This window comes from Esox lucius, chromosome 2 (genome assembly GCF_011004845.1).
Source record: "Esox lucius isolate fEsoLuc1 chromosome 2, fEsoLuc1.pri, whole genome shotgun sequence".
NCBI classification, from domain to species: domain Eukaryota; kingdom Metazoa; phylum Chordata; class Actinopteri; order Esociformes; family Esocidae; genus Esox; species Esox lucius.
The window spans coordinates 5,589,971-5,640,578 of record NC_047570.1 but is presented as its reverse complement, the minus strand read 5'-3'; the positions used below and the strand labels follow the sequence as shown (position 1 = coordinate 5,640,578).

General features: G+C 40.5%; 2 protein-coding genes across 30 annotated transcripts; one reads left to right on the top strand and one right to left on the bottom strand.

The window, feature by feature from the left end:
* Window positions 1-603: 603 nt before the first annotated feature.
* On the bottom strand, window positions 604-2,168 carry ptpmt1 (protein tyrosine phosphatase mitochondrial 1). Its single transcript, XM_010882498.4, has 4 exons — window positions 1,901-2,168; window positions 1,698-1,778; window positions 1,195-1,386; window positions 604-1,089 (listed from the first exon to the last, which is right to left on the bottom strand). The coding sequence occupies exons 1-4, from the start codon at window positions 2,045-2,047 to the stop codon at window positions 958-960; spliced, it is 552 nt and encodes a 183-aa protein (XP_010880800.1). The 5' UTR covers window positions 2,048-2,168; the 3' UTR covers window positions 604-957.
* Window positions 2,169-3,093: 925 nt separating this feature from the next.
* On the top strand, window positions 3,094-44,842 carry celf1 (cugbp, Elav-like family member 1). 29 transcript variants are annotated; one of them, XM_020054699.3, is made up of 17 exons: window positions 3,094-3,279; window positions 5,405-5,450; window positions 16,316-16,438; window positions 28,313-28,500; window positions 33,490-33,572; window positions 33,805-33,853; window positions 34,100-34,234; window positions 34,838-34,917; window positions 35,049-35,210; window positions 36,586-36,664; window positions 37,380-37,550; window positions 37,764-37,880; window positions 37,992-38,177; window positions 38,399-38,419; window positions 38,688-38,831; window positions 38,960-39,131; window positions 42,433-44,842. In XM_020054699.3, exons 3-16 carry the CDS (start codon window positions 16,335-16,337, stop codon window positions 39,085-39,087), a joined length of 1,647 nt encoding a protein of 548 aa, XP_019910258.1. In that variant the 5' UTR covers window positions 3,094-3,279; window positions 5,405-5,450; window positions 16,316-16,334; the 3' UTR covers window positions 39,088-39,131; window positions 42,433-44,842. The 29 variants fall into 29 exon arrangements, with proteins under 29 accessions (XP_019910258.1, XP_034152233.1, XP_034152244.1 ...); XM_034296342.1 differs by having other exon boundaries at window positions 34,100-34,231; window positions 38,960-44,842; XM_034296353.1 differs by having other exon boundaries at window positions 36,598-36,655; window positions 38,960-44,842.
* Window positions 44,843-50,608: the final 5,766 nt, after the last annotated feature.

Sequence of the window (50,608 nt, the reverse complement as noted above, 5' to 3'; positions counted from 1 at the left end):
GCAAACTTCAGACGGGCCTGTACATGTGCTTTCTTGAGCAGGGAGACCTTGCAGGTGCTGCAGGATTTCAGTCCTTCACGGCGTAGTGGGTTACCAATTGTTTTCTTGGTGACTATGGTCCCAGCTTCCTTGAGATCATTGACTAGATCCTCCCGTGTAGTTTTGGGCTGATTCCTCACCGTTCTCATGATCATTGTAACTCCACAAGGTGAAATCTTCCATGGAGTCCCAGACCAAGAAAGATTGACAGTTCTTTTGTTTCTTACATTTGCAAATAATCACACCAACTGTTGTAACCTTCTCATCAAGATGCTTGGGATTGATCTTATAGCCCATTCCAGCCTTGTGTAGGTCTACAATCGTGTCCCTGACATCCCTGGACAGCTCTTTGGTATTGGCCATGGTGGAGAGTTTGGAATCTGATTGATTGATTTCTTCAGTGGACAGGTGTCTTTTATACAGGTACCAAACTGAGATTAGGAGCACTCCCATTAAAGAGTGTGATCATAATCTCAGCTCGTTACCTGTATAAAAGACACCTGGGAGACAGAAATCTTTCTGAATGAGGGGATGAAATACTTATTTCACTCATTAAAATGCAAATCAATTTATAAAAATAGATTTTTCTGGATTTTTTTGTTGTTATTCTGTCTCTCACTGTTCAAATAAACCTACCGTTAAAGTAATAGACTGATAACTTCTTTGTCAGTGGGCAAATGTACAAAATCAGCAGGGGATCAAATACTTTTTTCCCTCTCTGTACTTCTGAAAAAAGGTGAGCTAAAAGACAGATCCCAAAGCAGATGTCTTTACTATTTATAACCTATGTACTTGTGAGCTGTGTAATAAAACTACATAACACCAAATCTTTTAGCTCAATGACAATAGCCCCTTCAAACAGGAAATATGACATTAGTTTCTGTATGAGTACAAAATATACTGGCAGCATAATAACACCTAAATGGAACCCTTTCCACAGACTTGCTGATGGTACCGCCGGAGCATCTCCAGTTGTGCAGAGCGAACTATAATATGTGGTCGTATAGAGGCCAGCATCTGACATGCTTCCTCTGGACTCCAGCAGTGTATCTGTGAACAGTCCAGCAGACTAGGTTAGCAGTACAGGCTAGCTAGAAGCAGTGGCTATTAAAAGAAAACCAAATAAGTGTTTGCTTGCTAAAGCCATTGACTCACCCGTATGAGATATGCAGCAGCAAGTGTAGCACTTCGACAGCGCCCAGCCTTACAGTGAACATACACACTGGAGCCCTTTTCCCGATGACCAAGGGCAAACTCCACTCCTCTGTGCAGGTTCTCTAGACTAGGCACACCTGTCAGGTCTACTGTGCTGAGTTGCAGCTGCTCCACTCCAGCAGCTTTCCACTCCTGTTTCAAAGAAAACAAAGCAGTGCAACTTTACATGTCCAGTAATAAACTCAAAACATGCTATGTTCTTATGTTCTTTTTTTATTACATTCCCCACATGAACACACACACACAAAATGCTTTGGATCGTGTGAGCATAAGGGCATAATTAAGTTCCTGTTTTAATCAGAAGGTCTCTGTTTCTGTGGTATAAACACTTCAACAGCAGTGTCAACTTACTAAGAACGCTTCTGGGTGTAGAAACTGGGTTGATCCTCGTCTACCACTGATTCCCATTGTGGTAAATATAATCAAAATAGTATTTCGCTTACCTCAGTGGAGTTGCAGAAGTATTTTGTTTCATATTCCTCGTTCATGGTTATCACCCCTCGGACGTTTTCTGTCTGTACTAGCTGGAAATAAAACACGTAGATAAAATATATCTGCCATGTTCTCCTCATTAGAAAACCTGTGGTGCGTGCATGTCAGCTGAATGTCTAAACTGGAGGTCAAGTAACAAACATTAATCAGATACCTCCACTGTCATAGTTTTGAAAGGTAGGGCTCCTAGAATGACAGTCTGATCCACGCGATTGAACCACCGTCTTGATGATACTTTTTCCATGACAACATTATACGCCAATGTGGGATAAAACAGTAGTCTTGCTAAGGTGCCAGACATGCTGGTGCCAAACTGTAGTTTATCACGTAATTAGCGCTTCAAAAAAAGACAATCCGAGTGAACACAAAGACCAAAAACAAACTAAATGATTGGTAGGAAAAGATTGAGTTCAATTGCGGTATCTAACTACTTCGCCTAGTGTCCCGGAGGTCTAATTACATACGAAACAAAAGGTTGGCTCAAAAACAGAACATCAAGACAACGTATCTTTAGAACATATGTAGTTAGATTTAGAGAAATATTGTATTTAACCTGTTTTGACAGAGAATTCACATTGACACCCTCTTTTCTAAAGAGGAATTAATACGGGCAGGTTTCAATTCAATTAAATGTATTTCCATGTCAACAAGTTGATAGGAATTTGTCTTGGTACAACTCTCAAACATAAAAACAAAAACTTAAAAGACATACATCATAAGTACAAATGGGACATTAGACCAAAACCCTGCAGACAAAAGACAATACCCCCAATACCCCAGGTTCTATGTGCTTATCTTAGCTATAAGACTGTTTTATGTTTCGACAATATGTTCACTGGCAGACAACATATTGACTGGCAAGCAAAATCTACTGTCAGCTGAATCAGCTGAGAAACATTAACTTGTGTGTAGTTGCTTAACGCCTTTATATTTTATTTTGTTTCACTTGCAATTAGAAAATTTTGGTTTTTCCCTTGCACGCAACTAAGAGCAAAGGGGACAATAAACCACATTAAACAACATGGTGAATAGCAATGCAATATTTTTGCATCAAATTATTCGATTCTAACCATATGACATAACATCCTCTCTTGAGAAAGGATTGAGAATGTACCATGTTATGACAAGGGGGACACATGTTATTATAAATGGCACAAGGGTCGAAATGCAACTTGCAAATACAATGGAAGAGTATTCAAAAGAAAGTATATTACTCAAAACGGCTACACAAAAACGGCAGCAAAAATTATTTTGTCGTACTTTTACTTAATTGTTTTTAGATCTCCTCGACCGTCACACCCCCAAACCCCTCTTTCGGAGAGTTTGATGGTAACTGCAGGAAAGACGGCCATTTTGCACAGCTCCCTTGCAAGATAGCTACAGTAGCTAGAAGTCCAAGTCTAAAAGTGAGCTGGTGAAGAAAATAATCGAAATAATTAATAAGCCAACAAACGTACACTGAGCAAACATTGACAACACACTGTGTTGGCGGAATACGTAGCTAGTCGCATTTAAAGTTAAGCCATCAAACAGGTAAGTAGGCTGAAAGTAAAGTTATTTGCCAGCTAATTTAGCTGACTAGCTAGCTAACGTAGCTATTAAATGTGTTAGTTAATCAGTGCTAAAGCGACGCACATTTGGCTTGTTTATGGATCAGTCAGCTGGCCCGGCAAAGAGGGTCACACAACATGCGTCATTACACTACTGTACTGCTTTACATGAAGATTGATAGCCAGTGTGTTTTCCAAGTTCGCACTGAAAAAGAAATGCCAACACTGAAAATGGTAGCATTTCATCAACTACAGTTAAAACCCTGAACTAATCTGCCTGATCATGTCAGATATATGTCAACAAGGTAGCTAACGTTAGCTGCTTTTAGCTACCAACAAGCCTGGTTCTTGCCAGAAGCAAGCCACTGTAGCTTGGCTGATGATAACTAGCAGCAAAACATTTTCAGTCAAACAGAATAACGGCTGACATATGGAAACGAGTTGGATACTAAGATTGTTTTATTTTCTGCTCGCCTAAGGTTAGAATTAAAATGGCGAAATAGTCTGGCTGTCTATATTTAACGTTACTAGCCAGCTTACTGACGTACACTGTTACGGTAACCTAGCAAGATTGCTAACAAACATTGTATGTTAGGTTAGCCAGTAGTTACTGTTTCTACCAACCAGCATACATGCTGACATTCCACACCGCTATATTTTTACATTTTGAATAATATATCCTAAAGTGTCTTTTGAATGTTTTAAATGTGTACGCCCATCATGAATCACTAGAGGTAATTAAATGAGGGGTGAGGTCAGTCTGCTTCTGACTGAGGCCATATAAACCAGTCCAGTAAGAGGCTAAACTACACAGCCGGCTTTTAGGGTTGATTGGTGAAGGTGTCGTCCGGCGGGGTTTATGGCCGCTAGCTAACGCTGTCTTTTGGGAGTATTTTTGTCAGGCTGGTCGCTCGGTCTTAATGTTATTACAGTACTAGCATCGCTTACAGTACGGTTTTGGGAACATTGTTATCGTTATGAAAAAAATGCATTCACTCACTACTGTAAGTCGCTGTGTCTAAAAATGGACCTCAAAAGGTATATTCATTCAGGCAAAACGTTTTAGTTGCAATTGTTTTGTCTAACGGTTTTCATAGAACAATTTCAGGTCGGTTACCATCTGTTTTGATTAAACGGGGAGGGCCTTGCCTAAATTCTTCCAATAGAAAATGATGCACGCTTTTTTTTTTATAGGTTTTCCGACTAAAACATTTCGTATGGAGGAATACACATTTAATAGAAACGGACGTATCATTGGTCAAAATGCCTGTTGGTCATTCCTGGTTGTGCTCTGTTTGAAATGACTAAAATGATTATATTTTAACAAAAAAACTTAATTGCCTAACATCTGGCTCAGACATACATCACAAACGCAGCATCTATGCTTAATTAAATAATGTGTGTTTTAAGTAATGCTTTTATTTTTTTAAGAAATCATATTAAACTTGATGAAAACAGCTTACATGTATGTAAAAAATGTATATAATAATTTTAATATAATAACCGTCAGGTCAAAGGTTAACTTGGGGCAGTATAATGTGCACTGTCTTGCAAGTATTTTGTCAACATTCAGTTGGGTGGAGATTGCAAAAGGAAAAATTCACATTTTATTAGTGGATTTTGTGGTTTTGCTTAAAAAATCTGTTGCCTGTTCTGTAAAAACATAGGACACATTTTATGGACACAAGTTTGGTCAAACAGACCCCCTAGCATAAATAGGTGGTCATAACCTCACATTCCTTCCTATTTCACATTATGAATAAATGATGCAGCATAATGTTTGAAGTGTTTCCATTTACAAAAATGGATCATATAAAGCTATCAGTTATTCAGTCTTGTGTCACTGATGCATTTTAATTTTACCCACAGCACTGGTAATGTGCTTCACTGGATAGGTATGGTATGCATGACAATTTGAAATTGTCTTATGTGTAGATTTTTGATGGAACCATTCATTCCAACCTGTTACATATTTGTGTGTATAGCTAGATTTCAAAAGCAAATCATCATTGCTGACACTTGTATTGTTGCTTAAAACACCAAAATATCAATATCTGTCAAATGTTAAATTCACAACAATTGATCATTGTCTTTATTTGTTATAACAGAATAAAAGGCAGAGGAACCGTTTCCAACGTGACAAGCAAACCCAGGGTAAGTCGTAAGGCCAGGCATTTGCCAACATGATTCACTCAATCTAGCTACTGTTTAGTGGCACACTCAAAGTAATTTTAAGAAACAGTCTCAGGTGGCTTATAATGGTATCCAAAGAGCAGTAGTAGTATTGGGTCACTGATACAATATGGCTATTTGAATGCCTTGACGCAGAGCAGCTAGGCTATTTAAAGTCACAGAGATTGACAGTTTTCATCACATGGGCAGAAGCACCATTGGCTATACATATATTCCATGTTTAGTGACAAATGTGAAACAGGGCACAAGTGTAATTGTTAACATATTTACCCACAACTCACCTTAAAGTAGTTACATGACTGAAGTCACAGTTTCATGCTAAAAAGATACTTTGATGGAAGGTGTTGACCCCGGTAGATTTTATAAGTTTTAAGGTGTAACAAAATGCAAGTACTAAATACACACATTGACATGTATAACGGCAGCAGCAGCTTGGTGCTCCTAAGAAATCAGCTAGAACAATGTTAGCCTACATTTATGGTCAAAACACTAGCTAAAGTAATAAAGACCTGAAAGTGATGGCCTTTCGCAACAGTCATTCAAACTGTATGACCTTTAGAATCTTGCACACAATTTTTCCCTTTATGTCTGTCATTTTCATAATGTAAATTTACTATATATGCCGTCTAAGTATATTTTATGGAGACTGGAGTCTTTCTTTTAGATTTTAAACCACTCTTCATTGTCTGGAAACTTTGTTAAATCTAAATAGTTCCATATCGTACATTTTTCAATGTTTTTGTTACTATATAAATCCATGTGTTCATAGTTTTGATATATTTTATTCTACAATTTTTACTACTATTCTACAATGTGAAAAATGGTAAAAATGGAGTCACATTCTTGAATGAGTGGGTGTCCAAACATTTGACTGGTAGTGTATCTTAAAGAAATTAACGTATTTACACTTCTAGAGCATAGACAGAATAAGCATATCAAGCCCCCGATTGTAAAACTCACTGCCTTGCAGCTGCTGTCCAACTGCGTAATTTCAGCCATGAATTTGATTCCTGGTCGTGACAGTGCCCGGGGCTAGAGTCAACGCTCACTTTTTTCTTGTTTGGCCCAGCACCCAAAAGCCTGCTGGGCCAAACAGATTTTCTTCTAGTATGAACATTGTTTGTGTGTGTTTATACACAGTTGTACTCATAAGTTTGCATACTCTGGCAGAAATTCTTCCATTGATCTTGAAAATATGACTAATCATGCAAATTTTCATTTATTATCACAGTTGTTTGGCACCTTTTTAAATCATAATCATAACAGAAATCACCCAAATGGCCCTAATCAAAAGTTTACATACCCTTGAATGAGTTTGTTTGCTGTCATGTGGATTCCCTGAGCAGGCTAGATACTGAGCCAAGGGGAGCCGAAAAGACCTGTGTACCAAGGTAATGGAACTTTATAAACATGTTGCCATATTTTCTTATTATTGTGACATTCTGTTATTACCTGCAGTTGAATGTGAATCCCATAAGAAATGAGATGTTCTGCCTGCTCACTCATGTATTTTTTTTTTTAAACAAATGGTACATATATTACCAATTCTCCAAGGGTATGCAAACTTTTGAGCACAACTGTGTGTGAGCTGTATATTTTGGTGCTGTCAAACGATTAAAATAAATAACGTCTGTAGTTAATCACGATTAGTCGCAATTTTATAATGTGTTCAAATTTGGTCCTAAGTTAAAAAAGAAAATCTGTTTTAAAAGCAGTGCATTTTGTTAAAGGCATTATGTTTTATTGTAAACTGGACATTGCTTGATTTTATATAAATTATGTGCAGGAGCAGTTTTTTCCCAAGTTTGTCCATTAGAAGAGGCTGTGTCATGGCCCTTAAATGTCTCCCCTGAAATTATCACAATGAATGGCAGAATCTGTTGGTATCCCATGTAAATCTAAATAGAAAGTTGCTCTATGATCCAACACTTCTACAATGTTCTGTCATTGTGTTCTTAAGACATCAAGGTAAATAACCCTTATGTTAGGATTCTGTTCAAAACACCCTTCAGCCCCTCTCACTGGAAAGCTGCAGGCGTGTTATCCAACACTGAATCACACCTATCATTTTTTTAGATATTGTAGTTTATTAGGCTAAAACTTAGTTATAATTGGGTTTAGGGCAGCTTCCGCAAACATTTAGCCTTTTTGATAGGTGTTTGGCCATAGCCAAATACGTGTCTTAGTTAAATAATTTCCAAATGCCATACTTAAATTGGCAAAGGCATGAGGTTGGTAAGGTAGCCAGAAATGTTTATCCACAAACATTAATCAGTATCAGACATGTAATTTATTCATGCTCAGCATAGAAGTTATGCGATTGTAATATGGTGTAGTTGAAATTCATGTCTAGATTAGGCTATCAACAACATAACTTTGTTTTTAGCACGTTAAGTTCTTTTAACAGGTGGATTTGTGCACACACAGTCTAGGGATCAGTTTCAGATAAGGGTTGGAGGAGAAGCATGGCTGTTCTTGTAGGTAATTTTTTACTTAGAATTTCTAACTTTGAACAGTGCAGTCTGTGTTTTAACGTTTGAGTACCAACATGCTGTTACACCCCCTTCTGACACACGGCATGCTGTCGTTGAAAGCGTAGGCGCTCCATTTACGGCCGGTTTCACAGACAAGTGGTGAGTAAACGCAATTCATGACATTGTTATATTGAAAAAAGCTAATGTTAAGCACTGTCGACCACTCCAGCATAAGTCAAGTGCCAAATAAAGTTTCCCATATACAAATGAATGTGTCAGCTCCCGCTGTCAAGTCAAGCACCGCCTATGGTTCTGAGGCAAAAAAAAAGTATAACGTGTTAACAGCCACAAATAAAACAGCATTAAGCATTTTTTATTAATCCCAAATGTTAACTGACAGCTCATATCTTTTTTTGTTGGACTCTATTTATAATTGACCAAACTTTTTTGCAATCAGTCTAAATACAATACCCCATAATGACCAAGCTTTTTTCTGATATTTGTGCCAATTTATTGAAAGTATTTGGGCAGTTTTTCCCTTCCTTGTATATCCTCTCAACCTCTTCGTTGGGGATCTGAGATCTCTCCTCATGTTCACTGGGCTTTGCCAATCAAGGACATTCACACATTTGTGCCAAAGCCACTCCAGCGTTGTCTATGCTGTGTGCTTTTGTTCATTGTAATGCTGATAGATGAATATTCTCACCAGTCTTGGGTCCTGTGCATTCTGGATCAGGTTTTTTTCAAGGACTTTTAGGTATTTTGCAATGTTCATCCTTCCATCAATCCTGCAGTCTCTGAGTCTCTGCCACTGAGAAGCATCCCAGTAGTGTAATGCTCACACCACCGCTTCACCATAAGGATGGTATTAGCCAGGAGACGAGGACTACCTTGTTTGCCGGGTCTACTTTTTGGGATTCAGTCCTAATTGTTTGATTTTGGTCACATAAGACGAGATTATCGCTGTTAGTTCTGTTTGGCAAACTTCAGATGGCAAGTCATATGCGTTTTTTGCTCAGGAGGGGCTTCTGCCTAATCACTTCCGTTAAAGGTCTGATTGATGAAGTTGTCCTTCTGTCAGGTTCTTCCATCTCTGCTGAGAAATTCTGAACCTCTGTTAGAGTAGCCATTGCGTTCTTGGTCACCTCCCTGACCAAGGCCCTTCTCTGGCAGAAGGCTGAGGTTTTTCAGGACCCAAAACACTTGCCACAAGAACAGGTTCTTACCCACAGCAGTAGGCCTCATGAACATGCCCCCAGAGCCAAACTGACTGTAGCCCACTCCACACATGAACACACAACCCTCAACTGAACAAATCTACAACTCCTCCCCACATACACATGCAACCCTCACTGGACAATTCTTGCATTCTTGCACAACACCTCACATTTTTTTTTGTAATTTATAAAGCTCAGTCTACTTTTTCTATGCTCAGTCCACTATTCTTATTAGTCTTATTTATTTTGTACAAAATTGCTGCACTAACGGACCTGAACAAATTCCTTGTTTGTTGTGTGTCTTTAATTGTGAGACAATTAAACTCTTTTACCCTGGGGCCAACTGTGCTCATGGGAACTTTCAATGCTTGAGCAAAATGTTTTGTTTCATTACCTTCCTCAGATATCTCACACTTTTTGCTCTGACATGCACTGTGAAGTGTGGGACCGTATAGACAGGTGCGTGCCTTTAAAAGTTCTGTCCAGTCGATTGAATTTGCTGCAGGTGGCATTCAAAGCACAGGATGCATCTAAGCATAATTTGGAGTGTCATGGCAGAGGGGACAGCAAATTCACACTGTTATACAGGCTGTGTCACATGAAAAGATATATCATGAAATAATTGCAAAAAATGTGTGGGGTGTATCCTAATAAAATTGAAAGTAATAAGCATTGAATCTAATTGGGACCTTGTGAATCAAAATCTAATTGGGAGATCAGTGCCGATACCCAGACCCAATGAGATTTGACATGTTATTCAGGAAGAAAGGGAGAGGCTGAGGCAGAGAGGCTTTCTGTGGCTGCCCAAGAGTGTTACCAATACACCACAGGTTCTGTGTTTTATTCAGTTTTTAATGGATTTCTTGTCAGTTCTTACTCTAGCAATGGGGATTAAATCTGAGGTGCTTTTGGCCCATTTATATTTTAGATTTGGGTCATTTAGTCGACGCTCTTATCCAGGGTGACCTACAATAGTGTGTCCTTAAATGTTCATACTCTCTTTGTACTGGCTTTTCCAAGGCTGCCTCACACGCAAGGTTTATATATATATGTGTGTGTGTGTGTGTGTGTGTGTATGTATATGTGTATATATATATGAAAAAATGAAATGCTTCGTGTGCTGTTCATCTCTAAAAAGTGTGTGAACACAAAGCCTCTTGTCATATTAGCAGTGGTGTAATAATTCCGCCAAATGACGTTTGGATAGGGAACATTTCACCAAATGTAAGGACCTGACACAATTATGTCCAATAGAAAACATGCTTTGATGAAATCGCCCTTATCTGTTTTGTTCTGTTTTAATAAAACATTTCAAGATTTTCTATTTGGCACTCCAGTTTTCACTTGTCCGCAGTTTTTACCTGTTAAATTTGCATGAATTTAATTATAAGAAAATATACAAAATAAAAGCTGACATTGGTCAAGATTAATTCCCATGCTTGTTTAAGCACTGTAATTTAAGCACCTTTATTGGCGTTGTCATCAATATTGTGCTTAATTGATTATCCAGGTATGTGGACATGATATTGCTTGAATTATATCAAATAACTTTGAGGGTTTTCTGTAATCAACTCTTATGCACGTTAAATGCACCCTTGAATGATTCAAGTGTGTGTATATAATATATATATATATATATATATATATATATATATATATATATATATATATATATATATATATATATATATATATATATATATATATATATATATATATATATATATATATATATATATATATATATATATAAAATATACAGTCACCTAAAGGATTATTAGGAACACCTGTTCAATTTCTCATTAATGCAATTATCTAATCAACCAATCACATGGCAGTTGCTTCAATGCATTTAGGGGTGTGGTCCTGGTCAAGACAATCTCCTGAACTCCAAACTGAATGTCAGAATGGGAAAGAAAGGTGATTTAAGCAATTTTGAGCGTGGAATGGTTGTTGGTGCCAGTCGGGCCGGTCTGAGTATTTCACAATCTGCTCAGTTACTGGGATTTTCACGCACAACCATTTCTAGGGTTTACAAAGAATGGTGTGAAAAGGGAAAAACATCCAGTATGCGGCAGTCCTGTGGGCGAAAATGCCTTGTTGATGCTAGAGGTCAGAGGAGAATGGGCCGACTGATTCAAGCTGATAGAAGAGCAACTTTGACTGAAATAACCACTCGTTACAACCGAGGTATGCAGCAAAGCATTTGTGAAGCCACAACACGCACAACCTTGAGGCGGATGGGCTACAACAGCAGAAGACCCCCCCCGGGTACCACTCGTCTCCACTACAAATAGGAAAAAGAGGCTAGAATTTGCACGAGCTCACCAAAATTGGACAGTTGATGACTGGAAGAATGTTGCCTGGTCTGATGAGTCTCGATTTCTGTAGAGACATTCAGATGGTAGAGTCAGAATTTGGCGTAAACAGAATGAGAACATGGATCCATCATGCCTTGTTACCACTGTGCAGGCTGGTGGTGGTGGTGTAATGGTGTGGGGGATGTTTTCTTGGCACACTTTAGGCCCCTTAGTGCCAATTGGGCATCGTTTAAATGCCACGGCCTACCTGAGCATTGTTTCTGACCATGTCCATCCCTTTATGACCACCATGTACCCATCCTCTGATGGCTACTTCCAGCAGGATAATGCACCATGTCACAAAGCTCGAATCATTTCAAATTGGTTTCTTGAACATGACAATGAGTTCACTGTACTGAAATGGCCCCCACAGTCACCAGATCTCAACCCAATAGAGCATCTTTGTGATGTGGTGGAATGGGAGCTTCGTGCCCTGGATGTGCATCCCACAAATCTCCATCAACTGCAAGATGCTATCCTATGAATATGGGCCAACATTTCTAAAGAATGCTTTCAGCACCTTGTTGAATCAATGTCACGTAGAATTAAGGCCGTTCTGAAGGCAAAAGGGGGTCAAACACAGTATTAGTATGGTGTTCCTAATAATCCTTTAGGTGTGTGTGTGTGTGTGTGTGTGTGTGTGTGTGTGTGTGTGTGTGTGTGTGTGTGTGTGTGTGTGTGTGTGTGTGTGTGTGTGTGTGTGTGTGTGTGTGTGTGTGTGTGTGTGTGTGTGTGTGTGTGTGTGTGTGTGTGTGTGTGTGTGTGTGCGTGCGCACACAGTGGACATTAAGTCTACACACCCCTGTTAAAATGTCAGGTTCTTCTGTAAAAGAATGAATCAAAGATAAATCATGTCAGAACCTTTTTTACTTTAATGTGACCTATAATGTGAACAATTCAATTGAAAAACAAACTAAAATCTTCTAGGGAGAAAAATGAAAAATAAAAACCTTACAATAACCTGGTTGCATAAGTGTGCACACCCTCTTATAACTGGGGATGTGGCTGTGTTCAGAATTAACCAATCACGTTCATGTTAAATTGAAGTCATTACATACCTGCCATCATTTAAAGTGACTCTTATTAATCACAAATAAAGTTCACCTGTCCTAGTAGGATTTTCCTGACATTTTCTTAGTTGCATTCCAGAGCAAAAGCCAGGGTCCGCAGAGAGCTTCCAAAGCATCTGAGGGATCTCATTGTTGAAAGATATGAGTCAGGAGCAGGGTACAACATTTCTGAAGCATTAGATATACCATGGAACACAGCGAAGACAGTCATCAAGTGGAGAAAATATGGCACAACCGAGACCTTACCAAGAACTGGACGTCCCTCCAAAATGTATGATAAGACTAGAATACAACTGTTCAGGGAGGCTTCCAAGAGGACTACAAAATTAAAGGAAATACAGGAATTTTTGGTAGTACAGGCTGTGCGCTGCATGTGACAGTACACAGCCAGTCCTACTTCGTATGAATGGGCTATGGGGTTGGGTGGCAAGACGGAAGCCTTTTCATACAAAGAAAAACATCCAAGCCAGGCTGAAGTTTGCAAAAAACAATCAAGTCCCCAAAAGCACGTGGGAAAATGTGTTATGGTCTGATGAAACCAAGGTTGAACTTTTTGGCCATAATTCCAAAAGATATGTTTGGCGCTAAATCAACACTACATATTACCCAAAGAACACCATACACACAGTGAAGCATGGTGGTGACAGCATCATGCTTTGGGGCTTTTTCTTTCCAGCTGGAACCAGGGCCTTTGTCAGGGTGTAGGGAATTATGAACAGTTCCAAATACCAGGCATTTTTGTCACAAAACCTTCAGGCGTTTGTTAGAAAGTTGAAGACATTTCCGCACGACAATGACCCAAAGCACACATCCAAATCCACAAAACATGGCTTCACCAGAAGAAGATTAACATTTTGGAATGGCCCAGCCAGAGCCCACACCTGAATCCAATTGGAAATCTGTGGGGTGATCTGAAGAGGGCTGTGCACAGGAGATGTCCTCGCAATCTGACAGATTTGGAGCGCTTTTGCAAAGATGAGTGGGCAAATATTGCCACGTCAAGATGTGCCATGCTAATAGACTTATACCCAAAATGACTGAGTGCTAAAAAATGTTTTATCAAAAGGTGCTTCAACAAAGTATTGTGTGTGTGTGTGTGTGTGTGTGTGTGTGTGGGTGTGTGTGGGTGTGTGTGGGTGTGTGTGTGTGTGGGTGTGTGTGGGTGTGTGTGGGTGGTGATCAGGGTTAACAGTACTTGGGTTAAGGATATATATATTTTTTTTTTTTATTATTATTTTTTTGTAGTCTACTTTTGAAGATATGAAAAAGTACCAGTATGAAGGTACAGAAAATGCAAAAATAAATTCAGTGTCCTAAAAAAAGTTGCTGTGGTTGCCTAGTACTCAGCACTCATGTTTCCATAGATGTGTTCGTAATGGCTGTTTATTACACACAGCACCATTAAATGTGTTGTAAAATAGTTGTTCTAAAATCATATATTTTCAGAGTTAAAGCATAATATTCAGAGTTAAGAAGTAAAAGTGATACCGACAGGAAACTGAGAACCTGCTTTTGTCTAAAGTGTCAGCTGCATTTTTCTCACAATTGTGTTTTGAAACGTTATAGCTTACAATCATATTCTGGTGTGCTGGGGTAGAGTGAGTGAGTGGCACATTTATCGCAGCAGCAGAAGGCCCCAGCAAACCAGGCACAGCGTCCAAGTATAGACTTTTCATTATAGGAATCAGGCCTGGTTTCTTCCTCCAATAAGGCGGTTGGAGTGAAGTGACCATGTAGAATGGGCAACTTGCAACCAATGCAATCAATTTCCACATACACATTTATTCCCACCTGGCTTCCAGTCTGTAGAGCTCTGGAAGAGCAATTCAGATTGCGGAATGCCATAGATCACTGTTTGGACCTCGTCCATTTACGTAATAGTTTTGACTGCATTACCGGAGTGTTGAACAGCTTGTAACGAGCTTCTAATGCATTGGTGTGATGCCATTTCATATTAATGATAGTTATTCTGGGACTAGACGACGGCAAATTGTGTCAGCTGTGTTTTATTGTCCTAAGAAAGTTCACATGCAACACTACCAGCCTTCTCAGCAACTGTTTTCTTGGTAATGTCTATTAATGGCAACTCCCAGGTTGATGGTTCGCTGGTCAGAATTTTTTGTGGCTGCCCCCTCCCGTCTCCTTGCATCCCGACCACTGTTGATCTTTGGTGCGCTAATTGACTTGCCCAGCTGTTAAGCTGCTCCCTGCCATGCAGGGGACGAAGGCAGAGACACAGCCACTATCAGAGAAAATATATTGGCCTCAGTAATGGCTGTTTCTGTCTGGTAGCTCCCATTGTATCCAAGGAGTGAGGGGTCTGCTACTGGTAATGTTTTCTTCTTTCTTTTTTTAATGGAGGTATTTTGCAGGCTGAGAGACAAATTAGGTCATGCTCATAACATTGTGAATTTCTTTCTCAAGAACTGCAACTGGCCATGACCAGTTGTACAGGTAACTGGAAATGTTCTAAAAGTGGACCATCAACACGACACGACGTAGATCAAAACCAACCTCTTGAGAATGACTGTCCTTGTTCTGAACTATTTGGACAAATTCCATGAAGTGGTCGCTATCTGTAGGCAGCCTTGCCCAGCCATTGTTATTGAGTCTACTTTGCAGGGCTGCTGGAATGAAATTGGCCCTGGGCAGGTTTGCTAACATTTGTACCTGTAAAAACCCTTTGGATGCAGTGCTTTTGTCCACTAACATCAGTCAAGCCAGACAGCAGAGATATTACAGTTAGGCATGACTCATTGCACTGCTGAACAATAATTCATAGCACAAAACTATCTTAGCCCTGGATTGGTGCAAGGCTTGACACAAAAAATAAATTGGCCGTGTGAAAAGAGAGGGCATTTGGTGCAACAGTTTTGACCACAACAACAAAAAAATGAACACCTGCATATCTGAGATTATTTTGATGTATTTTATAGTTTTTTCTTTTCTAACGTTGTTTTCATTCACAGTATTAAGGACTGTTTGTAAATCTATTTCAGTTTACATTGGTGTGTATCAAAATAAACTCATTCTGGCATAAGTTTTAAACGGGTTTGACATAATGGTGGACATCTGCCATAAACCGTCTTTATCCTGGCACTTTTCAACAACCAAGCCAGCCAGACAATTTTATGAGAGTTAATGTCAGTGGACTGAAGGCAGACAGCAGTTTTTCACTGTTACACCCCAGAGAAGTTGCAATCTAACCAACTGTCATGCTCTTAGATTGATAACACACGTTATTGTGTAAGTCATGGAAAAATGCACAAAATAACCAGAGGCCGGCGGAGTAATTTGTGGTTATGTGAGAATGTAGGCCAAGGGGATGGCTGTATTTTTAGGTCCACTCATTTCATCTGCACCTCCTTGACTGCAGGCAACTCCATCATGTAGCAAGTGTCCTCTAGGTTGCCCGCCCTGCTTTTCATCCAGAAAGAACATCAGTGTGTGCCGTCTTATCTACAGACAGTAGAACTGTCAATTATGTCTTTCAAAATCATTCTTGTGTCCAGTTTGGTTGCATCAAGTACATCTCCGTTCCTCTCACATCTTCTGTGTGCATGTTACTCTTATATTTTGTAAACTCTGGGGGGTTTTGTTTTTTTGTCAGCCACCCATTATTTTTTTTACTTTTTTACGTCCACTGTTTTCTTGTCCCTTCATGTGTGTCATGTTTGTCCTGTACTGTTTGGTGTGTTTCTGTAGTGATTGTGAAAAGCACTGGATGGATAGCATCGACGCCGAAGGCTTGTATCTGTCCACGGAGCAGCATGGGCAGCCCCAATGTGAGCTTCCCCACCCTGCCCTGGAGGTACCCACCGCGGGGGGGTAAGAACTCTTTCTCTCCCTTGCTCGTTCCCCTTAAGTGGACCCTCTTGTGTGCTTTGGGTGCGACATGTGACCAAAGGTGTTAAAATGCTGTTACTGGAGGACACCGTAGTAGTTGGCCTAGATAGATACTAGTTGAGCCGACAGTAAGCGAAGCGGCTACGAATTGCATGTGAAGCACCATGTTTTATGATTCTACAGCTGAAAGGCCTCGGGATGTTTCTGGCAGACGCACAAAATGTCTGACTTGTGCCTCCTCAGTGTTGAAACGCAGACATTGTTACAGTATCTAAGTTTTACGGCATTATATCAGAGGGAAGGACGTTATAGAATTTTAACATATACCTGTATTGATGCACAGACTGGTCTGCATTATTCCATATGTATTGTCCATATTTTCCATAACCGTAAAGTCTCCTCCAGATGTGACAATTGGCATTCTGGCCAAAGAGTTCAATCTTGCTTTCATCAGACCAAAGAGTCTTGTTCCTCATGGTTTCTGTGGCCATTCCATGACGGCCTGATGGGTGGAATGCTGCAGAGATAGTTGTCCTTTGGGAAGGTTCTCCCATGTCCACACAGCAGCTCTGTCAGTGTGCATCAGGTTCTTGATCACCTCCTTGAACAAGGGATGTCTCCCATGAATGCTCAGTTTTGCCAAACAGCCTGTGCTAAGAAGTGTGGGTACGAACTTGGGCTGACCTGGTTTTGTCAAACTAAGACTGTTTTCTTTTTTGTCAGGGTGTAATCCATCTTTCAAAAAATTATGTGGATGTGCTAGTGAAATTGTAAACGTTGTATTATGTAAGAATATGGTGCAACACTAATAAAAAGTAATATTACATACAAACACACACGCATACAGGTGCTGGTCATAAAATTAGAATATCATCAAAAAGTTGATTTATTTCAGTAATTCCATTCAAAAAGTGAAACTTGTATATTATATTCATTCATTATGCACAGACTGATATATTTCAAATGTTTATTTCTTTTAATTGTTATGATTATAACTGACAACTAATGAAAATCCCAAATTCAGTATCTCAGAAAATTAGAATATTACTTAAGACCAAAACAAAAAAAATTGTTTTAGAAATGTTGGCCAACTGAAAAGTATGAACATGAAAAGTATGAACATGTACAGCACTCAATACTTAGTTGGGGCTCCTTTTGCCTGAATTAGTGCAGCAATGTGGCGTGGCATGGAGTCGATCAGTCTGTGGCAGTGCTCAGGTGTTATGAGAGCCCAGGTTGCTCTGATAGTGACCTTCACCTCTTCTGCATTGTTGGGTCTGGCGTATCGCATCTTCCTCTTCACAATACCTCATAGATTTTCTATAGGGTTATGGTCAGGCGAGTTTACTGGCCAATTAAGAACAGGGATACCATGGTCCTTACACCAGATACTGGTAGCTTTGGCACTGTGTGCAGGTGCCAAGTCCTGTTGGAAAATGAAATCTGCATCTCCATTAAGTTGGTCAGCAGCAAGAAGCATGAAGTGCTCTAAAACTTCCTGGTAGACGGCTGCGTTGACCTTGGACCTCAGAAAACACAGTGGACCAACACCAGCAGATGACATGGCACCCCAAACCATCACTGACTGTGGAAACTTTACACTGGACTTCAAGCAATGTGGATTCTGTGCCTCTCCTCTCTTCCTCCAGACTTCCTCTCCTCTCATAACTCAGCAGCAGTCCATTTCTTTTTGTCTTTAGCCCAGACGAGAAGCTTCTGATGCTGTGTCTTCTTCAAGAGTGGCTTGACACAAGGAATGCAACAGCTGAAACCCATGTCTTGCATACGTCTGTGCATGGTGGTTCTTGAAGCACTGACTCCAGCTGGAGTCCACTCTTGGTGAATCTCCCCCACGTTTTTGAATGGGTTTTGTTTCACAATCCTCTCCAGGGTGTGGTTATTCCTATTGCTTGTACACTTTTTTCTACCACATCTTTTCCTTCCCTTCGCCTCTCTATTAATGTGCTTGGACACAGCTCTGTGAACAGCCAGCCTCTTTAGCTATGACCTTTTGTGTCTTGCCCTCCTTGTGCAAGGTGTCAATGGTGGTCTTTTGGACAGCTGTCAAGTCATCAGTCTTCCCCATGATTGTATTGCCTATAGAACTAGACTGAGAGACCCTTTAAAGGCCTTTGCAGCTGTTTTGGGTTAATTAGCTGATTAGAGTGTGGCACCAGGTGTCTTCAATATTGAACCTTTTCACAATATTAAAATTTTCTGAGATACTGAATTTGGGGTTTTCATTAGTTGTCAGTTATAATCATTAAAAGAAATTAAACTTGAAATATATCAGTCTGTGTGGAATAAATGTATACATTTTACAAATTTCACTTTTTGAATGGAATTACTGAAATAAATCAACCTTTTGATGATATTCTAATTATATGACCAGCACCTGTATATGCAGACAGTACAGTGGCTCAGCAATTAATGTTTTGATGTAAAAAATAAATGTATTTTAGAGAGGCTAAGATAATGAATGCCATTTTGGTGTATATCCATGTACCCATCCCCCTTGGGTTTGTGCAATGACTTTTTAATTGGACATTTTCAATCTGGCATCTCACCCAGGACTAGTGAGCTTATTTTATTAGCTTATTTTACTTTATGGTTTCCTAGAAGGACCTTCCTCTTAATTTGACAGTGACATGTGATGCGTAATAAATGCTGCTGAATTTTGTGATGATGTGGTAGATGAAACGCGTGATGCGTCCTTTCTGCAGTACCACACTGATTGCATACCGGGGTTATGAGGGGGCTGTTGAGAATGGGATGCCTATTGGTGACTGTTGAATATATTTATTTGAAGAGCAGCATATTTAGTTTTGGCACGCACTCAACATGCTGAACTATGGCGCCTATACATCTGTCAATCTCACATACAGGTTTCTCAGATTTTTGGGTGATTGCCATAGGCTTAAAGGGATGATTTTCACCATGTATAATATCATTCAACAGGACCGATGCTAAGAACAAGTGGTATTTATTAGGGGTGTAACGATTCATTTTAACCACGATTCGATTCGTATCACGATCCGTGGTTGTCGATACGATTCAAGGCCGATAATGGTTCATTTAGAACGATCCAAAACGATTCAGTGACTTGAAATCGATTCAGTATCTTTTCAGCCAAATATTCAACCCGTTTGACTGAAATAAATACCTGGATACTGGACAGTGCAGGTGAAGTTTCCTAGATTCCTGTTGTTTCTTGTAAGGGAATCGGGTATCAATTAATTATGGATATAAACAAACAAGTAAACAACAATTAATGGCAAATGCATTCACATTTTATGTGAATAAAGTGCAGCCAACACTTTAGGTTGAATTAACAGGAAGTTAAAATGTTCTGCTCTCATTTTCAATATTCAATGCATTTTCAATAAAAGTACAGTAAGTGCAACCAACATTTCAACAGTAGGTTTACCTGCTACTTGTGCTTTTGTTTTTCAACATAAAAATACTACTATATTACTATCAAAAATAAAGCGCAACCAACATCTCTTCAGGTTGAATTAACAGTAGGTTTACCTGCTACTTTTGCTGTTATTTTTCAACATAGAAATAATACAAATACAGTACTAATATCAAAAATAAAGTGCAACCAACATTTCTTCAGGTTGAATTAACAGTAGGTTTACCTGCTACTTTTGCTGTTGTTTTTCAACATAGAAATAATACAGTATTAATATCAAAAATGAAGTGCAACCAACACTTTCCACACACTGGACCGCAATGGTGGCTTGATAATTTCTCGCTCGTCGGCTTCTCCTCTGCCATCTGCCATGCTATGTTTTGTTGTCTTTGCGCTGCTGGCCCGGGGCGATGACGTCACGGATAGGTAGACTGAATCAAGTAACGTTTATCGCCTTTGTCATTAAAAGTGCTAAGAAAAAACATTCCTATAAAGTCTGACGTGCTTAAATCCAATGGGTTACTTCCTAGTATCGATACAATCGATTGATTACATTTTAAAACGATGTTAGAGTGATATATGTCGTCCGGAAGGCCAACTTGCTGAGCACAGATCGATGTAGTTGGATCATAGGAATATATATCGATACATCGATGTAGTAGATGGATCGTTACACCCCTAGTATTTATCGATTATCTACCATTGTGCGCAGAATGTCTTCGTTAGGGCTAACGGGACATGTGTTTATAACCATGCCATACAGGAGCCTCTTTTTGCCGGACTGTGTAAGCGGAGCCAGCCTAGAAGAGTGAGTGTCTCTTACTGAGTCTGTCTGTCCCTGACTGACTGACAACATTTTGATAAATAGTGTACAGGTCCCGTGTTCGACTCCAGTAGCAGTCAACACACAATGCCTGCGGTTCAGGACAGACAAAACTCTGCTGGCTATAACTTTATGTAGCTACGTAATAGGAAGCCTAAAATAAAACCGTTCTGGTGGCTGGCCGCACTCAGATTTTCATTTTTACAATAAAAGCCATCATTGACATTTAGAAGGCCATATAGTTAAGAATCTTGTATGTCAAAAAAAAGAACAACATTGGAATGGACATTAAACATAAAATGACAGACTAGATTAACTACATCGCCTTATATAATTCAATGATGGCTTATTTCTTAGTTCCAACCAAGCAAAATACCAAGCCCTCTCCTTTTAACAAGCCCCTAAATAGCAGAAATCACTGATTACTACTTTTAACCATGTTTCTTTGACGTCAGTGGCATTTGTGTCAGTAGGACTTCTGAGGGACATGCCACTGACCGTCAGGCATTCCTGCAATACTGTCAGTGTCGTCAGGAGAACCCATTGAGTTGTGCACATCCACTCTACCTAACTTGAGCTGGCTAATGTTAGCCACTAGTTCCAAGCAATGCTGTGGTGAGTTATACATACCTGTAGCCTTTGCTTTTTGGTATTTATAGACTTTGGATACTTCGGACATATGTCTTCAATATCTTAATTTTGAAGTCTTTTGAAGTCACTCATCTCTTCACTTAAACCAAACCAAAATAGCTTTTTGTAATGTCGTATCAAAATAGACAAGGACATAAAAAAAAAAGGCATATAGTAATCTACACCTGCAGCTATTTTTGCATGTCGTACCTCTGCCTGGACAATGTTCTTGATTTGTTAGTCTCTGGTGAACGGTGGTGTTTTGTTAGGCTAATATTAATTGGGTGTTTTGCTTGCTAGTTTAGGGGAATGCATGCAGTCTTTTTAATTATTCTTTAGCTTTTATACTGTGTTTTTAAAAATGTGTTCACTTCTGGTTCAATTCACAGTTGCAGTAGTACATTAGCAATGTACTGAAAGTGGCTTTATTTTTCCTACTTTGAAATTTTCTGAATTTTGTGGTGTTTTTCATACAGTATAATGCAACTTAAGGCTTGTTTGTATATGTGCAGGCTGCAGATTGTAGAGATTTTTACATCCTTACCCCAATAAAGCGCTCTGAAACTCCATCGTCTGAGACATAATTCTAACAAAGGAAAAGTTACCTTGACAAAATGAAGGCATAGACAGACAAAATAAAATTGGTAGTCTCTAAATAATGACAAATGAGTCAAGGTCATGCTGAAGTTAATTGAGAAGGTTGAAAGATATGCAAACTCAATAAAACAATCAGATCATTGTGCGCCATTAGATGTGAATACATAATTTTTGCCATCTTCATCCACTACTCATAAAGCATATTTGGACAGTTATTCCAAACTGTTAGAATTGGAAAAAAGTTCTAACTGTTAAGATATTCATAAGGTAAGCCTTTGCCTCCTACTCCCCATAGTAGGTCCATATCTCACTACCCTAATTTAATTGAAATCCCATCATATTTGTATTAGTGCTCTTGCCTTAATTAATGTGAATGGCATTTTGTATCCCTAATTGTATAGAAATGGCAAATTTCAAAAGCAGTTGTGGGCTATTACATGTTGTGGTAGCAGTGGTTTTGAAACCACTCTGGTTGTTGATATTGTACAACAAAAGATGGCAACTTTATTGTGCCATCCAATGGCCAGATTGTTTACAGAAGTGGACCTCCTTGTCTTTGCATTTGCTGCCACGCCTATGGCTTTTTTAATAGGTCAGAGGGTTGGGGTGGGAGATAATGCGACCACTGTCATGTGACCCAGGTCCCCCCACGTCCAAAGAACAACAGAGTGACCAAGTCCCAGTGCCGGAACCTGATTGTCTCCCCAGCCTCATATTAGTGCAGGGATTACCAGCTCGCTCCCGTTCCCCATTCATTCCGGACGGTTACTCGCCCTTATCAGCATCAATCTGACACTCTATTTATCTGACGCTGCACCCAGTTCTGCTTGGCTAAGAGAAATGCTCACAAAAAGCACCAGCCCATCAGCACTTTCTTTGTGGGACGCAGGGCCACAGCTTTTAGTGGCCTGCCTACTCTTCTCTTAATCTAGACCCAGTTTGTTGGGCAGTGAGGATTTTTTTGTGTGTTCTACTCTGGTTCAAAGTTTTACTGTTGTCCAATGAAGTGAAGTTTTTGGCTTCTAAGTTTTTTTTGTTTTGTTACTTCTAGTGGTTTTTGGTGAGACTCCATGTGGTTTTGATATAGTTTGTCCACAGTAGCCTCTCCTATGTGTCCTTCCACAAGTTCACAGTCTTGAAGTTTCTGAGCAGGCTCTAGTGCTTTGCAGTGTATCTGGACCTTTCTAGTGTGAAAAAGGTGTGATCGAGTTGTTAGCCTTTTTGTTTTTTCATCCCCCCCATATTTTTTACTTTGGAAAGGAAAGATACCCACAAACATGGCCTCTTTTAAACTGGATTTTTTGCCTGAGATGATGGTGGACCATTGTTCTTTGAATTCTAGTCCTGTGTAAGTAATTTGTCTATTGTTTTGCCGTGTGTTGATATATTTTTACAATCCATTTAATGCTATTCAGAAATGGATTTGAGGTTGAGTTTTTGACCCTGGTATTACATCATTTATTGGTCCACCAATTCAGGGATGACTGTTCAACTCCATTTAGACTAATGCTCAAATGCTCAATTTGTAGATTAGCAATTCAGTGTTTTTCTTTTTTTTTTTTACCAACTGAAAACTGTAGAATAGTATGATTTTCTATGGCTATCAACTATATTGGTTTATGGTTTGTGTATGCAGTGCAGTGATATGTGAATAATTGATCTGATGCTCTTAAACAAGTGACTTGGAGTCAGTAACTATTGTACATTTTAGAGGCTCTTATTCAAGTATGTTTGTTGGAAATTGCATGATGTAGAGCACAAATGTTGTCTATCCTCATTAACATTAAGAAATTGACTCAATAATCAACAGGGACACTTAGGAAGTGTTGTTGCTTAATATCAGTTTACCTTGTGGTTTAAATTTTTGTAGATAATTGTATTTTAATTGTGACATGCACTTTAAGGTGAAGTTATGTTTATGAAATAGTAACACTCACTGCCATAAATTTGAAACAAAAGATTTTACTTAATGGTTAGTTCTTATCATTGGGCCGAATCTCAATGCTTCACGGCATGCCTTCACCATGTTGAATTATTCAGTATTACTGGTGGTGCATACAAACTGCACTGTTTATTCAATTTTTTAAAAATCCCCTAAAATGTTGGTTGCTTTAATGGTAAGTACAAAAGTACAAAATAATTCCCAGTGTGGATGCTTGGGGAGGGCTAACATGGGAACATAAACTGCAAGAAAAGGCAACCCAGCTTATAAAGCTATGTGTATCTCGAGGTTACTATGTTATCTGCACACACAAAACACATTTTAGAGAGGAGTGTTTTTTTAAATTTATTTTTATGTATTCCGGAGAAGACTGCTCTTGCGAGCATTGAAAGACTTCGCAATTCTGTTCCTGGAGAGCTTCTGTCCTGTAGGCTTTCTTTCCAACCCCAGTTATTAACCTAATTTATTCAATCAGATGTACTAAATTAGGGTTGGGGAGAACATACAGGATAATCACTCTCCCGGAACAGGCCTCTTGGATAGCACGTTAACCTGGAGACATTTTATCTTGCACACCTTGCACATCTTTGAAAGGTGACTTAAAGTAAGTTATAAACGTAATTTCCTTACCTTAAATTGTACTTCACTAGTATGACTGACTTGATGGAGTGTCAGTTTGATCAGGGTGCTTCTTTGTAAACAAACCCATAACTGTCTCAGTCAAGTTCAGGAAATACCCGGAGACACCTATATTTTTTAAAAGGTGCAATCAGCATAAATGGACTGCAACTAATAGTCAAAATGACAAACAGGAAATGTATACCTATTAACACACTTTATAAGATATTGATTGAATTAAATGTACTGTTTGAAATGTGTTTTAAAACCCGAAATGATGAAGTGGAAGCAGATTTTTGGAAATGTGTGCCTTTTTTTTTAAAAACAAAAACGTAAATATCTCAAGTATAGTGCCTTCGGAAAATGTTTAGACCCCTTTTTCTCCACATTTTGCTGTGTTATAGCCTTGATTTATAATTGATAATATTTAAATATTTTTAGCCTTCAATCTATATACAATACCCCATAATGACAAAGGGGGGAAAATGTGTTAAAACGTGTGCAAATTTATTGAAAATGAAAACCTCTCATTTGCACTGTTCAGAGACCCTTTAGTCAGTTTAACACTATGGTTGGTGTTGTCTAGCTAAATATTCAAACTGTTCAGTCACAATGAAGTTGAATGTAATCTAAAAATCTAGAATCTACTGTGTTTTGTGATTCAGCCCTGGGCAACTTCAGTTACTAAGTTACGGCTCCAAAATCCGTCTCCAGTGGGAGTTTAGAATTTTAGTTTCGCACACAACAAAGTGTCGTAGTTAAAAAGTTTCTGTATTCATCCGGATCACAGCGCGTACCGAACCCAACGTTGTGTACCAAATGGTACGGTACAGATGTGTTGCGTTATGTAAGTTGCAAGATTTGTCCAGTTGAGGGTTGTGTGTGTATGTGGGGAGGGTTTATAGTCAGTTTGGTTCCGGGGGCATGTTCATGAGACCTGCTGTAGGAAACAAACTTCTTGTGGGAGAGGTTTTGGTCCTGATAGACCTCAACCTTCTGCCAGAGGGGAGAAAGTTGAGGTCTAGTCCATTTCCAGTGTGAGAGGGATCAGCCCCAGTCTTTGCCGCTCACATCTGTGTCCTGGAGGTGTCTAGGTCGTGTAGAGATGGCTGATTGCAGCCAATCACCCTCTCTGCAGAGCGGATGATGTGTTGCAGCCTGCCCTTGTCCTTGGCTGTGGCTGCAGCATACCAGATGGTGATGGAGGAGATAGAAATGTAGAAATGCACCATCGTAGTCTTTGGCCGGTTGAACTTTTTCAGCTGCCGCAGGAAGTACAAACTGTTCATATAAGCTGCCTGGCCAAACTAAGTAATCATGTCAGAATGTCATGAACTCACTGGCCACTCTGCAGTGATGGGGAAAACCTGCCAGAAGTACAACCATCTCTGCATTACTCCATCAATCATGGCAGAGTGGCTAGAGGAAACCATTCCTGAATGAAAGGCATAAGACATGCTACCTGTAGAACTGTAACCTCATGAGGAAAACAATTCTCTGGTCTGAATGCCAGGCACTACATCTTGTAAAAATGTTTTACGTGTCATCACCTTGGCAATGCAATCTTTTTTTTGGTTGCCTTTTTTAAAGTGTTTATTGGCCTGACGCTTTTGAACACTTGGCTACTCTCCCTCCATTCACTCAATACCTATTAATTATCTTTTCGTTATTGTTTCATTCAATATCAGGCTTTTGTAGGTCATAAGCTGTCACTCCTTGAGAGTTAACACTTTATAACCCTGACTCACCATGTTCCCTGTGTTAGACTGCTGTTTAAACTACAGCTACAAGTCACTAGCCATTATCCGCTAGCACTCTTGTCCTAGAAAGGATCCTTAACTATCGATCCATTCACTATCGTCACAGAGTTGAGCTTATTAGCTTCAATAATTTGACACAGTTTAAAAATGTAGAAATTCGTACAAGTGTTAAATTGCTGTGTAAGCAAGCTATTTTACGGCTAAAGCTTAACATTGATTCAATAGCTGACGTTGATATAGGTAATTGGCAAAACATAACCCTAATAACAAAACCGGGCTGTTCGAATCATGAAATTTGTGATTGGCTGAAAGTTGTGGTATATAAAATTGCATTCCATAAGTTGATATTACATCTTTTTACTGTTCTTATTGCTTTGGTAACCTGTTTCCTATTTGTGGTACCTGTATGCCGTGGTTAAATACGTGATGCACCCAAACACTCCACAAAGTATTATACCTAAGAAGAGCTGTTAGCCGTTGTCTATCCCCCCGTGCCTTATTGCTTTTAAAGCCTTTTCTAATCATTTGACATATGTGAATGTGGGAAGTTTCGGTGTGTCATAGCAAGGTTTTCAAAAACACGGAAATAAGGTTTAAGCATTTACAGGAACCATGTGCAATTCAATGGCAATGATTCACTTTTGGATCAAAATGTCCTAGAGTAACCATGTTTCCATCTAATCATTTCAGTCAGATAATTGGCCTGACACTTTCTTTTAAAAAGTCTGACAGTGGAACTTTTTTGCGTTAAGAAAACAATGAATTATGCAAGAAGTGTTGGTGGAAATCCTTGTGCAAATATTGATATAATTATTAAAATGAACTTGAATCATTAGTAAAATTAACTTGGGAATCCCGCTATGGTATGTTTGTTCCTACTCCCTGGAATCAGGAATGGAGTTTGTTAGGCTACAGATTGAGTTATGATGCAGCTTATAGGGTGGATAAGTTGAAGGTGATTAGCTTCTTTCTTGTGAATACTGAGAGTCTTATTCTGGTGAAAAAGTTAATTGATGCTTGGCTGTCATTTGAGAATTTGAAAAGATCTTGGTCTTTTCCATAATATTCTCATATAAACAATAACATACCTGCATTGTATCAATGTGCTGCTGGCACATGCCAAGAACATAGGGGGCATATTTGTGATTTAATATGACGTAAAAAATCTGTTGAAACATTTTGATATTAACATTTCTTATTCAGTAGCCTACATGGAAACATACAGTATGTGAAAAATATTCTGTATGTGTACTATGTCTTCACTCGTTGACATCTGTTATATCAGTTATATATCAGTTTAGTGGAAAGATATTCCTAATGCAGATTAGTCGACTAAAAATCCTGCACCAGCTGGATTGAAACCTAACTAATGATTATAAAATAAAGGCTTATTATGACTTTTCAGTGGGCTGCCTCCCATCTCTAGAGGTTGATATTTCCTCCTATGCTTCAGTTTTGTTTTCAAGCATTCTATCTTATAACAGGTCATTCAACACTTTTTTTTTTTTGCCTGTGCTGGCCTAAAAACTATTAGTGTTGGAAAAGTATGGCAAATTCATAAACAGGCAGTCAGAATCAGATTAATTTAATACATTTGACTTATTATGGCTTTAGTGGGTTTCTCAGTCTAGATCAGACATCTCTTAATAAGTATAGTTTGTCATATTAAAAACTAGTTGGTTTGCATGTGTAAAATATTTAAATGGTTTTAATATTTGTGGATTTTACAAGGAAGGAGTTGATGGAGCCTAAGTACATTTTATTTTGTTTTATTCTGTGCACCCAAATTGCAGAAATGCTGCATAAGATTAATCGTTTTTTGCATATTAGAATTTTCTTTATAATAAAAACAAATGTTGCTCAAATGGTCTACTGTTGAAAATTGTTACTGCAAAACAACCATTGCCAGGAAGATTACTTTTTATTAATCTTTCAATGGCAGGTGTTCAAACCACTGCAGGGACACTGATACATGTACCAATGGTGAAGACAATTTGGAATTAAGCCTCTATTGCCCAAGTTCACATAATGTGCGGAATATAAAACTCTCTTTCTCTTCCTTGCCTGTCAGGGCAAAGAAGATGAACGGGACCCTGGACCACCCGGACCAGCCCGACATCGATGCCATCAAGATGTTCGTTGGCCAAATCCCACGGTCCTGGGCTGAGGAACAGCTGCGGGAGCTTTTTGAGCCCTACGGCGCCATTTATGAAATCAACGTGTTGCGCGACAGGAGTCAGAACCCCCCACAGAGCAAAGGTGAGCACACGGTCATGAGTTCTTCATACAAGGTTTCTATTACCCTCACCTTATCCAGAATTGCCTGGGGTTTTTTGCATAAAAAATGGGACCCTGACAAATTCTCTTGAAACCTCTTCCAATGGCTCCACAAACAAAGATTCTGCACATTTCCTGGATTCTCTACTACTCCCTCCACTACTGCAGCATATTAATCAAACAGGACACTCCCAGGCCTCTTAAATTAGGGTTGGTGGTATTATGTATATCTAAGGTTTAGGGTAACACTGTAAATTCCATTTATCTCATTTATCTTAATAATAATAATTTGGGGCATAATATATTTAAATAGCTTTAAGCAGTTCCCAGATGGCATAAGATTGTGCAAAGTGAACTGCTCAAAAAAATTAAGGGAACACTTAATCATCACAGTATAACACCAAGTCATTTAAACTTCAGGGAAATCAGTCTGTCCCGTTAGGAAGCATAAGTGATTGTGAATCAATGTCACCTGTTTTGGTGCAAATGAAAGTGACAGCAGGTGTATGGGAGAGGCAACAGCAAGACTTTCCCCCCAAAAGGGAATTGTTTTGCAGGTGTGGCAAGAAGAAACTGAATCATCAACAGTGTCATCCAATCTACATCTTATCTATATTCCATTGGTTTTGTTATTTAGTGAATTCCTCTCTCCTGATCCTTACTGATTCTTCTCAAATTTTGTGTTTTGCTAGTGTTCTTGTCACTACTGGTATGGCATCAGGCGGTATCTGCATCCCATTCAGGTTGCACAGGTAGTCCATTTCCTCCAGGATGGCATATCCATATGTGCCATCGCAAGGTTTGCTTGCTCCTCCTGTTCCTCCTTGCACAAAGGAGCAGATTCCGGTCCTGCTGCTGGGTTGAAGCCCTTCTATGGCCCTGTCCAGCTCTCCTCGTGTAACAGCCTGTCTCCTGGTATCTCCTCCATGCTCTTAAGACTACTGGGAGACACAGCAAACCTTCTTGTGATGGCCCATATGGATGTGCCCTCCTGAAGGAGCTGGACTACCTGTGGAACCTGAATGAGCTGCAGGTACCGCCTCATGCTACCAGTAGTGACAAGGACACTAGCAAAACTCAAAACTAGTGAACATTCAGCCAGGAAAGCTAAGGAGGGAGCAATTGTCTTTGGCCACCACCTGCAAAACCATTCCCTTTTTTGGGGTTGTCTTGTTGTTGCCTCTCCGGTGTGCACCAAAATACATGACATTGATTCACAATCGTTTATGCTTTCTTTTTTTGCCATTCAAAATAGTATGTTATTATTCAAATAGTATTTGGTTAACCGAAATATGTTTTTAAAAACTACCAGTGAAGCACTACAACATAACGCCCGAATGAGTGGGTGTAGTTCCCCTGAAAATTGGCTTAATGGCCGTTCGGGTGACAAGAGCGAGCGTGCTTATGGAGGAAGCAGTGTGGCAGAAACGCAAAACTCGGCTACAGAACTAGAAGACTATTTATCAACACATGACATTATCTTAATTAGATGGAGGAATCTAAAAAAGCTAGTTAGCCAAGCTAGCCAGCTGAATGCTATTTGCTTCACTCACCGTTTTCTGCACTCTCAACCGCCTTAGATTCCACAACCTAACTTTACACAGTGTTTTGTGGCCAAATAATTTTTCCATAGGTAACATTAATTTAGTAAATATATTCTATCTACGTGTAAAGGAGCACGTATTATAAAAACAACATAAACATTTTAGATTTTCTGAATGTCATGGTATATCATGTAAAAATTCAAGATTGGAATTTTAATAGTACTTAGAAAAAGGATATTGAGGTATATATATTTAAACCGAAAATATACATATCGGCTGTGTAAAAAATAAAATCTGGGGCAAAATTGAATACACGCACACCAAGTATTCCAATACTACATTAATTTTGAATATTCAACTATCCATGCCCATCCTTACTGGACAGATGGATTCCCTGAAGTTTAATTGACTTGGTGTTATACTGTGATAATTATGTGTTCCCTTAATTTTTTTGAGCAGTGTATTTATATTTTTTCCAACGCTAGCAGATTGTTTACTTCATTTCACATCGTTTTACAGTTAAGCTGGTCACATAGCATTCTGTATCAATAACGGGAATCTAGTTGTGCGGTGCAAATGAGGTGATTAAATTCCACTTGTATGCAATCCACTACAAAATGTTTGCCAGCTAGATTCTCATATCCTGTAATTGTCTAAGATGTGCTACACTCCCCCAGGGGTGTATTTGGTTTACCTCACTAAGTAGGGGCGTGAATAAATGAGGACACAAAGCCAACATAGTGGAGGCTCCCTGCTGTGTTTAAGAAGTCAGAGTTTTGCATGAGTTATCTACAGCTGCCACAGCTATCTTTTATTTTTCCCCCGGTTCATCATAGTATTTCTTCTCTCTCCTCTCTCCTGCCATCTGGTCCCCCTTCCCCGAAACCGTTGCCCTAGCAACCAAGACTCCTGAGCACACAGATTCAGCTCTTCTTATCTACAAGCATGCGTCACAACCACATTGTTGATTTGCACTTGAATTGCACATGTCACTTGTTGACATTTTTCTTCTGTTAATATATTTTTAAACACACTCAAAATCGATAACCATAATTCTCCATTTATAACCTGCACCGTGTATCAACAGCAGCATTAATTTTATAGCTTTGTGTGTGTATACAAACCCAAGTATTAACCGCTCCCATATGTAAACTGCAATTGCCTGGATAATTATGACTTGCATTGTACATACATTGTACATTAATATTACACATCTGTCATAGACTGCTACCAACATTTGTTACAGAATAAAATGTTTTTGAAAACCTTGTAACGCCAGTTGAGTTTCTGAGACCTCTAGGTCAAGCAGTCATCTGTGAAGAAGTTTGCCAGTGAAAACGGTTTTAAAATTGTGAACTCGTATTAGCTGCTCCCATGTATTAACAGCAGTGGTTGAGAATGTTTTCAAAATCCATATATAAACCATGCTTTGTTTGCGGGAAGTTACAGTACTGTGAAAAATGTACACTAGTGTTCTAAATGACCCCAAACCTTGGAAATGTCCTTGTTCTCAAAAGGAAAGCAAATGTTTTGTCCATTAAAATAACATCAAGTTGATCAGTGTAGTACTATTCCCTTCATCGAACAGTGTAAACAGGCTCTAACTAGAATAGAAAGAGTGGGAGGCCCCAGTGTGCAACTGAGCAAGAGGACAAAAGCAGTGTCTAGTTTGAGAAATCTACACCTCACAGGTCTTCAACTTGCAACTTCATTAAATAATACACACAAGACACCAGTCTGTGTCCTCAGTGAAGAGGTGATTCCAGGATGTTGGCTGTCTAGAGTTGCAAAGAAAAAGCCATATGTCAGTCTGGCCAATAAAAGAAAAGATTAAGATGGACAAAATAACACAGATACTGGTTGAAGTAAGATTTGAAATAAGTGTTATGGACAGACATCTATAAAACCAGATGTTTGGATCACAAAGAAGAAACTTTGTGAGGCACAGAACAAATGAAAAGATGCCGGAGGAGTGCTTAAAGCAGTCTGTCAAACATGGGGGTGGCAATGTGATGGTCTGGGGATGCTTTGGTGGTGGTAAAGTGGGAGGTTTGTACAGGGGAAGAGGGATATTGAAGAAGGAAGGCTGTCCGTCCATTTTGCAACCCCATGCCATACCCTAAGAACGGCGCTTGATCAGAGCCAATTTCCTCCTACAACAGGACAATAACCCAAAGCACAGCTCCAAACTAGGCAACAGTTATTTAGGGAAAAAGCAGTTAGCTGGACTTCTGTATATAATGGAGTGGCCACATTATAGTCAGAAAGCAGCTTGACAGCAAGGCTATAATTGCTGCAAATGGAGGCTTCTTTGACAAAAGCAAAGTTTGCAGGACACAATTATTATTTAAATAGAAAATAATTATTTCTAACCTTGTCAATGAGTATATTTCCTATTCAAACTCATTTCATGTACGTTTTTATGGAAAACAAGGACATTTTTATTTAAACTAAATGTCTAGTGTCCTGCTGTTGAGAAAACCAGACAGCTTGATGCTGTCTATACCATCCTTGACTGTGATTGTTGGTGTTGCTGCTCTCCCATGTTTGAGTGCTGAGTTTTCAAGTTCAGCCTTTTCTTTGCCATTTCTGGGTAGTGTGACGCAGCTTCCACTTCTTGACTATTGATCCAAATGTGCGCACACCAACACTTAGATATTATTTTGAGTAATCTATGCATTTTTTAATTTTTTTTTTAATTTTTTTTATGCACGACATAACCTTTGAAAGAAACTTTAATCATTCACAGGTGAAGGCCAAAGTTAAGTTAACTGTTCTTGTTTCAATGTCTTTCATCAACAGCACAGGGGAAGGAAAATTTATTTTTTTCCCTTACAAATATTTCCCAACATAAAATCAATGTCACCTTACTATCGTTGATTTCAAGTTTGTGTTTTAAAATAAAATGTCATACTGGGGCAAATGTACATGTCCCATTTCTTATTTAGTAGTTTGAGAGAATTACGAATTTTGTTCAAGTCAAAAAAATATTTCATAATAAAAAAACTATTCTTGCATTTACAACAGAGAAAGCGTAGCCTTCATACTAAATTAGCCTACAGACAATATATAGAGTGCGTAGCCTAGTGAATCGTCATCAAACCGGTGGCCAAAAGGTTGCTAGATGAAGTCCCTACGTCAACAAGTTAAAAAAGCTGTGGTTCTGTCATGGCGTTTGACCCAAATTGATCCCAGGTGTTTGCCGAAAATGCGTTTGTTTTTAGTCATACTTACCTGGTGAAAAACAGTTTAGCCTTGTGAAAGAGATGAGGTTTTAATGAATGAAAGATAGTGATGGACAGGCTGAAGGTAGTGGAACATTGCCGAGGAAAATTTAAGTTCTAGATGCCGTTTATCTATCAATGTCATTGTTTAATTGAGTAACATTTCCCTTGCTATCTAACAACTGTTTCCCCATTCCAAACAGGTTGTTGTTTCATAACATATTACACTCGCAAATCAGCACTGGAAGCACAGAATGCCCTGCACAACATGAAAATTCTCCCAGGGGTGAGGACATTTTGAAATTAATATAATATAACTGGCACTGTAACTGGGCATCTTAATACTTTTGCTCCCTGTTGCAAAATCATTCCGAGGCGAGTCTGCTGGGTTACTCGCCAGGTTGTAAATGTAGAGCGTCTCTCTAACGTTGCCAACCCCAGAGCCCCATTCATACCTCTCAAGGCAGTCTCTGTCAGTGTACCTTGCTTCCCTTAAATTCAATGTCTTCCCTCAACAGATGCATCACCCCATTCAGATGAAGCCTGCTGACAGTGAGAAGAATAACGGTGAGTAGGGGAGGTTGGGGAAGACGAGGGGTTGGGGAGGGGGGGGGGAGGGAGAGCGGGGGGGAGGGGAGGGGGGCGAGGGAGTGGGGGAGAGAGAGGGGGTGGGGGTGAGGCACGTAACATTGTTGTGATGTATACACTGAAGCCTTACTTGTTTTGAAGACTCCCTTGCGGTTGTACGCTGGCTGTTATTGCAGTTAACAAGTTATCGGTTGCTTATTGAAACAACCTTTTTCTCTCCTTCAGCGGTGGAAGACAGGAAGTTGTTCATAGGAATGATATCGAAAAAGTGTAACGAGAATGACATCAGACTGATGTTCTCGCCGTACGGACAGATTGAGGAGTGTAGAATACTACGAGGGCCGGATGGACTGAGCCGTGGTGAGGCAGATTCAGTTCACCTTCGATGAACACACAGACAGACGCATACACACCCAAGCACTGATTTGTACAGCAACGGTTATACTATACGGGCTAGCCTAATTACTGTTTTCACACATCTCTCTGTAGGCGGTACTTAGACACTCCCACACACCCACTCTAAAATGGCTGAAAAACTGATGGACGATGAGTCATTCCTCTTATTCAGCCAATCATATTATCCAGATATGTTTCACAGGATAGTTTGGGGTTTTTGCAATACGGGCCTTTAGCTACTTTCCCGCAGAGAGAGAGCTGGATACCTTTTTATGTTTTGGGTGTGCTTTCAAACATGTTAACTATCTGGCATTTGCATATTCACTAATTCTATTCCTGTGGACTTCACGTTCTTACGCTATTATTATTAGTATTTAATTGCAGTCGGGAAGTAATAAAAGGGTGGCTTTATTGCGAACATCTCAAATTATCCCTTTAAACTAGAACTAACCAGATTCCATACCACACTATAATCAGTGCTTTATGCATTCCATTATCTGTTTCCAAATTATGTCAGGAGTCAGGGCCGTGCATGTCAACCATTTATGAGTGTTTCCCTTCCTGTAGGTTGTGCCTTTGTCACTTTTACAGCGAGACAGATGGCACAATCGGCAATCAAATCCATGCACCAATCACAAACTATGGAGGTAAGCATTTAACCTGCCCCCCCCCCGATCCTTCAGGAACAGAGAAGGAAAAAGAATCCCCAGTTTTTCCTAAGTCATCTGCAGTTGTACGTTTCCGTTATTCTATAGAAGGAAGTCTCTGACTTTTTCAGGGCTGCTCGTCACCCATTGTGGTGAAGTTTGCTGACACGCAAAAGGACAAAGAGCAGAAGCGCATCGCTCAACAGCTTCAGCAACAGATGCAGCAGCTCAACGCTGCCTCCATGTGGGGGAATCTGACTGGACTTAACTCTCTGGGCCCGCAGTACCTGGCAGTAAGTGAACATATCCTCTTGCGCTGCCCTATACCACGCGAAGTTTTGGAAAGGCTTAGCTTTAACCCTTTGCTCGTTCAGATTTAGAAATGGGCTGATATTCGGTTGTTTGTCCGTTGGTAGGTGTTCAGGATAACCTCAGCTTGTTAATGTTTTTCTAACTGACTGCAAGTGAATTGAGGTTTGGACACTTGGTTACAAACAACAGGTTTGTTCTAGACAGATGGGTTTTACAGCTGGACACATTAACATGCACTGTTGTTTGGCAGGCTGGTTTTGACACTACTGAGTTATTGACTCTACAGTGCCATCTGGAGATTTCAGGTTAATGAGTTAATGTGTTGTGATGAGACCTTTTCCCTGACCGTAGGAAGTAGACATTAGTTATCTGAATCAGCATGTCAGTGGGATATGTACTTACTTGGGATATCTTTCCCTCAACCATATCTCTATTTTATTATGTAAATGGCATATTATATGTTGAGAAAGCAATTTTCTTTCAAATATATTAGAAGAGCTTAGAAAAAACATGAACAAGGACTCTAAAATCACTGTCCTGGTTTAACCTGGAAAGAATCCCAGTGTGGTGATGCAGATATTTAGATGACGTACACATTGTGGTGTCATTCGTATCCACCACGCTATTGCATTTGGTGAACTAAACCACGTCATTACTATCAACACTAAAACACAGATTCCATAATCCTTTTTTGCTCATTTCGCTGGTTTCTAATAAGTGAAATGGCAAGAGTCTGGAGCTCTATATAACATACCGGTTTGCATAGAATGTAGACATATGTTTCAAAAGCTTCCTTGGTTGCTCGGTCCGGTCAGCTTAGACTAATAGTCTGCATCCAGCCAGCTACTTCCCTGCTTGTTTGGTTTGCTGTGTTTCTGGACCAATGCATTCAATATTTACCACTGCATCATCGCCAGTGTTCTATGTTGGATGGCCGTTTAGTCCTCAAGCCTAAAATTTTCAGTTTGCGCCTTTCATTCCGAAGGTGGATTGGGTCTCCAGTTCGTGGCCAGTCCAACATAGAGAGCGATGTTTTAAACAACTGTGTTGGTTCTGCTCCATGGGTGTGCTGTGAAAACCTTCCAACCTCTGTCTCCCTGTCCTGCCTTCCATTTAAGTCCTCTTCTCTCTCGTTTCTCCCCATTCCTTGATTCTCTGCGACCTGCCCCTTTTACTCTCCCTGCCCTTTCACCCTACAGCCATCCTCCTCACCCACTTTTACCTGCTTCCTTTTTTCCCTTCCTCTGCTTCTCTCTTTCTCCAACCGTCTCCACTCTACTCTCTCTCTTTCCGGAAATCACAGTCCTGGATGCAGTTCTGACCCTCCTGTGTTCTCTGTTTTGGTGTAATGTCTAGCTTTATTTACAGCTCCTCCAGCAGTCTGCCTCCTCTGGGAATGCCCTCAACAGTCTTCACCCTATGTCAGGTATGTCAGGTAAAAACCTCTAGGCCTTTTTCTCACCGCTCTCTCCCCCATTTTCTAACCCAACTGTCTTCCTCTCCATCCCACTGCCAGTAAGTTTGGTGAATATGTGGATTATTGATACTGTTTGTGCTTTGCACTCTGCTTGCCTCAAAATAATTGCTTTTAAGACCTCTAGCAGGAATCACTTTGCTGTGCCTTGTTTGTGTCCAGCAGTGTTGGCCATGTTCAATCCTGCTCCTCTTAGCAAATGACATCTTAAGGTTATACTCACTGCCACCAGGAAACTTTGGTATAAGCAATAACAGACATGTTTGGTGGCTTTTAAGCAGGTTTCTAGGTGCGTTCCCAGCCTGTGGTTACTTATCGGATCTGTCCCCAGCACCAACTTAGTGGTCAATGTGAAGATTTCAGTTTCATTTTAAGCTCCATACATTCGAGGGTTAACTTCATGTTCAAATGTGGATGCCAAGTGTTTACCGGAGTCTTCATCACAGTTCTCCGCATCATTGCATCGTTGCATTGGCTTTTCCCTTTTGACCAGAGCCTCTGCTGGTTCAGGCTCGTGTGTTGGGTACCAGCAACTAACCTGCTGTGTATTTATTTTTATAAATTTTTTTGTGGGGGTGCATGGTTGTCGTTTGTGTCGCTGTAATGTTTTCCTAAACGAGGGTGGGGGCTGGGTTCCCATGGCCCCTGTTAAGTACAGAATATGCGTGTGTCCCAGGGCTGAATGCCATGCAGAATCTGGCCGCTCTCGCAGCGGCGGCCAGCGCCACACAGGCCACGCCCACGGGCAGCAACGCTCTCACCACTTCGAGCAGCCCCCTCAGCGTGCTCACCAGCTCAGGTACGAGTTCTGGACAGCAGGCACACTCATCCTGGGACGCCTACAAGGGTTGGTCCCACTTTTGTTTTTACACCTCTTCTACCCCACCACCACATTGTTGACCTCATTTAGTTATCTGGTTGCTTTTCCACCCCTTTTCTCTACATTCACTGGGCTATCTGTTCCTTAAAATGGTTGAGACTTGACAGTCCTGCTAGCGCCGTCTGATTGGTGGAGTCCTCCCCTATGGCTAACTCTTTTGGGGCTGTCCTGTCTCCACAGCAGGGTCATCGCCGACCTCCAGCAACAACTCCTCAGTGAACCCCATGGCCTCCTTAGGGGCTCTGCAGTCCTTGGCTGCCGGGGCTGGAGCCGGCCTCAACATGGGCTCGCTCGCAGGTCAGCCCACTAACTGAAATGGAACATATGTTTTTAAGAATGTGATTACCACAGCTGTATTTACCACAAAGGCTCACGAGAGATGAGATATAACGGAGATCCTCCGTCTAGGGATGGCCGCCCTGAACGGCGGCCTAGGCAGTGGGGGCCTGTCAAATGGAACAGGCAGCACCATGGAAGCCCTTAGCCAGGCGTACTCCGGGATCCAGCAGTATGCGGCTGCCGCCCTCCCCAGCCTCTACAACCAGAGCCTACTCTCCCAACAGAATGTTAGTGCTGCGGGCAGCCAGAAAGAAGGCAAGTATGGGTCTAAAGGGTTGGGACTGTTGGGGTTGTTTGTGTGACAGCTTATGTCAGTTCTACAGGGATCCCTAAATGCTACGCTCTGTGTTTCTAGTACTAATGCGTAGGTATGGGCTGAATCATTTGTGTTGTGACGTCAATGTGGGGTGTGGGTGAGAACATGTCCCGTCACCTTCTGCTAAGGGTTTTGTCTTATTTTAAATATGCTGCAACAGCAAGCGACAGTCGGAGCACGGGTAAGATTGAATTGCAACACTCACAATTTTCTTTCATAATATCAATCAAATTTAAAATAAAAAGATGAAATCCGTATCAGAAGGCTCCTACTGTCTGTGATGCCATGCTACGTTTTTCAGATAACATTTTAAAAAGTCAAAACATTAATGCTGTGTTGCAGTCAAAACATTAATGCTGTGTTGCAGTCAAAACACTAAAGCGCTGCGGTTTAGTTGCATCCATTGCCGTGACGTCAGACTTTTGACAATCCTTTCCTGTTCTCTTAAGGCCCTGAGGGAGCCAACCTGTTCATCTACCACCTCCCCCAGGAGTTCGGAGACCAAGATCTGCTCCAGATGTTTATGCCCTTTGGCAATGTGATCTCTGCTAAGGTGTTTATTGACAAGCAGACCAATCTCAGCAAGTGTTTTGGTAAGGAGATTGGGGTGAACTGCGAGTAGCAAGGCTGCGTGTTTACATAGTGTAATCATTCCTATTAGGAAGGGGGTCGGTGGGTTTGTTTTCATTTGGTCATGACCATCATCTGGTTTCTCTTGTAGGGTTTGTAAGTTACGACAATCCAGTCTCGTCCCAGGCGGCAATTCAATCGATGAACGGTTTCCAAATTGGTATGAAGCGACTAAAGGTGCAGCTGAAGCGATCCAAAAATGACAGCAAGCCATACTGAGTGGGTTTACTCTCAACTGGACTTGGTTAGGAAATATTTTTCTGGTAAGTGGAGTGTGAATAAGAAACTAGAACCCTGCTGCAAACCCTCTCCCCTTTCTTCATTCTCCCCTCTCCCTTTGAGCATTACAAGATTATCATTTTGCTGGGGTCACTACTTTATTCTCTGTAATTAACAAAAGCAAGCAGAAAACTAAAACAACATGCAAACCAGCATTACGCATATGATTTCAGTCACCTGAAACTGGATACTTACATTCTGTTGTGGTTTTGAATTTGTTTTTGTTTTCTTTTGAACACAAGTGTCTTTTTAAAAATTTTAGTTGTCATATAAGTTTGCTGTGTCAAAAGTTTATAGTCACAATGATGTGTTGCACAACGACAGCCAGTTGCCAAAATATTGCCTTGCTTTACACCTTTCCTTCTGCTTCCACAACCACCTAATCCTGCTCCTGAACCCACACTGAATTAATCCTATCATAACCGACCCATCACCAAGGTTGCATTCTTCAATTGATACAGTACATTAAAACACTGAGAGCCACGCAGAGCCTTCCAGAAAGCTGCCTTTTTGAAATGTGGATGGACAGACCTTGCGCAGGAGAATGGCACAAGCTGGTTTGCCAACTGCAGATATCAGTTATCTACATATACGCACGATCTGACTTCACTCCAGCAGATGAGACTTTTTTTTTTTTATTATTCTTTTTTATAAGTGACCCAGAAAGGTCAGTTTGTGATGTTGTACCAGAAACGCATTACATGCGGTAGGATTTTACTTATTTGTATTTTTTGTTTGTTTATTTATTTATTTATTCAAAAACTAAAACGAAGCTTGAATTTCTGTTCTCAACCTTATATTTTGGAGCAAAACTGCATTTTCTACAACACTAACTTAATTGGAGTGGTAAGACGTCAGCAGTATTGCCTTGGATGGTTTTGTGATTGATTTTAATTAGCAAATCTCTTCATTTGTCTCAGGTCAAGGTCACAACACCGCCCCCTTGCTATAGGCATTTCAGGCATGTAATGTAGTTCATTGGAAACTTCAAACATCTATTTAGTTGAACATTTGAAATATGCGATCTGTGCTTAAATGGTGTGAAGGGACAAGTATTTGGGTCTTAATTGATGTTATAATTAACACCGCTGCTGAGGTGTCATCTGGCTTGACTCGTTTTCATCCCCCAACTAAATTTGACCTCTGTCAAATGCTGTCCGTTTTAAGTGAAGAGCAGTAACGTTTCATAGAGGACATTAAGTTATACCGACTCTACTCTGCCACACATTTTAATAACTTCAAACGAGCATTCCGCCCCATTTAGAATAGTCACACCTTTCATAAATTTAATTGTTGGTTTTTAGCTGTATGTTCAAGTAGAACATCTGTCCTACCTTTAAACATCAATAGGCATTTTGGACTTGCCGCAATAATGGGATTGCTTGAAACAATGTAGGAAAAGTACAACATTGGGGCTTTTAGAAGTGTCAGATTCATCCTAAATTATTCAATCATCTTTACTAATTACTGATGCAAAAATAATTATCCGAGTAGATGAACTTTGTTGTATTATTGCTATTCTCTGTATTAACCAAAATGTTTTGTAATGATTCATCATCTGCAGTGGAAGTAGTCTTGTTTAAATGAGACTACTTCCTCAAAATACTGGCTTCCCTGCAGATTTTTATTCCATGCTTATTTCTTATTGACAAAAAAACGCTAGTATTTCAATATTGGTGACGTCAAATAAATGTTAATCACTACTACAAACACAGTAATCAGTTTCTTTGGCTTCCAGGAACTTGGTTTTATAGGAAAAAAAACAATTGTCCTGATGATGTATATTACAAAACTATTATGCCTTTTCTATTTTTATAGAGGTTTTATACTTCTCCTGAGTGTTGGGAACTATTTATTGCCTACATTATTTCTCTGAATTGAAATGATTGTTTCAAGAATCTTCAATAGTATTTTGTAGAATCTTAATGTGACATTGGTTACTCCATTTAAAGGTTTAAACTGACCTGTGTAGCCCAATTCATTGAGTGTTGTTTATTGTTAATGTGCAACAAGTGACCATTTTTATGTGGATCTGTCATTGGGAAGGATTTGCCAGTGCTGCTAGAGATTTCAAAACCCCTTTCATTTAGTCACCTCCATATTTAAAATTTTAACAGATAACTGGGGGGGGGGGTTATGTATTTATGAGTTCAACCTTGATGTGTGCCTATGTAACTATCCTAAAATAGGCTTAAGCAAGGTGTCTTAAGTCCAGGGTATTTTCCGCCATTAAAATATGTCCAAAGACTGAATCTCGACTGATAGGGACACACAGTTGTTGTATGTGAAATAAACTATGGCTGTAAACTATGCTGTACATCTCATACGTATGAAAGGAATCATTTTGAGTGAGCATAGAGAAAAAAATGCAGCACATTTTGCCACAAATAACATGAGATGGTGCCGAACACTCACAGAAAAGCTGTTGTTTACAAAGGCAGACTAATTTAGTCTTACATTTCTGTAGTCTGAAAACCTTTTTACTCATTTGTTACAATGTCTGAAGTTTGCTATGCCTTTACTTACCTTTTCTGTATTGTACTGACAAACTTGCTCTTCATTTAGACTGATTTACCTCCTTGCCATTTAAAGTACAAGTAATGTACTTGAGTCAGTTCTGTATTGTGCCGTAGAGAAATGCTCCTTTGCTGTGGATGTAAGTTAGCTGCAAAACGATGGCATAAGTAACTGATAAAGCACAAAACCAAAAGAAATTTGTTGACTGAGATTAGTTGACAATCAACTTTCATGAATCATTCCAGCAAAGTGATAAAGCACAAATAATCTATTAATGCTGGTTCACAACCCTGGTCACTATCATTGCAAGCAAAGAATATAAAAAGGCAATTTTTACAATCAGTATGGAAATATTAAAGCACATTTGGACAGATGGAGTAAATCCCCTTGGAGGAGATTCTTTACTTAACCATTAATTTATTTTTATTTACATTTGACTACTGTTTTAAAAATCCTTAAGTAATTCTAGTAAGTCACATGTTGACCGTAGGCAGTCTGTGTGGTGTCTCAGTGTTGTTGTGTCCTGTAAGTTCTCACCTCAATTCCCCATTAGCATGTTGCTTGTGTCATCCCGCTTTACTCTGAGCCTTTCTCCCATTCTGCCTCACATTAAATGTTCTGTGTTTAGCTAATAATTATCTGTGGTAGTGACCCCCTCCCCCTTCTCCCATGCAAAGATAATCATTCATAGTTTTTCTTTTTTCTTCCCTTTCCCTTTTCTGTTGTTGCTTTAACCTAGGTTTGTCTCCCTGTTTTGTTTTGTTCTAGATATCTTCGTGCCCATTTGTTCATCGTTTGCCTAGCATGTTGATGTGACGTCAAAAGTTCATCGTCCAGTCCGTTGTCCTCTGCGCTTCTCTGACACTTGAAATGTTCACCTTTTGACATTTTGTTAGTTTTTGCCATTTATTGGAAAAGGTTTTCATTTAAGCTGTGTGTTTTGTCCTCTGTGCTGCCAATAGGGTGCGCTAGAAAGACTGCCAATAAAAAAGAAAATGTATAAAGTTACATGAGTATTGTTATGAGCATAAAAAGAATCTATTTTTCTAGAACTTACTAACACAACCACTAAATTTTTCCAAATCTGTTTATTTACATTTTTGTTCCATTTTCCCTTTATAGTAAACTTATTTCTTTTTTCCATTATGTTTTGAGCAGTCTTCCTAGCACCCCCACATACTACATTTTGTTTTGTCTGAAAGCAGCCAATCAATTTATAGAAACAAATTTGTGTGTACGAGTGTGGGTGTTTTTTTGTTTTTTTTCTCTCTCTTGTAAGTTCTAAACCTTTTTTAGGATGTCTTTGGTCACATTTTGTTGAACTGGGGATGACTTTGTAATTTTGTGCTAGGTTAGTTGGCATGATGTAATTTTTTGGGAGTTTCTATTGAGTGACATAACAATATACACTTGAATCACCTTCTTTGTCCTTCATTGTGTCAAGTCATCGCAGGCACATAATGTTTTCATTTCCTTTTGTGTGGAAATCAGCCTTAGTCTGAATAATAAAATATACAAAAAGAGCAGAATTGAGTTTCTTGTCACAGTTATATATATTTAGAATGCATGTTTTTTGTAACTGCACTGAAATCCTCAGCAAAATGTGATTTAGTTTTGTTTATATAATTTAATAAACTAGTGCCAAAATATGCACAATGCTGTTGGTCACATTTCTCTGACACGTTACTGTCTGGAGTTAACATCTGAGCAACAAAAGTAGGATTATTATAATTTTTTTTAACGTTTATGGCGGATTGTGTCGTGTGTGTGTGTGTGTGTGTGTGTGTGTGTGTGGATTATGGTTTCCCCCCTATTTTATATTAGGATTTGAGGTGATGTTAGGTGTTTGAATAATTTAGATTATTATTTAGAGCTAGTATTTTCCAAATTAGGTCACAAATTAAAGATCTCACGCATTAAAACCAGCTTTAAAAGCATGTGCCCTTATAGGTTTGTTTGTAGGCACTTTGGGATTCTTTCTGTTCATTTTGGGAGGGTTTTCATGTGGTGTTTGTCGCAATATCCTATTAAAGGAGAAACACTACCTTTTTATGTAGGTCCTGATCAATTTGGTATTTTACTCACAGAAAGCACACTTTTTATTAGCATACTTTGTCTTTAATATAGTTTTGCAGCATTGGCACAGTCTGTAGCATGTGAAGTGAGGCTTTTATGTCCTTCTGATTTTTTTCTTTGATGTTTTACTGTTTTGGCATGTTGAGTGTGTAGTGTATTAACTTCTCCAGTTTGCTTTAACAGGGCCAAATGAAGCCCTCATTGTTTTGTCACCATTTCAGTGGTCCACATGTATACCAACCATTGTATTGGCAGTAGTTTGAACATGGCGTCATCTTTGTTGTCTTTTTACCCAGGGTTGGGTTTTCGAAATGGAACCTCATGCCCACATCATACTGCCATGCGTTCTGTATTCAGAACAACCCTTTCATTATTTTCTGCATTTAAAATCTCCCATTGTTAAAACAACACAATGTTAGATGGAATCTTCTTAATATTTTACCTGTTGAACAAGTACATAAAAATTGTATTTCGATAGACTGGGCTCGTTCAAATTCGATTTACGGTTATCATGTGACAGATTGTAATTCCAGATTTGTCAGCTGCTAGGTCTGAGTTAAAATGTGATCCTGAAAAAGAAACCTGTGGGATATTTTAGCATTATTATTGGTACAAAGTGACTGTATTTAACATTTGGTTTGTACTGTTTTTGCCTTTTCTACTGGAAGAAAGTTATTCTATTTCACAATGTGACATTGAAATGAAAAAAGTGAAACCATACAGAACTTGCCCCAATGACCAAACCTTAGTCTGTACAGCCGTAATTATAATTGATAAAACAATACAATTCTGTGAATTTGCCTTTAGTTGAATTAAATTAAAAGCTTTTCTTTCTATATATTCTTGTTTTAAAATGTTGTGATTTTGATGTGAGGCATAGATATTGCTCAGTTTATTAGATGGCCAAAAACAGTTGCTTTTATCATAATTTTGGTTAGATATTGTCTTGAATGTTTTGGATTAAGGATTACACTTTGTTTCCACAACCGTGAAGCTAAGTGCACACTCAATAAGCAGTCATTTTGTGAGCCAAAATTGTGATCCCTATTTGGTTGGATGGTTTGTTTGTTTATGTAATATTAAACATGTTTGAGAAGATTCACATTGTGTTTTTTCGTGACTCATTGCCCCATTTTAATGAATGCACATTTTCTAAAGAACGTGTATTTGGGTGATTGTTGCCAAACCAGTTTTAACATGCCTGCATCAAATTTAGTCCGGATACATCTGCAAAAATAGATTACATTTATGCCAAATTTTTATTAATGAAATGCATCCTAATTAAATTATAGGTTATTTTGTAAAATGTTATGTTTAAACAAAAAATGTTGACACTGTTTGTTTCAATAATGACAATTGTGTAATGGTAGATATTTCCTTTAAAGTAATTTATTATAATAAACATTTGTGAATAGTTGTATGGTGCATTATCTAGAGCAGTGTTTCCCAATCCCGGTCCTGGGGACCCAAAACAGTGCACGTTTTTGCCCTAGTACTCACACCTGGTTCAAATGTTGCCCTACCAGTTACCTACTTGATTGACATAATCAGCCTATCATTGTCTTTTCAATTAGGTGTGTGAGAGCCTGGGCAAAAACAAAAACGTGCACCTCTTTGGGTAACCAACTGGTTAAGTCTCGTGGAGTAGCTATTATGAATATACAATTTCTAAATATTTTTTCTATTAATCCTGGACACTCAGGCCAGCATCTTACATTAGCAAAGCTTTATTCGCTTGAACCCCAACCAAGGAGCTGCACTATACATTTTCAGACAATCCAAAGAGTCCTAGACCTTCCAGGGTATCTCCATCTACCCAAGGACTTCAGAGTAAAGAAATCACAAACTAACGCCTGCTTAATACACTGCGTTCACACTGCTAAAATATTTGCTAAATATACTTCGTTCCCTGGAATACAGACAGTACCTAAGCCATAAAGCAAGCTTCCAGAAGATTCAAGCTTCCAAAAGTCACTGCATCTGTCCTTGTGCTTTCTGACCTTAATTAAACCCCATTATTTGCAACATTGTTTTAGAGAGATGCTGTAGACAATTAAAATTGGTTAGAAGTTCTTGCCTGGTTTAGATCCTGTTTATCTGAAAGATACCAGGTAAAATCTCTGGATGGTGTGTCCTCCAACAAAAAAAACAGGTAAGTTCTGTCTTGGGAACGTCTTTGTTTATTTCACTACATGCTGACTCTTGAAACTGTTCAAAAATGTTGCAAATATTCACAGATATGCAAGATGAAAACTGTTTGAAGAAACTTGACTATGCTCCAATATAGCTTACCCTATAAGCCTGGTTTAGACAAGGAAATAGATGATGTTCTTCTATTAAAACCTTTATTTAAATACACTACAGTTCAAAAATTTGGGGTCAAGGTTAGGAACAATAATTTTGAATTTAAATAATTGTGTCCTTCAAACTTTGCTTTTGTCAAAGAATCCTCTATTTGCAGCAATTAAAAAGAAAAACACAGAGCTCATTGTGGATTACAGGAAGTCTAAAGGCTGCTGTCACACCCCAGTTCTCATCAATTGGCACTGAGATGGAGTGTGTGCCCAGCTTCAAATTCCAGGGTGTCCACATCTCCAGGGACCACTCCTGGACACTCTACAGCTCAACCCTGGTCAAAAAGGCACAGAGTTGAGCGCCTGTACTTTTTGAGGAGGCTGAAGAAGGCTTGTCTGTTCTTCAAGTTCCTTGTGAACCTTTACTGCTGCACAGTCGAGAGCATTCTGACTAACTGCGCCACAGTGGGGTTTGGCGGATGCTCTGTGGCCGATGGGTGGTGAAAACTGGCCAGCACATCACTGGTGCCCAGCTCTCAACCATCGTAGACCTCCAGCACAAGTGGTGTCTGCAGGGCGCGTGGCATCATCAGGGATCCTTCACATCCATGCCACAAACTGTTTGCCCTCCTACCATCAGGCAAGCAGTACAGGTTTCTTCATTCCCGCACCAGCAGCCTCAGAAACAATTTCTTCCGTATTACTGAAACCCTGCTGAACTCTACCCAACACTAACCATATTGCTTATTACTGCCTCTTAGGGATCTTGTTGCCCTACTCTCCTACTACTACGTCGGGAACTTCACTTCTGCTATCCCTGCATTTCAGTTGCACATACTGCCTTCAATTTGCGTTTGTTGCACATTTATAATTGCCATTTGTAATTGCATTTGCCCATCTATACATCCCACATTATACTTAATACTAGAAATCAGTATTTTCATTTTCTGCTCTCTTCTATTTACATTTCTGGTTAGATACTAACTCTATTTCCTTTTACTGTACTTGTACTGTTCAATGACAAAGTTGAATCGAATGTTGGCATTCCAGTTGTAAATTTATTGCATTCATAGTGTCTGCCTCTCCGGGAGCCATCACCTTATCGTGGTGGAGAGGTTTCCCATGGCAAAGTGGTCTCGGGAGGAGCCAGACTAAGAATGGTTCAAAACAACCCTATGTATAAACGAGGAAGAGGAGTTACCCTGCCTGGAGGAAGCCCGGGGCCCCCGTCTGGAGCCAGGCCCAGAGGGAGGGCTCGCCGGCAAGCGCCTGGTCGCCGGGTTTGCCACAGACCCCGGTCAGGCATAGCCCGAAAAAGCAACGTGGCACCCCCCTCTCCATCCTATGGGCCCACCACTCATGGGAGGAACCGCTGTGGTCGGGTGCGCTGCCATATGGGTGGCAGTGAAGGCCAGGGGCCTCGACGGACCAGACCCGGGCGGCAGGGGCTGGCTCTGGGGACGTGGAACATCACCTCTCTGTGGGGGAAGGAGCCAGAACTTGTGAGGGAGGTGGAGCGCTATCAGTTAGATCTGGTGGGGCTTACATCCACTTACAATCTCGGTTCTGGAACCGTACTCCTGGATAGGGGATGGACTTTATTCTTCTCTGGAGTTGCCCAGGGTGTGAGGCGTCGGGCGGTGGTTGGGATACACACAAGCCCCCGGCTGAGTGACACTATGTTGGAGTTTACCCCAGTGGATGAGAGGGTCGCCTCCCTACGCCTACAGGTTGTGGGGGGGAAATCTCTGTCTGTTGTTTGTGCATATGCCCCAAACAGCAGTTCGGAGTATTTGGCCTTCTTAGAGACCCTGAATGGAGTCCTGTATGGGGCTCCAGTAGGGGACTCCATAATTCTGCTGGGGGACTTCAACGCACACGTGGGTAATGATGGAAAAACCTGGAGAGGCGTGATAGGGAGGAACGGCCTCCCGGATCTGAACTCGAGTGGTCGTTTGTTATTAGAGTTCTGTGCTAGTCATGGATTATCTATAACGAACACCATGTTCGAACATAAGGATGCTCATAAGTGTACGTGGTACCAGAGCACCCTAGGCCGAAGGTCAATGATTGATTTTGTGATTGTGTCATCGGACCTGAGACCGCATGTTTTGGACACTCAGGTAAAGAGAGGGGCGGAGCTGTCAACCGATCACCATCTGGTGGTGAGTTGGGTCAGGGGGTGGGGGAAGAGTCTGGACAGTCCGGGAAAACCCAAACGGGTAGTGCGGGTGAACTGGGAACGTCTGGAGGAGGCCCCCACCCGAATGATCTTCAACTCACACCTCCGGCGGAGCTTTTCTGGCATCCCTGTGGAGGTTGGGGGCATTGAACCTGAGTGGTCGATGTTCAAAGCCTCCATTGCCGAAGCTGCGGCGGGGTGCTGTGGTCTAAAGGTCTTAGGTGCATCAAGGGGCTGTAACCCTCGAACACCCTGGTGGTCAGGGAAGTCGTCCGACTGAAGAAGGAGGCCTTCCGGGATATGTTATCCCGGAGGACTCCGGAGACGGTTGCAGTGTACCAATGGACCCGAAGGGCTGCGACCTCTGCTGTGAAAGAGGCAAAACAGCGGGTGTGGGAGGAGTTTGGGGAAGTCATGGAGAAGGACTTTCGGTCGGCACCAAGGTGTTTCTGGAAAACCGTCCGCCACCTCAGGAGGGGAAAACGGGGGAACTATCCAAGCTGTGTACAGTAAGGATGGGACACTGTTGACCTCAACTGAGGAGGTAATTGGGTGATGGAAGGAACACTTTGAGGAACTCCTAAATCCCACTAACACGCCCTCTATAGTGGAGGCAGAGCTGGAGGCTGATGGGGAAGCATCGTCAATCTCCATGGCAGAAGTCACTGAGGTAGTCAAACAACTCCACAGTGGCAAAGCTCCGGGGATTGATGAGATCTGTCCAGAAATGTTGAAAGCTTTGGGTGTGGAGGGGATGTCTTTGATGACACGCCTCTTCAACATTGCGTGGGAGTTGGGGAAAGTGCCTAAGGAGTGGCAGACCGGGGTGGTGGTTCCCCTATTCAAAAAGATGGACCAGAGGGTGTGTGCCAATTACAGGGGTATCACACTTCTCAGCCTCCCTGGGAAAGTTTATTCAAAGGTACTGGAAAGGAGGGTTCGGCAGATAGTCGAACCTCAGATTGAAGAGGAACAATGCGGATTCCGTCCTGGTCGCGGAAAAATCGACCAGCTCTTTACTCTTGCAAGGATCCTGGAGGGGCCTGGGAATATGCCCATTCTGTCTACATGTGTTTTGTGGATCTGGAGAAGGCGTATGACTGGGTCCCCTGGGAGATACTGTGGGAGGTGCTGCAGGAGTATGGGGTGAGTAGGTCCCTTCTGAGGGCTATCCAATCCCTGTACATCCAAAGTGAGAGCTGTGTTTGGGTTCTCTGTAGTAAGTCGGACTCGTTCCAGGTGGGGGTTGGCCTCCGCCAGGGCTGCGCTTTGTCACCAATCCTGTTTGTAACTTTTATGGACAGGATATCGAGGCGTAGTTGGGGTGGGGAGGGTTTGCAGTTTGGTGGGCTGGGGATCTCATCGCTGCTTTTTGCGGATGATGTGGTCCTGATGGCATCATCGGTCTGTGACCTTCAGCACTCACTGGACCGGTTTGCAGCCAAGTCCGAAGCGGTTGGGATGAAGATTAGCACCTCTAAATCTGAGGCCATGGTTCTCAGCAGGAAACCGATGGAGTGCCAACTCCGGGTAGGGAATGAGGCATTACCCCAAGTAAAGGAGTCCAAGTATCTCGGGGTCTTGTTCGCGAGTGAGGGGACAATGGAGCAGGAGATTAGCCGGAGAATTGGAGCAGCGGGGGCGGTATTGCATTCGCTTTACTGCACCGTTGTGACAAAAATAGTGCTGAGCTGGAAGGCAAAGCTCTCGATATACCAGTACATTTTCCTTCCTACCCTCACCTATGGTCATGAAGGCTGGGTCATGACCGAAAGAACAAGATCGCGAGTACAAGCGGCTGATATGGGTTTTCTCAGAAGGGTGGCAGGCTTCTCCCTTAGGGATAGGGTGAGAAGCTCAGCCATCCGTGAAGAAGTCGGAGTGGAGCTGCTGCTTCTTTGCGTTGAAAGGAGCCAGTTGAGGTGGTTCGGGCATCTGGTAAGGATGCGCTAAGGACGTCTCCCTAGGGAGGTGTTCCAGACACGTCCAGCTGGGAGGAGACCTCGGGGTAGGCCCAGGACTAGGTGGAGAGATTATATTTCGACACTGTCCTGGGAACGCCTCGGGATCCCTCAGTCAGAGCTGGCAAATGTGGCTTGGAAAAGGGAAGTTTGGGGTACCCTGCTGGAGCTGCTGCCCCCGCGACCCGATACCGGATGATGAGATAATAGTGTCTGTTTCTCAAACATGACATTTTTCCTCTTGCTCCTTTGTGCTCATGGGCCTCCCACTTCTCTTTCTATTCTGGTTAGAGCCAGTTTTTGCTGTTCTGTGAAAGGACTACTACACATCATTGTACGAGATCTTCAGTTTCTTGCCAATATTTCATATGAACTAACCTTCATTTCTCAGAAAAAGATTAGATTGAGAAACTTGTTTTTTTCCAGCCATT

Bases quoted from the DNA above. Each gene is read 5' to 3' on its own strand.
- ptpmt1 (XM_010882498.4), bottom strand. From the start codon at position 2,047: ATGTCTGGCACCTTAGCAAGACTACTGTTTTATCCCACATTGGCGTAT. The intron at 1,387-1,697 runs GTAAGCGAAATA...TCTTTGAAACAG, and splicing joins ACTTCTGCAACTCCACTGAG to GAGTGGAAAGCTGCTGGAGT. The intron at 1,090-1,194 runs GTGAGTCAATGG...GACTGTTCACAG, and splicing joins CTGCTGCATATCTCATACGG to ATACACTGCTGGAGTCCAGA.
- celf1 (XM_020054699.3), top strand. From the start codon at position 16,335: ATGGATAGCATCGACGCCGAAGGCTTGTATCTGTCCACGGAGCAGCAT. The intron at 35,211-36,585 runs GTAAGTGAACAT...TGTAATGTCTAG, and splicing joins TGGGCCCGCAGTACCTGGCA to CTTTATTTACAGCTCCTCCA. The intron at 37,881-37,991 runs GTCAGCCCACTA...TCCTCCGTCTAG, and splicing joins CAACATGGGCTCGCTCGCAG to GGATGGCCGCCCTGAACGGC.